Source organism: Arachis stenosperma, chromosome 10 (assembly GCF_014773155.1).
Source record: "Arachis stenosperma cultivar V10309 chromosome 10, arast.V10309.gnm1.PFL2, whole genome shotgun sequence".
NCBI lineage: Eukaryota > Viridiplantae > Streptophyta > Magnoliopsida > Fabales > Fabaceae > Arachis > Arachis stenosperma.
This window is the reverse complement of record NC_080386.1, coordinates 84360631-84432719: the sequence shown is the minus strand read 5'-3', so window position 1 is coordinate 84432719 and position 72089 is coordinate 84360631. Positions and strand designations below refer to the sequence as shown.

The window sequence follows — 72089 nt, the reverse complement described above, 5'->3', positions numbered from 1 at the left end:
CTGGTGGATCTATACACATGAGAAAGACAATTGAAGAAGCTCAAGAGCTTATAGACATTGTTGCTAGAAACCAATACTTATACTCTAGCAAGGAATTCGTTCCACAAGAAGAGGTCATGGCAGTAGTCAATGATCCTGATCCTCAAGAACAGATGAATGAGCTTAATCAACAATTGCTCCTGATGACAGAACAGTTAGCAGAATTTAAAGAAATGCTCCATGATACTAAGGTTGCTAACAAGAGCATAGAACTGCAGTTGAATCAAGCAAAACAGCAAATATCTAAACAAATAACAGAAGAATGTCAAGCAGTTCAACTGAGGAGTGGGAAAACACTGAATGCCACTGCTCAAAAGAGCAAGAAGTCAATTAAGGAACAGTTGACAGAGGATAACCAAGCCACTGTTCAAAATCCCTCTGAGGACAGTAAGAGCCCAGAGAGGAATATTATTGGCGTTCAAACGCCAGAAAGGGAAGGAAAGTTGGCGTTAAACGCCCATTCCTTGCCCAATACTGGCGTTCAAACGCCAGAAAAGGGGGAGAAGTTGGCGTTTAACGCCCAAACTTCATCCACTCCTGGCGTTCAAACGCCCAAGGAGAATCAGGCACCTGAGAGTTCTGATGATTATCCCCCTAACAAGGCCTCTTCAACCATTTCTGTAAGGAACAAACCTGCAGCATCTAAGGTTGAAGAATATCAAGCCAAGATGCCTTATCCTCAGAAACTCCGCAAAGCGGAACAGGATAAGCAATTTGCCCACTTTGCAGACTATCTAAGGACTCTTGAAATAAAGATTCCGTTTGCAGAGGCACTTGAGCAAATACCTTCTTATACTAAGTTCATGAAAGAGATCTTAAGTCATAAGAAGGACTGGAGAGAAACTGAAAAAGTGTTTCTCACTGAAGAATGCAGTGCAGTCATTCTAAAAAGCTTACCAGAAAAGCTTCAAGATCCTGGAAGCTTTCTGATACCATGCACATTGGAAGGCACTTACACCAAGATAGCCTTATGTGATCTTGGAGCAAGTATCAATTTAATACCTGCATCCACTGTCAGAAAGCTTGGGTTGATTGGAGAAGTCAAACCAACCAGGATATGCCTCCAACTTGCTGATGGCTCCATTAAACACCCATCAGGCATAATAGAGGACATGATTGTCAAGGTTGGGCCATTTGCTTTTCCAACTGACTTTGTGGTGCTGGAAATGGAGGAGCACAAAAGTGCAACTCTCATTCTAGGAAGACCTTTCCTAGCAACTGGACGAACTCTCATTGATGTACAAAAGAGGGAAGTAACCCTGAGAGTCAATGAGGATGAGTTCAAGTTGAATGCTGTGAAAGCTATGCAGCATCCAGACACACCAGAAGACTGCATGGGCGTTGACATTATTGATTCTCTGGTAGAAGAGATCAATATGGCTGAAAGCCTAGAATCAGAGCTTGAGGACATCTTCAAAGATGCTCAAACTGATCAGGAAGAGCCAGAGGAGGCAAAGGAATTTTCGAAAATTCCTCAGGAGGAGGATAAGCCTCCTAAGCCTGAACTCAAACCACTACCATCATCCCTGAAATATGCATTTCTGGGAGAGGGTGACACTTTTCCAGTGATTATAAGCTCAGCTTTAAATCCACAGGAAGAGGAAGCACTGATTAAAGTGCTGAGGACACACAAGACAGCTCTTGGGTGGTCCATAAGTGATCTCAAGGGCATTAGCCCAGCTAGATGCATGCACAAGATCCTATTGGAGGATAATGCCAAACCAGTGGTTCAACCACAGAGGAGGCTAAATCCTGCCATGAAGGAGGTGGTGCAGAAAGAGGTCACTAAATTACTAGAGGCTGGGATCATTTATCCTATTTCTGATAGCCCCTGGGTGAGCCCTGTCCAAGTTGTTCCCAAAAAGGGAGGCATGACAGTGGTTCATAATGAAAAAAATGAACTGGTTCCCACAAGGACAGTCACAGGGTGGCGCATGTGTATTGACTACAGAAGGCTCAATACAGCCACCAGAAAGGATCATTTTCCTTTACCATTCATAGACCAAATGCTAGAAAGACTAGCTGGCCATGATTATTACTGCTTTTTGGATGGCTATTCAGGCTACAACCAAATTGCAGTAGACCCTCAGGACCAAGAGAAAACAGCATTCACCTGCCCTTCAGGCGTGTTTGCCTATAGGAGAATGCCTTTTGGTCTGTGCAATGCACCTGCAACCTTCCAAAGGTGCATGCTCTCTATCTTTTCAGATATGGTAGAGAAATTTCTGGAAGTCTTCATGGATGACTTTTCAGTGTATGGAGACTCATTTAGCTCCTGTCTTAACCACCTATCACTTATCCTGAAAAGATGCCAAGAGACTAACCTAGTTTTAAACTGGGAGAAATGTCACTTTATGGTGACTGAAGGAATTGTCCTTGGGCACAAAATTTCAAGCAGGGGAATAGAGGTGGATAAGGCAAAGGTAGAGGTAATTGAAAAATTACCACCACCTGCCAATGTTAAGGCAATCAGAAGCTTTCTTGGGCATGCAGGATTCTATAGAAGGTTTATTAAGGACTTTTCGAAAATTGCTAAACCTCTGAGTAACCTGTTAGCTGCTGACACACCATTTGTGTTTGACACACAGTGTTTGCAGGCATTTGAGACCCTGAAAGCTAAACTGGTCACAGCACCAGTCATCTCTGCACCAGATTGGGCATTACCATTTGAATTAATGTGTGATGCCAGTGATCATGCCATTGGTGCAGTGTTGGGACAGAGGCATAACAAACTTCTGCATGTCATTTATTATGCTAGCCGTGTTCTAAATGATGCACAGAAGAATTACACAACCACAGAAAAAGAATTACTTGCAGTGGTATATGCCATTGACAAGTTTAGATCCTACTTAGTGGGATCAAAGGTGATTGTGTACACTGACCATGCTGCTCTTAAATACTTACTCACAAAGCAGGATTCAAAACCCAGGCTTATCAGATGGGTTTTGCTTCTGCAAGAGTTTGATATAGAAATAAGAGACAGAAAAGGGACAGAGAACCAAGTAGCTGATCATCTGTCCAGAATAGAACCAGTAGCTGGGGCGTCCCTCCCTTCTACTGAGATCTCCGAGACTTTCCCAGATGAGCAACTCTTTGCCATTCAGGAAGCTCCATGGTTTGCAGATATTGCAAACTATAAAGCTGTGAGGTTCATACCCAAGGAGTACAGTTACATGCAGAGAAAGAAATTAATTTCAGATGCCAAGTACTACCTCTGGGATGAACCATATCTCTTTAAGAGATGTGCTGACGGAGTGATCCGCAGGTGTGTACCCAGAGAAGAAGCACAGAGGATCCTATGGCACTGCCATGGATCACAGTATGGAGGACACTTTGGAAGTGAGCGAACAGCCACTAAAGTCCTCCAATGTGGCTTCTACTGGCCTACTCTCTATAAAGATTCCCGAGAGTTTGTGCGTAACTGTGACAGTTGCCAAAGAGCTGGTAACCTGCCTCATGGATATGCCATGCCTCAACAAGGGATATTAGAGATAGAGTTGTTTGATGTATGGGGAATTGACTTCATGGGGCCATTCCCACCATCATACTCAAACACTTACATTCTGGTGGCAGTGGACTATGTATCTAAGTGGGTAGAAGCAGTAGCTACACCCACTAATGATACTAAGACCGTACTGAAATTCCTCCAGAAGAACATTTTCAGCAGATTTGGCGTCCCCAGAGTGCTAATCAGTGATGGGGGCACTCATTTCTGCAATAAACAGCTATACTCTGCTATGGTTAGATATGGAATCAGCCATAAAGTGGCAACTCCGTATCATCCACAGACAAATGGGCAAGCTGAAGTCTCTAACAGAGAGCTAAAAAGAATCCTAGAACGGACTGTGATAGCCCGAAGAAAGGATTGGGCAAAGAGCTTGGATGATGCTCTGTGGGCATACAGAACAGCATTCAAGACTCCTATAGGCACCTCTCCATACCAATTAGTATATGGGAAGGCCTGTCATTTGCCTGTGGAACTGGAACATAAAGCCTACTGGGCAACCAGATTCCTAAACATGGATGCACAGTTAGCTGGTGAGAAAAGACTGCTCCAACTGAATGAGCTAGAAGAGTTCAGACTCAATGCCTTTGAAAATGCAAAAATTTATAAGGAAAAGGCAAAGAAATGGCATGACAAGAGATTGTCAACCAGAGTCTTTGAGCCAGGACAAAAAGTTCTGCTCTTCAACTCCAGGCTCAAACTGTTTCCAGGAAAGCTCAAATCCCGGTGGAGGGGTCCGTATGTGATTACAGGAGTATCACCATATGGATATGTTGAGCTTCAAGATACTGATTCTGACAAGAAGTTCATTGTTAATGGACAGAGAATCAAGCACTATCTTGACGGAAATTTTGAGCAGGAATGCTCAAAACTGAGACTTGAGTGATTCTCAGTGAAAGTCCAGCTAAAGACAGTAAAGAAGCGCTTGCTGGGAGGCAACCCAGTCATTAGGAAGTTGTATGAATTGTTCTTACAGAGGCAAGTATCAAAAATGAAGGAATTCACAGAGTTACAGAAGGATTCAGCTCAAAAAGCAGAGGAAATGAGCTTACTGGCGAAAAAACGCCAGTAAGAGGCATTTTGGGCGTTAAACGCCAGAATGGGTACCATTCTGGGCGTTTAACGCCAGTAATGGTACCATTTTGGGCGTTAAACGCCAGAATGGGTACCATTCTGGGCGTTTAACGCCAGGTGTGCAGCATCACTGGGCGTTCAGAAAAACGCCCAGTGAGGAAGGTTTTCTGGCGTTTAACGCCAGCCAGGGTACCTGGCTGGGCGTTAAACGCCCAAAAAGGGTGCCAAGTGGGCGTTAAACGCCAGAATGGGTACCATTCTGGGCGTTTAACGCCAGAAAGGTGGGGGGACCACATTTTCATTTTCAACTCAAATTTTTTCAAACTTTCCTCTTTTTACCCATAATCTTCTACATAAATGCACTTCAACCTTTCATCATTCACTTTCAAATCTTCACAAATCAAAACCATTCTTCAAATCTATTTCAAAATAATCTCAAATCTTCTTCAAAAACTCACCCTTTTCTCAAATTTTTTTCAAAATCTTTTCAAATTTCCTTTCAAATCTCTCTTTTGTTTTCGAAAATCTCCTCCCCCCCCACTCTATAAATGAACGTTCCTCACCCCTCCTTCCTCACACCATTCGAATATCCTCTCTCTCTCTCTCTCTCTTCTCTTCTTTCTTTTCTTTTTGCTTGAGGACAAGCAAAACCTCTAAGTTTGGTGTGCTTTTCCGTGATCACTAAGCCAAAATCTATCAAGATCATGGCTCCCAAGGGAAAACAAACCAACTCAAGAGGAAAGAAAGAGACTAATCCAAAGAATCTTTGGAATGAAGAGAAGTTCTTAACCAAAGAACATGAAGACCATTATCATAAAATAATGGGTCTGAGGTCAGTGATCCCAGAAGTTAAGTTTGATCTGAAAGAAGATGAATATCCGGGGATCCAAGAGCAAATTCGAAACAGAGGATGGGAAGTTCTAACCAATCCTGAGACAAAGGTTGGAAGGAACATGGTTCAGGAATTCTACTCAAATCTGTGGCTAACAGATAAGCAGAGAATGACTGGAACTGCTTACCATACCCATAGAACCATGGTCAGAGGGAAAGTTATATACTTCCATCTGGACAAAATAAGAGAAATATTCAAGTTGCCTCAACTACAAGATGATCCTGATTCCTTTAATAGGAGGATGGTGAGAGTAGATAAGGGGTTGGATCAAGTTCTAGAGGACATATGCCTCCCTGGAACTAAGTGGATAACCAATTCTAAGGGTGTCCCAAACCAACTCAAGAGGGGAGACCTCAAGCCAATTGCAAGAGGTTGGCTAGACTTCATTGGGCGTTCCATATTGCCCACTAGCAACCGTTCTGAGGTCACCATCAAGAGAGCAGTGATGATTCATTGCATTATGCTTGGAAAAGAAGTGGAGGTTCATCATGTGATTGCTTGTGAGATCTACACCATTGCAAATAAGAATTCCACTGAGGCCAAACTGGCTTACCCAAGCTTGATTTCCTTGCTCTGTAAAGAGGCTGGGGTGAAGATGGGAGTAGATGAGTTCATACCCATTGAACACCCAATCACCAAGAAGTCAATGGAAGGACAAGTGCAAGACAACTCCATCAAGAGGAGGGCGCAGGAATTCCTCCCTGAATTCCCAAGAATTGACTACTGGTCCAGCCTAGAAGCATCTATTAACAAGCTGCAAGAGACTATGGAGCAACTGAAGGAAGAACAGCAGAATCAGAACTGCATGCTCTGCAAATTGCTGAAGGAACAAGAGAAGCAGGGGCGTGAACTCCAAGAGCTGAAACGCCAAAAGCTCTCCTCTCAAGCTGAGGGAGCATCCACTTCTCAAAATCAAGGTTGTTGAGTCCTAACTCTGTGAAAACCTCTATCATTAGTAGCCTATTGTTTTCGTTTTTTTTTTTGTTTCATCTTATATTTATTTTTGAGTCTTGTTCTTAATTCATAATTAATAAAATTAAAGTTATGCCTTAAAGTTATGAATGTCCTATGAATCCATCACCTCTCTTAAATGAAAAATGCTTTAATCACAAAAGAACAAGAAGTACAGGATTTCGAAATTTATCTCTGAAACTAGTTGAATTAGTTTGATGTGGTGACAATACTTTTTGTTTTCTGAATGAATGCTTGAACAGTGCATATGTCTTTTGAATTTGTTGTTTTTAAGAATGTTAAATTTGTTGGCTCTTGAAAGAATGAGGAGAAAGAGAACTGTTATTGAGGATCTGAAAAATCATCAAATTGATTCTTGAAGCAAGAAAAAGCAGTGAAAAAAAAAATTTTCGAAAAAAAAAGAGAAGAGAAAAAGAAAGAAAAAGAAAAAGAAAGGAATAAAGTTGTGATCCAAGGCAACAAGAGTGTGCTTAAGAACCCTGGACACCTCTAATTGGGGACTTTAGCAAAGCTGAGTCACAATCAAAAAAGGTTCACCCAATTATGTGTCTGTGGCATGTATGTATCCGGTGGTAATACTGGAAGACAGAGTGCTTTGGGCCACAGCCAAGACTCATACACTAGCTATGTTCAAGAATCAATATACTTAACTAGGAGAATCAATAACACTATCTAAGTTCTGAGTTCTTATAGATGCCAATCATTCTGAACTTCAAAGGATAGAGTGAGATGCCAAAACTGTTCGGAGGCAAAAAGCTACTAGTCCCGCTCATCTGATTGGAGCTATGTTTCTTTGATATTTTGGAGTCTATAGTATATTCTCTTCTTTTTATCCTATTTTGATTTTCAGTTGCTTGGGGACAAGCAACAATTTAAGTTTGGTGTTGTGATGAGCGGATAATTTGTATGCTTTTTGGCATTGTTTTTAGTATGTTTTTAGTATCTTTTAGTTAGTTTTAGTATATTTTTATTAGTTTTTAATTAAAATTCACTTTTCTGGACTTTACTATGAGTTTGTGTGTTTTTTCTGTGATTTCAGGTATTTTCTGACTGAAATTGAGGGTCTTGAGCAAAAATCTGATCCAGAGACTGAAAAGGACTGCAGATGCTGTTGGATTCTGACCTCCCTGCACTCGAAGTGGATTTTCTGGAGCTACAGAAGCCCAATTGGCGCGCTCTCAACGGCATTGGAAAGTAGACATCCTGGGCTTTCCAGCAATATATAATAGTCCATACTTTGCCCAAGATTTGATGGCCCAAACCGGCGCTCAAAGTCACCTACAGAAATTCCAGCGTTAAACGCCGGAACTGGCATAAAAACTGGAGTTAAACGCCCAAACTGGCATGAAAGCTGGCGTTTAACTCCAGAAAACGTCTCTACACATAAAAGCTTCAATGCTCAGCCCAAGCACACACCAAGTGGGCCCGGAAGTGGATTTTTCTGTCATTTACTCAATTCTGTAAACCTTAGGACACTAGTTTACTACATATAGGATCTTTTGACATTGTATCAGTACCGGATGACCTCATAACATTTTGTACACGTTTCTTTCCACAGCATGAGTCTCTAAACCCCATGGTTGGGGGTGAGGAGCTCTGCTGTGTCTTGATGGATTAATGCAATTACTACTGTTTCTTATTCAATCATGCTTGCTTCCATTCTAAGATAACACTTGTTCTTAATCCGGATGAATGTGATGATCCGTGACAATCATCATCATTCTCAACTATGAACACGTGCCTGACAACCACCTCTGTTCTATCTTAGATTGAGTAGTTATCTCTTGGGTTCTTTAATCGGAATCTTCGTGGTATAGGCAGGACCTGATGGCAGCATTCAAGAGAATCCGGAAGGTCTAAACCTTGTCTGTGGTATTCTGAGTAGGATTCAATGATTGAATGACTGTGACGTGCTTCAAACCTGTAACCTACTGGGCGTTAGTGACAGACGCAAAAGAGGGATTCTATTCCGGTAGGGGAGGGAACCAAACCGGTGATTGGCAGCACTGTGACAGAGTGTATGCATTAGCTTTCACTGCGCGGATGGGAGGTAGCTGCTGACAACAGTGAAACCTTATACGAGCTTGCCATGGAAGGAGACTTGCGTGTTTGATGAAGAAGGCAGTAGGAAAGCAGAGATTCAGAAGATGGAGCATCTCCAAACCTCAACCTTATTCTCCATTACTGCAATACAAGTAATCATTTCATGTTCTTTTGCTTTTCACAATCAATCCTGATAATTTCTGATATCCTGACTAAGATTTACAAGATAACCATAGCTTGCTTCAAGCCGACAATCTCCGTGGGATCGACCCTTGCTCACGCAAGGTATTACTTGTACGACCCAGTGCACTTGCTGGTTAGTTGTGCGGGATTGCAAAAGTGTTATTGCAATTTCGTGCACCAGTAACCGTCAGGCTGATCAGACTTTGGTGGAAGGTGCAGAATATCCTCAATGACCTCTTCAGTGACTAGTATCTGTTTCCCTCGGAGGTGCACGACATCCAGGGAAGTCTTGAAGTAATTGCAGTAAAACTCTCTTACCCAGGAAGCATTTACCTCAGTCAAGTTTCGCTCTAAGAAGAACCAGCCCCTCTGTTTGATCTGATCGGAGGTGTACTGCTGTAGTTCTTCTGGGATTTTCAAAGTACTCTCCAGGTACAGATTTCTGGAGGTAGCAGACTTAGGAAACTTCAGCTCACAGTACCGGTTTGCAAACTTAATGGGATCATTGGCAGGGAGGAGTTGGTTAGCCTTCTCCTGCGCGGTAAAGTGCGTGTCCCGCCAAGAGTCATCGTGCAGAAGTTCCATGAGAGGCATAGAGGATTCACCTCTTTTCTGTTTGCCAGTAGTTGCCTTTCCTTTTCCCTTTCTTTAGGTGTCAGACTTCCTGAAAGATAGAAATCAAGGATATAATGGGAATAGGAAAACAGGTAGGCAAATAATAAAATAAGCACATAGTGGCAAAGGAACGGCAGAGTAAGGAAAATGAGTTAAATAAATGTGCATTAAGGATTACTTAAGAGTTTAAAATCCGAGAAGAAAAAATTTCACAATCCAAAATGTATTAGAATCCATGTTAATTAGGAAAAACTATCATCAGGCCATGGTTAGAAGGTTAAAGAGGATAGGAAAAACCAGAAGAGAAGTTTTGAAAGGTAAGCAGGTTAGGAATGAAAAAAAAAATAAGGAAGTTAAAATCAGTAAGTTAGTAAAAAGAAAGTCAGAGTAAGTGGCATGATGATCAATTTCTAAGTAACAAGTAGTCACAATTAGAAGCTACAGTGGACTCATATCCAAACAAGGAAAACAGGTTGATGAAGATTCAAATAGGCATAGAAATAGCAAAAATTAGAATCTAAACATCAAAAATGCAGATTATGAAACAGGAAATCAAAAAGAATAAGAAAGCTTGCCCTGGTATTCATGAATCGGTTTGGTAAAAGCAAAGTAAAGCAGATTTCAAAGTGCCAAAACCAAGACAGGAATTAAAACAAAATAGGTCACAGAAAATTGGGCAGCATTCCGGCTAAAATTTGGATGTTCCTGGTAAATAAACAGCAATCAGAATAGTTCATATAGAATAAAACAAACTGTAATTAAGTATGAACAAGAAAGAACATTCACAAAAGCAGCATGAACAGTAAGAACAGCATGAACAGTAAGAACAATACTAACATCATAGGAATAGCAGAATTGCAAAAATTATAAAACAAGAAGCACGAACAGCGCAATTAAATAGGCCTAAATCCACTAACCATATCCTAGGCTACCTAACCACCTAAAATCCACTACAAACATGCATATCTAACTAGCCTAATGATGAACATAAACAGAAAAAAAATATGCAGTTAACTAGGAATTAGAAGAAGGGTGGCGTTTGGCGGAACCTGGTAGGCATATGAATGAGAGTGGGGCAGAGAGATGGCTAGGGATGGTGGGGGTGGCGGCTGATACGGCGGTTGAGGGTGGTACGGCGGCGGTGGTGGCTGTTCGGGGGCAGGGGGTTTGGGAAGGGTAAAGGGAGTATAATGGGAAGGGTTGGGACGGGGGTTGAGGGTGATGGTTGTGGGCGGATAGGGGTACGGCGGTGATGGCAGCGTGGTGGGTGGAGATCGCGGAGGGGGGTCAGCGACGGTGGAGGGAGAAGGGGAAAGAAGAAGAAGAAAGAGGGGGAAGGAGGAAGGGGGTGGCGTGGTGGTGGCTTCTAGGTGGTCGTCGGGAGTTGCGGTGGGCAGTGGTGGTTGCTGGAGGTTGTGGGTGGTGGCTGTGGAGAGAAGAGAGTCAGGAGAAGGGTGGGGGTGACGCAAATGGGTAGGGTTCGCGTGACTGGGGGGTTAGTAAATTTGAATCCACGCAATCGCGTGGGGCACGCGGTCGCATGGCCGGGGTGAAATGGGAATTGACGCGATCGCTTGGCAGACGCGATCGCATGGGATTGGTAAATAATGAATGGCGTGATCGAGTAGGCGACGCGATCGCGTTGCCGGAAATCGTGCGAAACGCACAATTCCAGCGTCGCTTCAGCGCAACTCTCTGTCTCCTTTGGGGTGATGTGCTATCCATGCGACGCGATCGCGTCGCTCACGCCGTAGCGTGGGATTAGTGTTTGTGCATGTGACGCGATCGCGTCAGGGACGCGACCACGTGGTTCATTTTGTGCGAAACGCACAATGGCCACACGATTCCAGCCCAACTTTCTGGGCGTTAGATCTTTACGCCGATTTCCAGGTCACGCGTCCGCGTGGATGACGCGGACGCGTGGAAGGTGTTTTGTCGCAACTGACGCGATTGCATGATCGATGCGGTCGCGTCGCACGCCTTCTTCTTTTTATTTTTTTATTTTTTTTATTTTATCTGATATACAGGTATGTAATTATGCAGTATGCAGTGCTAAATGCAAATGTTATGAATAACATCCAGGTTCAATAGAAATAAACAATATAAAATAAACAAAACGAAATAAAATGGAAACAGGAACGATCATACCATGGTGGGTTGTCTCCCACCTAGCACTTTTAGTTAAAGTCCTTAAGTTGGACATTTGAGGAGCTTCCTTGTTATGGTGGCTTGTGCTTGTATTCATCCAAAAATCTCCACCAATGTTTGGAATTCCAGTAGCATCCGGGATCCCAAACTAGGCGCAGAAAGCCTTCAAGTAAGTTAAAGCAAGTAACAAGGCCCCAAGTGTGTTGATTGCCATAATGAATTCTGGGGTCCCAAACCTTGCTTTTGCACCCATCTTCTTGTTGAGCAATATTGTTCCATCCAAGTGGCAAGCAGTCTGAATTCTCACTGAAGCAGCCAAACAACTTCCTAGACCCATTCAGTTGAGGTCTACACCAACCTTTGCATTTAAACTTAAAGCTTCCAACCATAATGAACCTTGCAGGACAATTCTTACCACTGACCATCTTCCTCTTACTCTTAATGCCACAAAGAGCTCTAAGTTGACCATCCATCTCCAGTAGCCCATATTCAAGTGGGGTTAGAAAGCTAAGGGATATGAATTTTACTCACTTGAATGTTGTGAAGGATGATAGCAACTTAGGGGGAGGGGTCTCCAATAACTTTGGCAAGGTGATTTCAAGCTCCACTCCCTTGTGCTCTTTGACAACTTCCACCTCTTTGCAAACTTCTTTGATTTCAACCTCTTCCTCTTGGTAGCTTTCTTCTAATTTAGACTCTTCTTCATTACGTACCAAGGGCATGGGAGGTTGTGCTTCTTCTTCTTTAATTTCCATATCTTGATCAACCTCTTCCAAGTCTTCAACTATGATATGCCTTGGAGGTTGTACACCTTCATCAGTATCAATTTCAATCGCCTTGGAAGGAAGCTCTATGTCTTGACATTCCCATGGAGGTTCAGCATCTCCTAAGTCTTCAACCACTTCTTCTTCTTCAATAATTCCGGCTTCCTCCACTTGTTCCAGTACAAATTCATGCTCTTTATTGTCCACCGGAGTTTCTAATGTCTTCTTCATGCTACGTTCTTCATTAGATTGTCCATATGAAGCCATGGGGGTTCTTTGAGTGTCCGAACATCGGGAAGCCAATTGATTTATTGCTTGATTCAATTGATGAATAGTTGCCTAAAATCGATCCACTGTTTCCTTGAGACGATCCGTTGATTCTTGTTCCACTTGGGTATCATAAGTAGGACCATAAGGCTCTTAGATTGATGGATATGGATATGGTGCATGTGGAGGTGGTGGTTCTTGGGAGTAATTGGGTTGGAATTGGGGTGGTTCTATATATGGTTCATATGGCTCATAAGGTGGTTGGTGTGGTGGATACGGGTTAGGGTCATATGGAGGTGAATGGTGGAAAGGGGCTTGTGAGTATGGTGGTCCAAAGCTATGTTGAGGAGAGGGTTCATAGGCGTATAGTGGTGGTTGTTGATAGTCAAAAGAGTGCTCACCATAGCCATTGCCTTGATATGCATCACAGAATGGTTGTTGATAGTCCATTGGAGGTGGTTGTTGCCATGAGGGTTGATTAATTCCTTGTGGCTCCTCCCATCTTTGATTGTTCCAACCTTGATGCTTGTTCTCATTGTAATTTCCTCTTCCTGCAACATAATTATAACCAGACTCATAGCCAAAGGGGTGAGAGTTCATAGTAGTAGAAGAAAGTAAAAACAAAAACTAACAAAAAGAAAATATTTTGAAAAAGATAAGATTTTGAAAAAGATATGCTAGGATTTTGAAAAAGATATGATTTTTGAAAAAGGATAAAATACGATTTTTAAAAAGATATAAATTTTTTTTTGAAAAATATTTACAATAACCAATAACAAGGCACACGTTTGTAATTCCCCGGCAACGGCGCCATTTTGACGTTAGGATTTTTGCTAGCAAAGAATTTTATAAAAATATAGTCACGTTGTGAGAATAGATTCTAAACCAACAGAAATCCCTTCGTACAAACGTTTTGGTTGTCACAAGTAACAAACCTTTTTGAAATTGATAACCGAGTATTCAAACCTCGGGTCGTCTTCTCAAGGAATTGCAGGGAGGTATGTTCTTATTATTGGCTATGAAAAAGGTAAAATTAGGGGTCTTGGAAATAAGGAAGAAGTATGATAAGTAATTCAAATGACAGTTAAAATAAATAAATAACTATAAAATAAACTCTTGGCAAGATATGAAATTTCGGAAGTCCTATCCTAGTTACTCCTATAAGAATGGAAGTTAATCCTACTTAGTTAACCTTTGTGTAAGCAAGGGAAAGTCCAGTAAACCAATTGGTTAGATTTCCTAAGTCCTAGCCAAATCCTAAAGAAAGACTAGAGTTAGTGGAATTCCGGTTAATTAGCCGACATAACAATCAATCATGAATAGTTGATAACTCAAGAGCTTCCAGTTAATCAATTAAAGCCAATAGTAAATAATCTAAATTAAAATTAAAGAAAAGCAATTCTGAGTCTGAAATACCTCAAATTATATTAAATAGAAAATCAATTTAAACATAGAGAGTTCATAAACCAAATTGAGAAAATAAATAAAAGAAAAATAGAACCTGATATGAAGATGAATTAATCCTGAATTGAAAAGAAATCCTAATCCTAAAATAAATTCTAATCCTAAAGAGAGAGGAGAGAACCTCTCTCCAACTAAACCTAAATCATGGAAAGTGACTAAAATTGGAGACTCCCCTTGAATGGATGCATTCCCCCACTTCATAACCTTTAGTCTATGCCTTCTGGACTTGGATTTGGGCCAAAAAGGGCTTCAGAAATCGCTGGGAGCGTTTTATGTAATTTCTGGTTCGTGGCCTCTGCCACGCGTCCGTGTGGGTCACGCGGTCGCGTCATTTGGAGTTTTCTTTGTCACGCGGTCGCGTCGGTCATGCGTCCTGATGAGCGGATAATTTATACGCTTTTTGGCACTATTTTTAGTATGTTTTTAGTACATTTTAGTTAGTTTTTAGTATGTTTTTATTAGTTTTTATTTAAAATTCACTTTTCTGGGCTTTACCATGAGTTTGTGTGTTTTTCTGTGATTTCATGTATTTTCTGGCTGAAATTGAGGGACCTGAGCAAAAATCTGATTCAGAGGCTGAAAAGGACTCCAGATGCTGTTGGATTCTGACCTCCCTGCACTCGAAGTAGATTATCTGGAGCTACAGAAACTCCATTGGCGCGCTCTCAATTGCGTTGAAAAGTAGACATCCTGGGCTTTCCAGCAATGTATAATAGTCCATACTTTGCCCGAGATTTGATGGCCCAAACCGGCGTTGCAAATCAGCTTCAGAATTCCAAGCGTTTATCGCCGGAACTGGCACAAAAATTGGAGTTAAACGCCCAAACTGGCATAAAAGCTGGCGTTTAACTCCAGAAAAAGTTTCTACACATGAAAGCTTCAATGCTCAGCCCAAGCACACACCAAGTGGACCCCAGAAGTGGATTTTTACGTCATTTACTCATTTCTGTATACCCTAGGTTACTAGTTCACTATTAATAGGATCTTTTGACATTGTATCTTCACCTCATGACACTTTACACGTTTCATATTGTACCTTCTATGGCATGAGTCTCTAAACCCCATGGTTGGGGGTGAGGAGCTCTGCTGTGTCTTGATGGATTAATGCAATTACTACTGTTTTTCATTCAATCACGCTTGCTTTCATTCTAAGATACCACTTGTTCTTCAACCTGATGAATGTGATGATCCATGACACTCATCATCATTCTCACCTATGAATGTGTGCCTGACAACCACCTCCGTTCTACTTTCGATTGAGTGTGTATCTCTTGGATTCTTTAATCAGAATCTTCGTGGTATAAGCTAGAATTGATGGCGGCATTCAAGAGAATCCGGAAGGTCTAAACCTTGTCTGTGGTATTCTGAGTAGGATTCAAGGATTGAATAACTGTGACGAGCTTCAAACTCCTGAAGGCTGGGCATTAGTGACAGACGTAAAAGAATCACTGGATTCTATTCCAACCTGATTGAGAACCGACAGATGATTAGCCGTGCTGTGACAGAGCGCGTTGAACATTTTCACTGAGAGGATGGGAGGTAGCCATTGACAACGGTGAAACCCTACGTACAGCTTGCCATGGAAGGAGTCTTGCGTGCTTGAAGAAGAAGACAGTAGGAAAGCAGAGATTCAGAAGATAGAGCATCTCCAAAACCTCAACCTGTTCTCCATTACTGCAAAACAAGTACTTATTTCATATTGTTTTACTTTTTACAATCATCCCTGATAATTATTGATATCCTGACTAAGAGTTACAAGATAACCATAGCTTGCTTCAAGCCGATAATCTCCGTGGGATCGACCCTTACTCACGTAAGGTATTACTCGGACGACCCAGTGCACTTGCTGGTTAGCTGTGCGGAATTGCAAAAGTGTGATTGCAATTTCGTGCACCAAGTTTTTGGCGCGGATGCCGGGGATTGTTCGAGTTTGGACAACTGACGGTTTATCTTGTTGCTTAGATTAGGACTGTTTTATTTTTGTTGGTTTAGAGTCTTTTATTTGATTTTAGTTTCATATTTTAAGTTTGGTGTCTTCCTTGTGTTTTCCTTTAAGTTTTAAAAAATTTTTGTTTGATTTTCTAAAAATTTTAAGTTTGGTGTCTTTTGTGCTTTTATTCACTTAAAAATTTTTCAAAAATTTGTTCTTGGTGTTCATCTTGACCTTCAAAGTGTTATTGGTGTTCATCTTGACATTCAAAATTTTCTTGTTTGTTTTCTTTGTTTTGATCTAAAATTTTTAAGTTTAGTGTCTTTTTGTTGTTTTTCTCTTTCCTCATTAAAATTTAAAAATCAAAAAAAATATCCTTTCCAAATTTTACTCATAATTTTCGAAATTTTGCATTAATTTAGTCAAAGATTTTCAAAATCATATCTTTTTTTTACTCAAGTCAAAATTCTAATCTCAAAAATTGATCTTTTCAAATCTTTTTCAAAAATCAAATCTTTTTAATTGCAATCATATTTTCAATCATGTCTTTTTAATTGCTAATTCCAAAATCTTTTTAATTAACTAATTGATTTAGTTTTCAATTTGCTTTGATCTTATTTTCTTTCAGTTTTTGAAATTTTATTTATTTTCCATTTATTTTATTATATTTTTTTTCTTTCGGTCACTTTTAATAAAAAAATAAAATAAAATAAAATAAAATAAAATAATATCCGCATCATCTCCCTTTCTCCATCATGGATCTAAGTGGAATTGAGCAGTCCAGAAGGACTCTGGGGTCATATGCTAACCCCATTACAGCTGCATATGGGAGTAGCATCTGTATACCATCCATTAAAGCAAGCAGCTTTGAGCTAAATCCTCAACTCATTATCATGGTGCAGCAAAATTGCCAGTATTCCGGTCTTCCACAGGAAGAACCTACTGAGTTTCTGGCAGAATTCTTACAAATTGCTGACACAGTACGTGATAAAGAGGTGGATCAGGATGTCTACAGACTATTACTGTTTCCATTTGCTGTAAAAGATCAAGCTAAGAGGTGGTTGAATAACCAACCTACAGCAAGCATAAAGACATGGAAACAGTTATCAGACAAATTCCTGAATCAATTTTACCCTCCAAAAAGGATGACACAGCTAAGGCTGGACATCCAAGGCTTTAAACAAGAGGATAATGAATCCCTTTATAATGCCTGGGAAAGGTATAGAGGTATGCTAAGAAAATGCCCCTCTGAAATGTTTTCAGAGTGGGTACAGTTAGACATCTTCTACTATGGGCTTACAGAAAAAGCTCAGATGTCTCTAGACCACTCAGCTGGTGGATCTATACATATGAGGAAGACGATTGAAGAGGCTCAAGAGCTTATAGATACTGTTGCTAGAAATTAACATTTGTACTCTAGCAGTGAGCCCTCTACAAAAGAAGAAGCTTTGGCAGTAACTACTGATCCTAATCCTCAAGAACAGATTGTTGAGCTTAATTAGCAATTACTCCTGATGACAAAACAGTTAGCAGAATTTAAAGAGATGCTCCAGGAAACCAAAATTGCTAACAAGAATATAGAATCACAGTTGAATCAGACAAAACAGCAGCTATCTAAACAGATAACAGAAGAATGCCAAGCTGTTAAATTAAGGAGTGGGAAGACATTGAATGCATCAACTCAAAGCAGCAGAAAGTTAAGAAAGGGACAACTGACAGAGGATGACCAACCAATTACCCAAAATCCCTCTGAGGACAGTAAGAGCCCAGAGAGGAATGATTCTGGCGTTCAAACGCCAGAAAAGGGTAAGAAAGTGGCGTTAAACGCCCAATGGGTAGCCAATCCTGGCATTCAAATGCCAGAAAGGGTTGCAATCTGGCGTTAAACGCCCAAAAAGCACCCAATCCTGGCGTTCAAACGCCACAAAAGGGTCAGACACTTGCAAGTGCTGATAACAACCCCCTTAAGCAGGCTTCTCCAACCACTTCTATAGGAAATAAACCTGCAGTAACTAAGGTTGAAGAATATAAAGCCAAGATGCCTTATCCTCAGAAACTCCACCAAGCAGAACAGGATAAACAATTTGCCCGCTTTGCAGATTATCTCAGGACTCTTAAGATAAAAATCCCATTTGCAGAGGCACTTGAGCAAATACCCTCTTATGCTAAGTTCATGACAGAGATCTTAAGTCATAAGAAGGATTGGAGAGAAACTGAAAAAGTTTTTCTCACTGAAGAATGCAGTGCAGTCATTCTGAAAAGCTTACCAGAGAAGCTTAAAGATCCAGGAAGCTTTCTGATACCATGCACATTAGAAGGTGCTTGTACCAAGACAGCTCTATGTGACTTTGGGGCAAGTATCAACCTAATCCCTGCATCCACTATCAGAAAGCTCGGCTTGACTGAAGAGGTCAAACCAACCCGGATATGTCTTCAACTTGCTGATGGCTCCATTAAATACCCATCAGGAATAATTGAGGACATGATTGTCAAGGTTGGGCCATTCGCCTTTCCCACTGACTTTGTAGTGTTGGAAATGGAGGAGCACAAGAGTGCAACCCTCATTCTAGGAAGACCCTTCCTAGAAACTGGACGAACTCTCATTGATGTCCAAAAAGGGGAAGTAACCCTGAGAGTCAATGAGGATGAGTTCAAGTTAAATGTTGTAAAATCTATGCAGCATCCAGACACATCAAATGATTGCATGAGCGCTGACATTATTGACTCTTTGGTGGAGGAGATCAATATGACTGAAAGTCTCGAATCAGAGCTAGAGAACATCTTTAAAGATGTTCAGCCTGATCTGGAGGAACTAAAAGAAATAAAAGAAATTCTGAAAATTCCTCAGGAAGAAGATAAGCCTCCTAAACCCAAGCTCAAGCCACTACCACCATCCCTGAAATATGTATTTCTGGGAGAAGGTGACACTTTTCCAGTGATCATAAGCTCTGCTTTAAATCCACAGGAAGAGGAAGCACTAATTCAAGTGCTAAGGACGCACAAGACAGCTCTTGGGTGGTCCATAAGTGATCTTAAGGGCATTAGCCCAGCAAGATGCATGCACAAGATCCTATTGGAGGATGATGCTAAGCCAGTGGTTCAACCTCAAAGGCGGCTAAATCCAGCCATGAAGGAGGTGGTGCAGAAAGAGGTCACTAAGTTACTAGAGGCTGGGATTATTTATCCTATTTCTGATAGCCCCTGGGTGAGCCCTTTCCACGTTGTCCCCAAAAAGGGAGGCATGACAGTGGTTCATAATGAAAAGAATGAACTGGTTCCTACAAGAACAGTTACAGGGTGGCGTATGTGTATTGACTACAAAAGGCTCAATACAGCCACCAGGAAGGATCATTTTCCTTTACCATTCATAGACCAGATGCTAGAGAGACTGGCAGGTCATGAATATTACTGCTTTTTGGATGGCTATTCAGGTTACAACCAAATTGCAGTAGATCCTCAGGACCAAGAGAAAACAGCATTTACATGTCCTTCTGGAATATTTGCCTACAGAAGGATGCCTTTTAGTCTGTGCAATGCACCTGCAACCTTTCAAAGGTGCATGCTCTTTATCTTCTAAGATATGGTAGAGAAATTTCTGGAAGTCTTCATGGATGACTTTTCAATATTTGGAGACTCATTCAGCTCCTGCCTTAACCATCTAGCACTTGTTCTGAAAAGATGCCAAGAGACCAACCTAGTTTTAAACTGGGAAAAATGTCACTTTATGGTGACTGAAGGGATTGTCCTTGGGCATAAAATTTCAAACAAGGGAATAGAGGTAGATCAAGCTAAAGTTGAAGTAATTGAAAAATTACCACCACCTACCAATGTTAAGGCAATCATAAGCTTTCTGGGGCATGCAAGATTCTACAGAAGGTTTATAAAGGATTTTTTAAAAATTGCCAAACCTCTGAGTAATCTGCTAACTGCTGACACGCCATTTATCTTTGATAAGGAGTGTCTGCAGGCGTTTGAGACTCTGAAAGCTAAGCTGGTCATAGCACCAGTCATCTCTGCACCAGATTGGACATTACCATTTGAACTAATGTGTGATGCCAGTGACCATGCCATTGGTGCAGTATTGGGACAAAATCATGGTAAGCTTCTGTACGTCATTTATTATGGCAGCCGTATTCTAAATGATGCACAGAAGAACTACACAACCACAGAAAAAGAGTTACTTGCAGTGGTTTATGCCATTGACAAGTTCAGATCTTATTTAGTAGCATCAAAAGTGATTGTGTACACTGACCATGCTGCTCTTAAATATCTACTCACAAAGCAGGATTCAAAACCCAGGCTCATAAGATGGGTGTTGCTTCTGCAAGAGTTTGATATAGAAATAAAAGACAGAAAATGGACAGAGAATCAAGTAGCTGATCACCTGTCCCGGATAGAACCAATAGTAGGAGCATCCCTCCTTCCTACTGAGATCTCTGAAACCTTTCCAGATGAGCAATTATTTGCTATTCATGAAGCTCAGTGGCTTGCAGACAGTGCAAACTATAAGACTCAAGGTTCTCCTTCTGTAACCATGGAAAGGAAGCATAAAGAGCTTCTCTCCAAACAGAGTCAAACAGAGCCACCATAGTCAAACTCTAAGTTTGGTGTTGGGAGGCCATAACCAACTTCTAAGTTTAGTGTTGAACCCCTACATTCAAACTCTAAGTTTGGTGTTGGGAGGTTCCAACATGGCTCTGAGTATCTGTGAGGCTCCATGAGAGCCCACTGTCAAGCTACTAACATTAAAGAAGCGCTTGTTGGGAGGCAACCCAATGTTATATTTATCTATTCTCCTTTGTTATTTTATGTTTTCTGTAGGTTGATGATCATGAGAAGTCACAAAAACAATTGAAAAAGCAAAAATAGAATGAAAAACAGAAAGAAAAATAGCACACCCTGGAAGAAAAGCTTGTTGGCGTTTAAACGCCAGTAAGGGCAGCAAATGGGCATTTAACGCCCAGTCTGGCACCATTCTGGGCGTTTAACGCCAAAAAGGGGCACCAGACTGGCGTTTAACGCCAGGAATGGGCACCAAGCTGGCGTTAAACGCCAGAAATGGGCACCAGCCCGGCGTTTAACGCCAGGATTGGCAGAAGGGGCATTTTTGCTCGCCACTTGGTGTAGGGATGAATTTTCCTTGACACCTCAGGATCTGTGGACCCCACAGGATCCCCACCTACCCCACCACTCTCTCTCTTCTTTCTTCTTTTGCTCGAGGACGAGCAAACCTTCTAAGTTTGGTGTGGTATAAGCGTTGCTTTTTGTTTCTCCATAACCATTTATGGCACCTTAGGCCGGAGAAACCTCTAGAAAGAGGAAAGGGAAGGCAAAAGCTTCCACCTCCGAGCCATGGGAGTTGGAGAGATTCATCTCAAGGGATGCACTTTCCTCCATAAAACTATTGGGAGCAAATCAACACCTCCCTAGGAGAATTGAGTTCCAACATGGGACAACTAAGGGTGGAGCACCAAGAACATTCCATCCTCCTCCATGAAATAAAAGAAGATCATAGAATCATGAGAGAGGAGCAACAAAGGCAAGGAAAAGACATTGAGGAGCTCAAGCACTCCATAAGATCTTCAAGAGGAAGAACAAGCCGCCATCACTAAGGTGGACCCGTTCTTTAATCTCCTTGTTCTTTATTTTCTATTTTTCGAATTTTTATGCTTATGTTTATCTATGTTTGTGTCTTATTACATGATCATTAGTATCTTAGTGTCTATGCCTTAAAGCTATGAATGTCCTATGAATCCATCACCTTTCTTAAATGAAAAATGATTTTATTACAAAAGAACAAAAAGTATAGGATTTCGAATTTATCTCTGAAACTAGTTGAATTAGTTTGATGTGGTGACGATACTTTTTGTTTTCTGAATGAATGCTTGAACAGTGCATATATCTTCTGAATTTGTTGTTTAAAGAATGTTAAATTTGTTGGCTCTTGAAAGAATGATGGAAAAGGAGAAATGTTATTGAGGATCTAAAAAAATCATCAAATTGATTCTTGAAGCAAGAAAAAGCAAAAAAAATAAAAAAAAAAGATGAGAAGAAGAAAAAACAAGCAGAAAAAGCCAATAGCCCTTTAAACCAAAAGGCAAGGGTAGAAATAAAATGTGATCCAAGGCAAAAAGAGTGTGCTTAAGAACCCTGGACACCTCTAATTGGGGACTCTAGCAAAGCTGAGTCACAATCTAAAAAGGTTTACCCAGTTATGTGTCTGTGGCATGTATGTATCCGGTGGTAATACTGGAAGACAGAGTGCTTTGGGCCACAGCCAAGACTCATAAAGTAGCTATGTTCAAGAATCATCATACTTAACTAGGAAAATCAATAACACTATCTGAATTCTGAGTTCCTATAGATGCCAATCATTCTAAACTTCAAAGGATAAAGTGAGATGCCAAAACTGTTCAGAAGCAAAAAGCTACTAGTCCCGCTCATCTAATTAGAGCTAAGTTTCATTGATATTTTGGAGTCTATAGTATGTTCTCTTCTTTTTATCCTATTTGATTTTCAGTTGCTTGGGGACAAGCAACAATTTAAGTTTGGTGTTGTGATGAGCGGATAATTTATACGCTTTTTGGCACTATTTTTAGTATGTTTTTAGTACATTTTAGTTAGTTTTTAGTATGTTTTTATTAGTTTTTATTTAAAATTCACTTTTCTGGGCTTTACCATGAGTTTGTGTATTTTTCTGTGATTTCAGGTATTTTCTGGCTGATATTGAGGGACCTGAGCAAAAATCTGATTCAGAGGCTGAAAAGGACTGCAGATGCTGTTGGATTCTGACCTCCCTGCACTCGAAGTGGATTTTCTGGAGCTACAGAAGCCAATTGGCGCGCTCTCAATTGCGTTGGAAAGTAGACATCTTGGGCTTTCCAGCAACGTATAATAGTCCATACTTTGCTCGAGATTTGATGGCCCAAACCGGCGTTGCAAATCAGCTTCAGAATTCCCGGCGTTTAACGCCGGAACTGGCACAAAAATTGGAGTTAAACGCCCAAACTGGCATAAAAGCTGGCGTTTAACTCCAGAAAAAGTCTCTACACATGAAAGCTTCAATGCTCAGCCCAAGCACACACCAAGTGGACCCCGGAAGTGGATTTTTACGTCATTTACTCATTTCTGTATACCCTAGGTTACTAGTTCACTATTAATAGGATCTTTTGACATTGTATCTTCACCTCTTGACACTTTACACGTTTCATATTGTACCTTCTATGGCATGAGTCTTTAAACCCCATGGTTGGGGGTGAGGAGCTCTGCTGTGTCTTGATGGATTAATGCAATTACTACTATTTTTCATTCAATCATGCTTGCTTTCATTCTAAGATACCACTTGTTCTTCAACCTGATGAATGTGATGATCCGTGACACTCATCATCATTCTCACCTATGAACGTGTGCCTGACAACCACCTCCGTTCTACTTTCGATTGAGTGTGTATCTCTTGGATTCTTTAATCAGAATCTTCGTGGTATAAGCTAGAATTGATGGCGGCATTCAAGAGAATCTGGAAGGTCTAAACCTTGTCTATGGTATTCTGAGTAGGATTCAAGGATTGAATGACTGTGACGAGCTTCAAACTCCTGAAGGCTGGGCGTTAGTGACTGACGCAAAAGAATCACTGGATTCTATTCCAACCTGATTGAGAACCGACAGATGATTAGCCGTGCTATGACAGAGTGCGTTGAACATTTTCATTGAGAGGATGGGAGGTAGCCATTGACAACGGTGAAACCCTACATACAGCTTGCCATGGAAGGAGTCTTGCGTGCTTGAAGAAGAAGACAGTAGGAAAGCAGAGATTCAGAAGATAGAGCATCTCCAAAACCTCAACCTGTTCTCCATTACTGCAAAACAAGTACTTATTTCATATTCTTTTACTTTTTACAATCAACCCTGATAATTATTGATATCCTGACTAAGAGTTACAAGATAACCATAGCTTGCTTCAAGCCGACAATCTCCGTGGGATCGACCCTTACTCACGTAAGGTATTACTTGGACGACCCAGTGCACTTGCTGGTTAGCTGTGCGGAATTGCAAAAGTGTGATTGCAATTTCGTGCACCACGTCCGCGTCATATGCGAGTCGTTCAAGGCACGCGGTCGCGTCAGTCATGCGTTTGCGTCGCGCTCTCTTCGCACTGGCATGTGGTCGCGTTGCCCATGCAATCGCGTGGATGCTAGTTTCTTCAAAAACTCCATTTTGTGCTTTCCTTCCATTTTTGTATGTTTCCTTTCCATCCTTTAAGTCATTCCTGCCTTAGAAGATCTGAAACTACTCAACACACAAATCACGGCATCAAATGATAATAAAGGGTAATTAAAATAATTAATTTTAAAGCATAGGAAACATGTTTTTCACATACATCACATAATAAGGAAGGAAAAGTAAAAACCATGCAATTAATATGAATAAGTGAGTTAAGGATTGAATAAATCACTCAAACTAAGCACAATATATATCATAAAATATGGGTTTATCACCCACTCACTGTCAAAAATTGGGTATATGATACCCGCATCAAGTAGCCTAGTGACCTCTTTTTTTACCACATCAAGGATGGTTGGATTGAGTCTTCTTTGCGGTTGTCTAACCGGCCTAGCTCCTTTTTGGAGAAATATATGGTGCATGCATTTGCGAGGGTCAATCCCCACAATATCGGCTAGGCTCCAACCAATCGCTTTCTTGTACTTTCTGAGAACATCTAGGAGCTTCTCTTCCTCCTCACTAGAGAGCTCACTAGTAATAATGACTGAAAACTTTTCGTTATCCTCTAAGAAAGCATATTTCAAATGAGATGGAAAAGGCTTCAGTTCACTCGTTGCTTCAAGCTGAGGTTCTTTTTCATCAAGCTCACGAGCTTCATCCTCAACAACTTCCTCATGTTTATCCTCTTCGTCCTCCGTCTCCTCAATGGCTTGGTGGCATAACTTGTTATGGTCTTCGTCTTGCACTTCCGCTACCACTTCATCAATTACATCACATCGGAGAACGGAATGCTCTTCGGGAGGATGTTTTCTGGCTTCTTCCAAATTGAACTTGATAGTCTTGTCTCCAACTTCAAAGGAATATGTACCGGTGAAGGCATCTAACTTGAATTTAGAGCTTTTAAGGAAAGGCCTACCAAGTAGAACGGAGGATGAGCTTCTATTCTCTATTGGGGGCATTTCAAGGATATAAAAGTCAACCAGAAAAATCAAATCCTTGATTCCCACAAGTATATCTTCGGCTATTCCTGTTACCGTGATCACACTTTTATCGGCCAAGGCAAATCTCACTGCCGACCTCTTCAATGAAGCTAAATTCAACCGCACAAAAGTAGAAAGCAACATGATGCTTACACAAGCCCCTAGATCACACATACAATCATTAAAAGTGTGTCCACCAATACAACAAGATACCAAACAAGGCCCAGGATCACCACATTTCTTTGGTATGGGTTCCATCAAGGAAGAGACTGAACTTCCCAAGGATAATGTCTCTAATTCCCTGATAGCTACGATTTTAGGAAATTGCACGATCGGCAAAAATTCCTTCCGGCAAGTGCACCGGTTATCGTCAAGTAAAAACTCACAATAGAGTGAGGTCGAATCCCACAAGGATTGGTTGAGTGAGCAATTCGGATTAGAAGTGTGTTCTAGTTGAGCGGAATCAAGATTTAGATGAGAATTGCGGAATGTAAAATTGGCGGGAAACGTAAATGGCAAGAAATTGAAATTGCTGAATCTTAAATTGCATGAATTAAAGAGCGAGAAGCTAAATTGCTGAAATTAAAAAGGGATCGGGGTGATTGCATGAATTTAATTGCAGAATGTAAAGAGAAAGTGGTAGATCAGAAATGGGGAATTCATTGGGTTTCAGGAGATATTGAGATCTCCGAATCAAAACATTTTTATCCCTTCCTCAACCAATGCGTTCATTGAATTTTGCTTGGCAACCTTATATGATTGGATCCCAATCCCTTGGCTCACCAATTCTCTCTAAAAACAAACAAATTCCCAATCCCTTGGTTTAAATGTTCATAAGAAGAGATGACGCTCGATCACTGATTATACCACACAGTTTCATGAACCACAATTTGGTAGGATTACATGTCACAATATCCATCCAAACCCCAATCCAATTCACTGTGAGAAAGCTTCTCTAGCATGAATCCTCCATTCCTTTCCCAAGGTTCCAAAGGATTCCAATTATGGATAGTTTCTTTCCCAAGACAACTAACCAATGGAATTAGATCGAGAAGCTTTCTAACAAAAATTCAAGAGAAAAGATTGAAGAAGAAGATAAAAACTATTATTGATTCATTGAATTACAATAGAGCTCCCTAACCCAATGAAAGGGGGTTTAGTGAGTCATAGCTCTGAATTCAATTACAAAAAGTATGAAAACTAGAAAAATGATCCAAAAGTTCCCAAAAAGTTTTTAACTAACTTAAATTGTATCCTATTTATACACTTTCTAAATTGAGCTTCTGTTGTGTTTCTTGGGCTTTGAGGCCTTTCCCTGATTTCCTTTTGCTTTGGGTTTATGATCCATAATCCTGATGAGGCTGCTGATCCAATTCTGTAACATTCATTGAGCCAACTTAGTGATAATCAAGTAATGACACATGACTCAACAAATTGAAATTCCAGACTCATCAATTCTTCAGGCCCAATCCCATAAACCATGATATTCAATTGGGTTTCATACCAGAGTACGTTTAAGTTAATGTTTGTGCTCAAATGCTAACTTAAACTGCAATATCTTTGGCCCAGAAACCTTTTCAATTAGTGGTGTTTAAGTTGCAGTTTAAGCTTAAACTGCAACTTAAACGTTGGACACTCCTGGAGGTGGTATAACTCAAGCACGTTTAAGCTTCAGTTTAAGGTTAAACTGAAGCTTAAACGTGGAAATTGAAGAAGGCAACCCTGGAGTGTGGAATTGTCGAACACGTTTAAGCTTCAGTTTAAGGTTAAACTGAAGCTTAAACGTGGAAATGAAGAAAGCAACCCTGGAGGAGAATGGTCGAACACGTTAAAGCTCCAGTTTAACCTTAAACTGGAGCTTAAACGTGGAAATGGAGAAAGCAACCCTGGAGGAGAATGATCGAACACGTTTAAACTCCAGTTTAAGGTTAAACTGGAGCTTAAACGTGGAAATGGCTCCCTGGTGCATTTCTCATTTCTGGCGTTTAACTTCCAGTTTAAGGTTAAACTGGAGGTTAAACGCCACTTTCAGCTTTTCCTCAGCTTTCATGATTTTGGCGTTTAAGCTCCAGTTTAAGCTTAAACTGGAGCTTAAACTAGAGCTTAAACTGGAGCTTAAACTGGAGCTTAAACTCCACATGTGATATTCAAGCTTCCTTTATTGATTTTGTTGCTTCCTTGCCTAACCTCTTCTTCCCTGAAATCATCCAAACAACTGCATCAAAGTCTTGCAAAATTTCATGAGAAATCTTCCATTCATAGCATTCAAGTAATATAACTAAAAATTCATGGAATTTGCATCAAAATCATACTGTTTGGATGGTTCATTGCTTTGTTGTTCATTTAACCATTCTTGGTTACTTTAAGCTCAAGAAAATGCATAAAACAACTAAAACTAACAGAAAAATGCTAGTGAAACTAGCCTAAGATGCCTTGGCATCACAACACCAAACTTAATACTTGCTTGTCCCTAAGCAAGTCCTGAGTTATTTGAGACAAAAATATGAAACAGAAAGCAATTACATTGGCTATATTAGCAAGCATTTGAAGTTAATCAGAAGGGTTTTATGCAGAAAGTTGCAGCATCACTTTTTCATTCTTATCAGGTAAGATTATCACTTTTTCATTGCATCCATCAAACACTGCTATGGCCTCTTGTTATTCTTATGTCCTTGGCACTTTTCCCTTCTTTGTTTTTCTTTTTCTTAGAGCTCCTTTGCTCCTTGTTTGCTCAGTGTCATGTGTTGCACAAGCCTTTGGCATTTTCTTTTTCTTATCAGTGCACTACACATATCCACTACAGGCATTTTAGTTCACATTTCTTCTTGAGACATTGGTGCCCAGCACCTCTTTGTGTGACTAAATGTTTTGTATTTAGGTTGCTCTTGATAATGGACTTTTGGTTGATAATCCCGGGTTAGTTAACCCAAGTTACCAAGTGTTGAAACACTCCTCAGAACCTATTCATCCAAGCATATCCTTAATACATAAACACCACAGGCATTTGTCTCAGAAGTTCAAACCATTGGTGCCTAGCTTATTTTCTCAATTTTTTTTTGCTTTTTGGTTGCCCTTTTTCAGTGGCTTTTTCTTCTTCTTTTTCTTTTTTTTTTCATGGCCAAAGACATTTATTCATCAAGATCCATAGACAGTATTCAAACTTCTACACAAAAATGATAATTCTACACTCAATTTCCAGTGATCTGACTAAACAATCAAGCATGCATACCACCACTTAATTCTACTTGATTTGTCACTAATTGAGCCAAGTTACTTTTGTTCAAACTTTTCTTTTATTTTTGGAAACAGAACAAGCATGGCAAGCATTTGTTTAAGAAGGTGAAGTTATATCCAAACATCTAGGCATTCACTTTATTCAAAGCAGTAAACAGACAAACATACTAGAAATCTCACATAAAACTTAAATGACTTAAAATGAAAGAAAGCTCATAAAGACAATTCACAAACTATTATTTGATTATTAAGGAACAAGACCACCTCTCATTTGTTGCTTGGTTCTTCTTGATTCTTGGGGTCCTGTTTCTTCTTGCTTCTTGTCTCTCTTTGACCACTTGTACTTCCTTTGTCTTTTCTTATGAGCTTTGTCCAGAATCCAGCTTTTTTCATTGTTTCTTCCACTCTTCCTTCAAGGATCACTGCCTTGTTCATTTCTCCTTCTTTCCTCCCCTTGAAATACTCATCAAAAGTTGGGAATGCTGGGTCCATCTTGTGTAGATGTTCCCCTATGTAGTTAAGCTTGATTTGAGAACTGATGTTGTAATCAGCTTGAACTGCATATCTTGCATTCTGCAAAGTGGTGGCTTCCTTGATTGCCAAGATATTGTCATCTTGGTGTTGGCCTATGTGGCTGAGGGATTCCTGTAATTGTAAATTCTGTTCCCTTTGCAGATCTAGGAATCTTGATTCAAAGTTCCTTTGCATGTCCATCATTTTTAGGTGAAAGTCCTCTTGCTTCTCTTGAGACCTCATGTATTGTTGAGACATTCCTTCTATGATTTCCTGCATTCTGCTCATATCCATGGGGTCTCTGGGAACTTGTTGCCTTCTTTCTGGATTTCCTTGCTCTTCTTGCTCTTCTTCTCTTTCTTGCTCTGCTTCTTGCTCTTCTCTTTCTTGCTCTGCTTCTTGCTCCCCTTCTGCTTGTTGCCCTTCTTCATTTCTTCTTTTTGTATGTCTTGGAGCAATTGGGCCAAGAGTCATTCTGTGAGCAGTCATGGCCATTCCAGGATGTAGCCAATTAGGTCTTGCATCTTCAAGTGGTACTTGGGCCTCGATGCATAGTCTGATGATGGTGCTAGGGAAGTGGAGCCAGGAGTCAGGGTCACTTTTCTCACTAAACTCTTGTATCTGTTCAGCAATGAGTTTATGAACTTTGATCTCTCCTCCCATCATAATGCAATGTAGCAAGACGGCTCTTTTAGGGATTATTTCTGAAGAGTTTGCAGTGGGTAGGATGGATCTCCTAACTATTGCATACCACCCTTTAGCTTCAGGTGTTAGGTCTCCCCTTCTCAAGATTCTTGGAGCCCCTTTTGTTTTTCTCACCCATTCAGCTTTGATGGCACAAAGGTCTTCAGCAATAGTCTGATAGTCAGGTTCTCCTATCATCCTATCCTCATAACTTGCTTGGCTGAAACGTATGTTTTTCAGGCCAAGAGTTTTCATGATTGCCTTGAGGCTGAAGTCAACTTCCACCCCTCTCACATAGCTTTTGTATGTGGGTTTCTCGGTTGGATCCTCCCTCACTGCATTTGCATAAAACTCCTTCACCAGGTTGATGTTGATTTTAGTGATTGGCTTAGTCAGGAGCTCCCACTTCCTCTTTTTGATCTTCCCCCAAACACTTGGGAACTCCTCCTCTCCAAGGTCAAAGGGAATCTCAGCTAGTATCCTTTTAGGTCTCATCCATTCGGCCTGAATCTCATGGAAAACCGATTTGTATTTCCATGCATCAAATTCCCTTTCCTCCTCCATTGGCTGCTTGTCTTTTCTTCTTTTGTGGCTAGATGAGGCTGCCATTGGTTCTTTAGTTTTGGCAAGTGACAAGCTAAGGTTGACAAGGTGAAGTAAGAAAATGTTGTTAGAAGTGTGGTGAGGTTGTTTTTGGCTAGAGGTAGTTATGCTATGATGAGAGAATATGTGCAAGAAGGAGATTTGGTGGTGTAGAACTCGTTCCCCAAGTGGTTCTTTATAGTGCATGCAAGTGAAAAAAAAAATGGACGGCTAGGGTGATTTGTAAAGGATGGCTTGATGGTAAATATATGAATTCGGGAGAAAGACGAATTGCTTTTCACTTTCTTGGAAGTTTTCTGGGTGCATTAAGTTGTACATGTAGCTATCTTTTCATGCAGAACTTCCTTTTCCCATGTGTTAGTTTCAGAGACTTGTGAACTCCCTTTTTGACCAAGCACCGTACCTTCCCCTTTGTCTTTTTCATCCATTCTTATCCTTCCTTTTGTACCTGCACAAATGGTGCACGAAATTGTGATCAATACTTTTCAAAACATAAACAATCCCTAGTAATGGCTCCAAAGACTTGGTGCTCAATACCATGGCATAAACACAACTTCGCACAACTAACCAGCAAGTGCACTGGGTCGTCCAAGTAATAAACCTTACGCGAGTAAGGGTCGATCCCACGGAGATTGGTGGTATGAAGCAAGCTATGGTCATCTTGTAAATCTCAGTCAGGCAGACTCAAATGGGTATAGTGATGAACGAAAATAACATAAAAGATAAAGATAGGGATACTTATGTATATCATTGGTGTAAGAGCTTCAGACAAGTGTATGAAGATGCCTTCCCTTCCGTCTCTCTGCTTTCCTAATGTCTCCATCCAATCCTTCTTACTCCTTTCCATGGCAAGCTCGTATAGGGTTTCACCGTTGTCAGTGGCTACCTCCCATCCTCGCAGTGAAAGCTAATGCACGCACTCTGTCACAGTGTGGCCAATCACCGGTGTGGTTCCCTCCCCTACCGGAATAGAATCACTCTTTTGCGTCTGTCACTAACGCCCAATAGGTTACAGGTTTGAAGCACGTCACAGTCATTCAATCATTGAATCCTACTCAGAATACCACAGACAAGGTTAGACCTTCCGGATTCTCTTGAATGCCGCCATCAGTTCTTGCCTATACCACGAAGACTCCGATTAAAGAATCCAAGAGATATTCACCAAGCCTCGAATGCTTGTAGAACAAGAATGGTTGTCAGTCACCTTGTTCATAGGTGAGAATGATGATGAGTGTCAATCATCACCTTCATCAAGTTGAAGAACAAGTGATATCTTGGTAAAAGAACAAGTGGAATTGAATAGAAGAACAATAGTAATCGCATTAATACTCGAGGTACAGCAGAGCTCCACACCTTAATCTATGGTGTGTAGAAACTCCACCGTTGAAAATACATAAGAACAAGGTCTAGGCATGGCCGAATGGCCAGCCTCCCAAATGATCTAAGATAGCATAAAATTAGAAGATAGCTACCAAGATGTGAACAAAAATACAATAGTAAAAGGTCCTACTTATATAAAACTAGTAGCCTAGGGTGTACAGAGATGAGTAAATGACATAAAAATCCACTTCCGGGCCCACTTGGTGTGTGCTTGGGCTGAGCAATGAAGCATTTTCGTGTAGAGACTTGTCTTGGAGTTAAACGCCAGCTTTTATGCCAGTTTGGGCGTTTAACTCCCATTTAGGTGCCAGTTCCGGCGTTTAACGCTGGAATTTCTGTAGGTGACTTTGAACGCCGGTTTGGGCCATCAAATCTTGGGCAAAGTATGGACTATCATATATTGATGGAAAGCCCAGGATGTCTACTTTCCAACGCCGTTGAGAGCGCGCCAATTGGGCTTCTGTAGCTCCAGAAAATCCACTTCGAGTGCAGGGAGGTCAGAATCCAACAGCATCTGCAGTCCTTTTCAGTCTCTGAATCAGATTTTTGCTCAGGTCCCTCAATTTCAGCCAGAAAATACCTGAAATCACAGAAAAACACACAAACTCATAGTAAAGTCCAGAAAAGTGAATTTTAACTAAAAACTAATAAAAATATACTAAAAACTAACTAGATCATACTAAAAACATACTAAAAACAATGCCAAAAAGCATACAAATTATCCGCTCATCACAACACCAAACTTAATTTGTTGCTTGTCCCCAAGCAACTAAAGATCAAATAAGATAAAAAGAAGAGAATATGCAATGAACTCCAAAAACATCTATGAAGATCAGTATTAATTAGATGAGCGGGGCTTTTAGCTTTTTGCCTCTGAATAGTTTTGGCATCTCACTTTCTCCTTTGAAACTCAGAATGATTGGCTTCTTTAGGAACTCAGAATCCAGATAGTGTTATTGATTCTCTTAGTTAAGTATGATGATTCTTGAACACAGCTACTTATTGAGTCTTGGCTGTGGCCCAAAGCACTCTGTCTTCCAGTATTACCACCGGATACATACATGCCACAGACACATAATTGGGTGAACCTTTTCAGATTGTGACTCAGCTTTGCTAAAGTCCCCAATTAGAGGTGTCCAGGGTTCTTAAGCACACTCTTATTGCCTTGGATCACAACTTTATTTCTTTCTTTTTCTTTCTTTTTCTCTCTTTTTTTTTTCTTTTTCGGTTTTTTTTTTTTTTTTTCGTTTGCTTCCTTCTTCTCTTTTTTTTTTGTATTCACTGCTTTTTCTTGCTTCAAGAATCATTTTTATGATTTTTCAGATCCTCAGTAACATGTCTCCTTTTTCATCATTCTTTCAAGAGCCAACATTCATGAACCACAAATTCAAAAGACATATGCACTGTTCAAGCATACATTCAGAGAACAAAAGTGTTGCCACCGCATCAAAATAATTAAACTGTTATAAAATTCAAAATTCATGCAATTCTTTTCCTTTTCAATTAAGCACGTTTTTATTTTAAGAAAGGTGATGGATTCATAGGACATTCATAACTTTAAGGCATAGACACTAAGACACTAATGATCATAAGACACAAACATGGATAAACATAAGCACTAAAATTCGAAAAACAGAAGAATAAAGAACAAGAAAATCAAGGAACGGGTCCACCTTAGTGATGGCGGCTCTTCCTTCCTCTTGAAGGTCCTATGGAGTGCTTGAGCTCCTCAATGTCTCTTCCTTGCCTTTGTTGCTCCTCTCTCATGATTCTTTGATCTTCTCTAATTTCATGGAGGAGAATGGAGTGTTCTTGGTGCTCCACCCTTAGTTGTCCCATGTTGGAACTCAATTCTCCTAGGGAGGTGTTTAGTTGCTCCCAATAGTTTTGTGGAGGAAAGTGCATCCCTTGAGGCATCTCAGGGATCTCATGATGAGAGGGGTCTCTTGTGTGCTCCATCCTTTTCTTGGTAATGGGCTTGTCCTCATCAATGGTGATGTCTCCCTCTATGTCAACTCCAACTGAATAACAGAGGTGACAAATGAGGTGAGGAAAGGCTAACCTTGCCAAGGTAGAGGACTTATCCGCCACCTTGTAGAGTTCTTGGGCTATGACCTCATGAACTTCCACTTCTTCTCCAATCATGATGCTATGGATCATGATGGCCCGGTCTAAAGTAACTTCGGACCGGTTGCTAGTGGGAATGATTGAGCGTTGGATAAACTCCAACCATCCTCTAGCCACGGGTTTGAGGTCATGCCTTCTTAGTTGGACCGGCTTGCCTCTTGAATCTCTCTTCCATTGTGCGCCCTCTTCACATATGGTTGTGAGGACTTGGTCCAACCTTTGATCAAAGTTTACCCTTCTTGTGTAAGGATGTTCATCTCCTTGCATCATAGGCAAGTTGAACGCCACCCTCACACTTTCCGGACTAAAATCCAAGTATTTCCCCCGAACCATAGTAAGATAATTCTTTGGATCCGGGTTCATACTTTGATCATGGCTCTTGGTGATCCATGCATTGGCATAGAATTCTTGAACCATCAAGATTCCAACTTGTTGAATGGGGTTGGTAAGTACTTCCCAACCTCTTCTTTGGATCTCATGGCGGATCTCCGGATATTCACCCTTTTTGAGTGAAAAGGGGACCTCGGGGATCACCTTCTTCAAGGCCACAACTTCATAGAAGTGGTCTTGATGCACCCTTGAGATGAACCTATCCATCTCCCATGACTCGGAGGTGGAAGCTTTTGCCTTCCCTTTCCTCTTTCTAGAGGTTTCTCCGGCCTTGGATGCCATAATGGTTATGAAAAAGCAATGCTTTTACCACACCAAACTTAAAATGTTTGCTCGTCCTCGAGCAAAAGAAGAAAGAAGAGAGTAGAAGAAGAAGAAATGAGGAAGAGGGAGATTGTGGTGTATTCGGCCAAAGAGGGGGAGAAGTGGTGTTTTGGTTGTGTGAAAATGAAGGAGTGAAGAAGGGTATTTATAGGAGAGAGGGGAGATGGGGTTCGGCCATATTGGGTGGGTTTGGGAGGGAAAGTGGTTTGAATTTGAAGGGTGAGGTTGGTGGGGTTTTATGAAGGATGGATGTGAGTGGTGAAGAGAAAGATGGGATTTGATAGGTGAAGGGTTTTTGGGGAAGAGGTGTTGAGGTGATTGGTGAATGGGGGAAGAAGAGAGAGAGTGGTGGTGGGGGTCCTGTGGGGTCCACAGATCCTGTGGTGTCAAGGAAAAGTCATCCCTGCACCAAATGTTGCTCAAAATCACGTTTTGAGCCATTTCTGGCGTTAAACGCCGTGCTGGTGCCCATTCCTGGCGTTTAACGCCAGGTTCTTGCCCTTTTCTGGCGTTTAACGCCAGTCTGGTGCCCCTTTCTGGCGTTAAACGCCCAGAATGGTGCCAGACTGGGCGTTAAACGCCCAACTGCTAGGCTTACTGGCGTTTGAACGCCAGCAGCTTCTTCCTCCAGGGTGTGCTATTTTTCTTCCTGTTTTTCATTTTGTTTTTGCTTTTTCATTGGATTTTGTGACTTCTTATGATCATCAACCTACAAAAAACATAAAATAACAAAAGAAACTATATAAATTATAATCATTGGGTTACCTCCCAACAAGCGCTTCTTTAATGTCAGTAGCTTGACAGAGGGCTCTCATGGAGCCTCACAGATACTCAGAGCAATGTTGGAACCTCCCAACACCAAACTTAGAGTTTGAATGTGGGGGTTCAACACCAAACTTAGAGTTTGGTTGTGGCCTCCCAACACCAAACTTAGAGTTTGACTGTGGGGGCTCTTCTTGACTCTGATTTGAGAGAAGCTCTTCATGCTTCATCTCTGTGGTGACAGAGGGATATCCTTGAGCCTTAAACACAAAGGATTCTTCATTCACTTGAATGATCAGTTCACCTCCATCAACATCAATCACAACCTTTGCTGTGGCTAGGAAGGGTCTGCCAAGGATGATGGTTTCATCCATGCACTTCCCAGTCTCTAGGACTATGAAATCAGCAGGAATGTAGTGGTCTTCAACCTTTACCAAAACATTCTCTACAAGTCCATGAGCTTGTTTTCTTGAGTTGTCTGCCATCTCTAATGAGATTCTTGCAGCTTGTACCTCAAAGATCCCTAGCTTCTCCATTACTGAGAGAGGCATGAGGTTTACACTTGACCCTAAGTCACACAGAGCCTTCTTGAAGGTCATGGTGCCTATGGTGCAAGGTATGGAAAACTTCCCAGGATCTTGTCTCTTTTGAGGTAATTTCTGCCTAGACAAGTCATCCAGTTCTTTGGTGAGCAAAGGAGGTTCATCCTCCCAAGTCTCATTTCCAAATAACTTGTCATTTAGCTTCATGATTGCTCCAAGGTACTTAGCAACTTGCTCTTCAGTGACATACTCATCCTCTTCAGAGGAAGAATACTCATCAGAGCTCATGAAAGGCAAAAGTAAGTCCAATGGAATCTCTATGGTCTCATGTTGAGTCTCAGATTCCCATGGTTCCTCATTGGGGAACTCATTGGAGGGTAGTGCATGCCCACTGAGGTCTTCCTCAGTGGCGTTCACTTCCTCCCCTTCCTCTCCAAATTCGGCCATATTGATGGCTTTGCACTCTCCTTTTGGATTTTCTTCTGTGTTGCTTGGAAGAGTACTTGGAGGGAGTTCAGTAACTTTCTTGCTCAGCTGTCCCACTTGTCCTTCCAAATTCCTAATGGAGGACCTTGTTTCATTCATGAAACTTTGAGTGGTTTTAATTAGATCAGAGACCATGGTTGCTAAGTCAGAGGGGTTCTGCTTAGGATTCTCTGTCTGTTGCTGAGAATTATAGGTGTTACCATAGGGTTCTCCTAGGTAATTCACCTCTTCCATTGATGGTTTCTCAGGATCATAAGCTTCTTCCTCAGATGAAGCCTCCTTAGTATTGCTTGGTGCATTTTGCATTCCAGACAGACTTTGAGAAATCAAATTGACTTGTTGAGTCAATATCTTGTTCTGAGCCAATATGGCATTCAGAGCATCAATCTCAAGAACTCCTTTCTTCTGACTTGTCCCATTGTTCACAGGATTCCTTTCAGAAGTGTACATGAATTGGTTATTTGCAACCATTTCAATTAGCTCTTGAGCCTCTGTAGGCGTCTTCTTCAGATGAAGAGATCCTCCAGCAGAGCTATCCAAAGACATCTTGGACAGTTCAGAGAGACCATCATAGAAAATACCTATGATGCTCCATTCAGAAAGCATGTCAGAAGGACATCTTCTGATCAATTGTTTGTATCTTTCCCAAGCTTCATAGAGGGATTCTCCATCCTTCTGTCTGAAGGTTTGGACTTCCACTCTAAGCTTACTCCATCTTTGGGGTGGAAAGAACTTTGCCAAGAAGGCATTGACTAGCTTTTCCCAAGAGTCCAGGCTTTCTTTAGGTTGAGAGTCCAACCATATTCTAGCTCTGTCTCTTACAGCAAAAGGGAATAGCATCAGTCTATAGACCTCAGGGTCAACCCCATTAGTCTTGACTGTGTCACAGATTTGCAAGAATTCAGCTAAGAACTGATGAGGATCTTCCATTGGAAGTCCATGGAACTTGCAATTCTGTTGCATTAGAGAAACTAATTGAGGCTTAAGCTCAAAGTTGTTTGCTCCAATGGCAGGGATAGAGATGCTTCTCCCATAAAAATCAGGAGTAGGTGCAGTAAAGTCACCCAACACCTTCCTTGCATTGTTTGCATTATTGTTGTTTTCGGCTGCCATGTCTTCTTCTTCCTTGAAGAATTCGGTCAGGTCCTCTAAAGAGAGTTGTGCTTTGACTTCTCTTAGTTTTCTCTTCAAGGTCCTTTCGGGTTCAGGGTCAGCTTCAACAAGAATGCCTTTGTCTCTGCTCCTGCTCATATGAAAGAGAAGAGAACAAGAAAATGTGGAGTCCTCTATGTCACAGTATAGAGGTTCCTTGAGGTGTCAGAGGAAAAGAGAAATAGAAAGAAGAAGGAGAAGAAGAATTCAAACTTTACTTAGATAAGGTTCGAATTGTGCATTGAGAAGGAGTGGTACTCCATAAATAGAAGGATGTGAGAAGGAGGGAAGAAGATTTTCGAAAATTAATTAAAATATTTTGAAAACATTTTTGAAAAACATTAATTGATTTTCGAAAATAAAAGTGGAAAAGAAATCAAGTGATTTTTGAAAAAGATTTTTAAATTAGAAATCAAAAAGATTTGATTGAAAACTATTTTGAAAAAGATGTAGTGGAGGAGATATGATTGGTTTTAAAAAGATGTGATTGAAAAGATATGATTTGAAAACAATTTTAAAAAGATTTGATTTTAAAAATTAATGACTTGCCTAACAAGAAAAGATATGATTCAAACATTAAACCTTTCTCAACAGAAAAGGCAACAAATATGAGATGTTCAATCAAATCATTAATTGTTAGTAAGTATCTTTGAAAAAAGGAAAGAAATTGATTTTGAAAACATTTGATTGAAAAGATATGATTTGAAAAAGATTTGATTTTGAAAAACTAAAAAAAAATTGATTTGAAAACAAAATCTTCCCCCTAGCACCATCCTGGCGTTAAACGCCCAGAATGGTATCCATTCTGGCGTTTAACGCCCAAAATGCACCCTTTTTGGGCGTTAAACGCCCAACCAGGTACCCTGGCTGGCGTTTAAACGCCAGTCTGCCTTCTTCACTGGGCATTTTTGAATGCCCAGCTTTTTCTGTAAAATTCCTCTGCAGTATGTTCTGAATCTTCAATTCTTTGTATTATTGACTTGAAAAGACACAAATAAAAAATATTTTTGGATTTTTTTAATAATCAAAATGCAACAAGAATCAAATAACAATGCATGCAAGACACCAAACTTAGCAGTTTGTATACTACTGACACTATATGAGACATATAAACACTCAAGTCAAAAGAATTCAAAGATCAGAGTAAGAAATCATCAAGAATTGCTTGAAGATCCTTAAGACACATGAATGAATGCATGCAATTGACACCAAACTTAAGATGAGACACTAGACTCAAGCAAGCAACATCAAATATTTTTGGTTTTTATGGTTTTCTAAATTTTTTTGTGTTTTTCGAAAATTAAGTGAAAACATCAAAATTCTTAATGAGAATTCCAGGAATCAGTGCAATGCTAGTCTAAGACTCCGGTCCAGGAATTAGACATGGCTTCACAGCCAGCCAAGCTTTCAAAGAAAGCTTCGGTCCAAAACACTAGACATGGCCAAAGGCCAGCCAAGCCTTAGCAAATCACTGCTCCAAAAGCAAGATTAACAAGCTCTTGTGATGATAAGTTGAAACCTCGGTCCAATGAGATTAGACATGGCTTCTCAGCCAGCCAGATTTCAGCAAATCATCATGAAACTCTAGAATTCATCTTCAAGAATTTCGAAAAAAAAATAAATGCCTAATCTAAGCAACAAGATGAACCGTCAGTTGTCCATACACAAGAACAATCCCCGGCAACGGCGCCAAAAACTTGGTGAAGTTGCCGGATCAAAACATGGCACTGTTATTGCAGGGAACAAATGCGAAACTGTAGTTAGGACATTTAATTCCCCGGCAACGGCGCCAAAAACTTGGTGCACGATACCATGGCATAAACACAACTTCGCACAACTAACCAGCAAGTGCACTGGGTCGTCCAAGTAATAAACCTTACGCGAGTAAGGGTCGATCCCACGGAGATTGGTGGTATGAAGCAAGCTATGGTCATCTTGTAAATCTCAGTCAGGCAGACTCAAATGGGTATAGTGATGAACGAAAATAACATAAAAGATAAAGATAGGGATACTTATGTATATCATTGGTGTAAGAGCTGATACTTATGTATATCATTGGTGTAAGAGCTTCAGACAAGTGTATGAAGATGCCTTCCCTTCCGTCTCTCTGCTTTCCTAATGTCTCCATCCAATCCTTCTTACTCCTTTCCATGGCAAGCTCGTATAGGGTTTCACCGTTGTCAGTGGCTACCTCCCATCCTCGCAGTGAAAGCTAATGCACGCACTCTGTCACAGTGTGGCCAATCACCGGTGTGGTTCCCTCCCCTACCGGAATAGAATCACTCTTTTGCGTCTGTCACTAACGCCCAGTAGGTTACAGGTTTGAAGCACGTCACAGTCATTCAATCATTGAATCCTACTCAGAATACCACAGACAAGGTTAGACCTTCCGGATTCTCTTGAATGCCGCCATCAGTTCTTGCCTATACCACGAAGACTCCGATTAAAGAATCCAAGAGATATTCACCAAGCCTCGAATGCTTGTAGAACAAGAATGGTTGTCAGTCACCTTGTTCATAGGTGAGAATGATGATGAGTGTCAATCATCACCTTCATCAAGTTGAAGAACAAGTGATATCTTGGTAAAAGAACAAGTGGAATTGAATAGAAGAACAATAGTAATCGCATTAATACTCGAGGTACAGCAGAGCTCCACACCTTAATCTATGGTGTGTAGAAACTCCACCGTTGAAAATACATAAGAACAAGGTCTAGGCATGGCCGAATGGCCAGCCTCCCAAATGATCTAAGATAGCATAAAATTAGAAGATAGCTACCAAGATGTGTACAAAAATACAATAGTAAAAGGTCCTACTTATATAAAACTAGTAGCCTAGGGTGTACAGAGATGAGTAAATGACATAAAAATCCACTTCCGGGCCCACTTGGTGTGTGCTTGGGCTGAGCAATGAAGCATTTTCGTGTAGAGACTTGTCTTGGAGTTAAACGCCAGCTTTTATGCCAGTTTGGGCGTTTAACTCCCATTTAGGTGCCAGTTCCGGCGTTTAACGCTGGAATTTCTGTAGGTGACTTTGAACGCCGGTTTGGGCCATCAAATCTTGGGCAAAGTATGGACTATCAAATATTGCTGGAAAGCCCAGGATGTCTACTTTCCAACGCCGTTGAGAGCGCGCCAATTGGGCTTCTGTAGCTCCAGAAAATCCACTTCGAGTGCAGGGAGGTCAGAATCCAACAGCATCTGCAGTCCTTTTCAGTCTCTGAATCAGATTTTTGCTCAGGTCCCTCAATTTCAGCCAGAAAATACCTGAAATCACAGAAAAATACACAAACTCATAGTAAAGTCCAGAAAAGTGAATTTTAACTAAAAACTAATAAAAATATACTAAAAACTAACTAGATCATACTAAAAACATACTAAAAACAATGCCAAAAAGCATACAAATTATCCGCTCATCAACAAACAAACAACTTTGCTATCATTTTTTTTCGGTCCATGTGAATAATGAATAGTACTTGCACTTGTTTTTCCTTCTTTTTGAATTGTAAATCAATGATTGACTTCATGAGCTTATAGCCGTGACCCTTGTATGTATGCACACTTATTACTGGACACCAAACTTAGTGCTTGGTAATGTCTCCTGATGACACGAAATCCATGTTGGTTGTCCTTAATGAATGTGCATAATTCTAATAAATCATAGTCACTTTGGCTCTTTGATCCTAAACAATTTTACTGCCTAAAGTAATTGAAATCAAAGTATTAAAACATGCAAATGGTATACTTGTCATGAATTTCTAAATCCAGAGGAACTTCTTGCTTTTTATTAACTGTGTTCAAAGAGGAACACCAAACTTAATGTTTGGTTGTGCACCTTGAATGAAAGATTGAATACAATTTGAATAAGATTTGGGGTGCCTTCAGGCACACCAAACTTAGAGACCAATTGTATTTTACATGCAATGTTTAGTGCACCTTATCAACAGTTGTCCTGAGGATTCAAGTTTATGCATAAGAAACCATGCTTTATTAGATGCAAAGCAAAACAATAAAGAGTAAGGATACTAAAACATGGGTTGCCTCCCATGAAGCGCTTCTTTAACGTCACTAGCTTGACGGTTGTCCCTTGTTAGGGTGGATTGTAGTGCTTGATGTCCTCTCCTCTCACTATGAAAACGTCCCCATTTGATTCATTCATGATTTCCAAATGTTCCATAGAAAAAACTTTCCTGATTGTGAACACTTGAGGGAGCTGGGAAGGAATGGTTTTGAGGCCAGGTGGGATTGGCAGATAATGACTTGATATCACTTTATCTCTCGGAGAGAAACCTTCAGTGGGAATTTTCTTGTTTCTCCACCCTCTTGGCAATTTCTTTACAATTCTTCCCTTTCTCTTGAGGATTTCTTCATTGACCCTTATGCCAGGAGGATCCTTCTGAGCTGTTTCTATTGATTCTTGTGGCTTTAACTCTTGCAATTCTTGTTTGCCTTCCAAGGACTGTTTCAAAGTTTCAGCTGCTGGGTTGCTTTCCTCCAAACACAGATGGCTACTATCATCCTTAGGCTTTTCAGGTTCTGGTTCAGGCTCAGATGCAGGTTTGAAAACATGGAAAATGAGCTGTTCATCATGTATTCTCAAAATTAGCTCTCCTCGTTCTACATCTATGAGTGCTCTAGCAGTGGCTAGAAATGGCGTTCCCAGAATGATAGAGTGTAGGTAGCTTTCCTCCATGTCCAAAATGACAAAGTCTGTGGGGAAGAAATAATTTCCCACTTTCACCAGCACATTCTCAACTACCCCCTCAGCTTGCTTCTGAGTTTTGTCAGCCAGTTGTATGATTACATCAGTGGATCTCACCTCATTCAGTTGTAGCCTCTTCATAAGAGTCAGAGGCATCACATTTATGCTAGCTCCTAGATCACAGAATCCTCTGTCAATTTTTGTTTCCCCTATGATGCAGGGGATATGAAAACTTCCTGGGTCTGTTTTCTTAGAGACTATGTCTTTTTTTATGAGGGCACTGCATTCTTTGTTCATTATTACAGTTTGTCCTCCCTTCAAAACACTTTTCTTGCTCAGCAATTCCTTCAAATACTTGATATGTGTAGGCATCTGCTGGAGAATCTCAAGAAAGGGAATATTGATATGGAGAGACTTAAATGTCTCTAAAAACCTTGAATATGTTTTCACTTTTTCACCTCCTCCTAACCTCTGAGGAAATGGTGCTTTTGGTTGGTATGTTTCCAGCATGCCTTTATTTTGCAGTTCCTTGGCTTGCTCAGTTTCACTTTCCTGCTTAGCTTCTTCCACACCTTCCTTCAAGATTTTTGGCTCCTGTTCTGAGGGTCTGATTCCTTCTTCTTCTGAGACTTCCTTCAATATGGTGATGGCCTTGCATTCTTCCCATCTCACTACCTTTTGTTCCCCTTTAGGATTCTTTTCTGTGTCACTAGGGAACACTGCAGTTGACTTGGGGGCCTGTTGAGATAGCTCTCCTACTCGAGACTCCATCCTCTTGAGTTTTTCACCATGGTTCCTTAAGGTAGATCTCACATCATCCCTAAAGCTTTTCAACTCACTTATGTCCTGACCCATGTTTGCAAGCATTCCTTCTATCCTGTTTAATTGATCTTGAAATTGTTGGTTCGGATTAGGTTGGGCAGGTTGATTATTTTGGCCATGATATAGTGGTTGGGAGTAAGTGTTTTGTGTGGCTTGGTATGATCTTTGGTTGGAGTTTTGGTATGTGGAATTGTTATGTTGGTTGGGGTTGTAAGGTTTGTGGTTTTGTGGTTGGGTTTGCTGGTTTCCCCACCCAAAGTTTGGGTGGTTTTTCCAGCCTGAGTTGTAAGTGTTGGAATGTGGATCATATGGTTGCCTTTGTTGATTTCCCACATAGTTGGCCTCTTCCCAATCACCTCCTTCAGTGCTTACCTCCTCTTGATCTTGTGTGTGTATTGCAGCCACTTGATTTGTTTCTAATTTCCTGGTGAGCTCTGCTAGTTGCTTGGCAAACACCTTGTTTTGGGCTAGAATTGTATCAACATGGTTCAGCTCCATGACTCCCTTAGTGTTGTGTCTCTCTGAAGCATAGTAGTACTCATTCTCAGCCACTGTCTCAATCACTTCAATGGCTTCTTCCACAGTCTTTTTCCTGTTCAATAAACCTCCTGATGAATGGTCTACAGCCTTCCTTGATTCATAAGAAAGTCCATCATAGAAAATATGCAATTGCACCCAGTCATGGAACATGTCTGGTGGGCATTTCCTTGTCAAATCCTTGAACCTCTCCCATGCCTCGTAGAGAGTTTCACCATCTTGTTGTCTAAAAGTCTGAACCTCAGATCGAAGCCTCTTGACCTTTTGTGGGGGGTAGAAACGTGCTAGAAACTTGCTTTCCACCTCATCCCAGGTTGTTAGGCTCCCCCTTGGGAATGATTCCAGCCACTTAGCTGCCTTGTCCCTAAGTGAAAATGGGAACAAGAGCAGTTTATAGGCATCTTCCTGGACTCCATTGGACTTCACAGTGTCGCAAATTCTCAGGAATTTTGTGAGATGTTGGTTTGGATCTTCATTAGCACTCCCACCAAATGAACAATGATTCTCCATCAGTGATATTAGCTGTGGTTTGAGTTCAAAATTGTTGGCCTGAATGGGTGGTTTCTGAATGCTGCTACCATAATTCCCAGAGGTTGGGTTTATGTATGAACCAAGAACCCTCCTCTCGGGAATGGCATTGTTTCCATCAGTTCTCTCATGGTTGTGAACTTCTCTATCCATGTTGAGATCTAGAGCTTCCTCAAAATTGTCCTCAGATTCTCCTTCAGATTCTTCTTCTGCCAGTACTCTCTTCCCTCTTGCTTCCCTTCTAAGTCTGCGAAGGGTCCTCTCTGGTTCGGTGTATGGAGGAGTTGATGTCTCTCTTCTCCTACCTGTCATACAAGAACACAGCACAGGCAACAAACAAGTGAAATACTCTTGGTTAATGGAAGAGTATGGTTAGAGCAGTTGAGGAATTAATTCAAATAGTTAGTGAGTCAGTGAGTTAGTTGCTTGAATTTAAAGGCATAAAGAAAGAAAGCAAGTAACAGAGTGTAGAAATTAAAATTCAACAAGTAACTTGAACTTAATTAACAAAACAAGAAAAATGCTCAATCTAGTTAACTTCCAATTTGAGAATTGTCAATCGAAAACCAATCCCTGGCAACGGCGCCATAAACTTGATAGCTACGATTTTAGGAAATTGCACGATCGGCAAAAATTCCTTCCGGCAAGTGCACCGGTTATCGTCAAGTAAAAACTCACAATAGAGTGAGGTCGAATCCCACAAGGATTGGTTGAGTGAGCAATTCGGATTAGAAGTGTGTTCTAGTTGAGCGGAATCAAGATTTAGATGAGAATTGCGGAATGTAAAATTGGCGGGAAACGTAAATGGCAAGAAATTGAAATTGCTGAATCTTAAATTGCATGAATTAAAGAGCGAGAAGCTAAATTGCTGAAATTAAAAAGGGATCGGGGTGATTACATGAATTTAATTGCAGAATGTAAAGAGAAAGTGGTAGATCAGAAATGGGGAATTCATTGGGTTTCAGGAGATATTGAGATCTCCGAATCAAAACATTTTTATCCCTTCCTCAACCAATGCGTTCATTGAATTTTGCTTGGCAACCTTATATGATTGGATCCCAATCCCTTGGCTCACCAATTCTCTCTAAAAACAAACAAATTCCCAATCCCTTGGTTTAAATGTTCATAAGAAGACATGACGCTCGATCACTGATTATACCACACAGTTTCATGAACCACAATTTGGTAGGATTACATGTCACAATATCCATCCAAACCCCAATCCAATTCACTGTGAGAAAGCTTCTCTAGCATGAATCCTCCATTCCTTTCCCAAGGTTCCGAAGGATTCCAATTATGGATAGTTTCTTTCCCAAGACAACTAACCAATGGAATTAGATTGAGAAGCTTTCTAACAAAAATTCAAGAGAAAAGATTGAAGAAGAAGATAAAAACTATTATTCATTCATTGAATTACAATAGAGCTCCCTAACCCAATGAAAGGGGGTTTAGTGAGTCATAGCTCTGAATTCAATTACAAAAAGTATGAAAACTAGAAAAATGATCCAAAAGTTCCCAAAAAGTTTTTAACTAACTTAAATTCTATCCTATTTATACACTTTCTAAATTGAGCTTCTGTTGTGTTTCTTGGGCTTTGAGGCCTTTCCCTGATTTCCTTTTGCTTTGGGTTTATGATCCATAATCCTGATGAGGCTGCTGATCCAATTCTGTAACATTCATTGAGCCAACTTAGTGATAATCAAGTAATGACACATGACTCAACAAATTGAAATTCCAGACTCATCAATTCTTCAGGCCCAATCCCATAAACCATGATATTCAATTGGGTTTCATACCAGAGTACGTTTAAGTTAATGTTTGTGCTCAAATGCTAACTTAAACTGCAATATCTTTGGCCCAGAAACCTTTTCAATTAGTGGTGTTTAAGTTGCAGTTTAAGCTTAAACTGCAACTTAAACGTTGGACACTCCTGGAGGTGGTATAACTCAAGCACGTTTAAGCTTCAGTTTAAGGTTAAACTGAAGCTTAAACGTGGAAATGGAAGAAGGCAACCCTGGAGTGTGGAATTGTCGAACACGTTTAAGCTTCAGTTTAAGGTTAAACTGAAGCTTAAACGTGGAAATGAAGAAAGCAACCCTGGAGGAGAATGGTCGAACACGTTAAAGCTCCAGTTTAAGGTTAAACTGGAGCTTAAACGTGGAAATGGAGAAAGCAACCCTGGAGGAGAATGATCGAACACGTTTAAGCTCCAGTTTAAGGTTAAACTGCAGCTTAAACGTGGAAATGGCTCCCTGGTGCATTTCTCATTTCTGGCGTTTAACTTCCAGTTTAAGGTTAAACTGGAGGTTAAACGCCACTTTCAGCTTTTCCTCAGCTTTCATGATTTTGGCGTTTAAGCTCCAGTTTAAGCTTATACTGGAGCTTAAACTCCACATGTGATATTCAAGCTTCCTTTATTGATTTTGTTGCTTCCTTGCCTAACCTCTTCTTCCCTGAAATCATCCAAACAACTGCATCAAAGTCTTGCAAAATTTCATGAGAAATCTTCCATTCATAGCATTCAAGTAATATAACTAAAAATTTATGGAATTTGCATCAAAATCATACTGTTTGGATGGTTCATTGCTTTGTTGTTCATTTAACCATTCTTGGTTACTTTAAGCTCAAGAAAATGCATAAAACAACTAAAACTAACAGAAAAATGCTAGTGAAACTAGCCTAAGATGCCTTGGCATCATTCCCCTATCCTATCCTTGTGTGCACACAAGTCTTTCAAGAATTTTGCATACTTTGGAATTTGTTGAATAGCATCAAGAAGTGGTATGGTTACCTCAACCTTCTTGAACACTTGAAGCATGTTCATGTCAAATTCCGGCGTCTTCTTTGCTTTCTTCACCATAGAAGGGAATGGAATTGGGATGGACTCATCCACGAGAGCTTTTCTTTTAGGTTCCTTGAGGTTTACTCCTTCCTCTTCCTGCCTCTTGCCTACCTCCTCCTCTTCATGTGGAGCTTCAACAATCACTTCTTCCTCATGAATGTCTTCCAAGATCCTTGGAGGTATCTCCTCCAACGTAGTTCCCGACCGTAGAGTGATGGCATTGAGACCGCCCTTTGGGTTTGGTTGGGGTTGGGATGGAAGGTTAGAAGAACTTGAGGATTGATTGGTATTATTGGAAGAGGACATGGACATCTTTGAAATCATTTCGGCAAGATTGGCTAATTGAGCACTCATGGCCTCAAATTGAGTCTTATAGCTTTCATCTCTATTATCCACAGTGGGTTTAAGCTCTTCAATTTGGTTGGTGGGAGGTGGAGAGGTGTGGTTGGATTGTTGTCCATGGTGTGGTGCTTGTTACTTGGTGTAGTTGTTTTGGTTTTGGTTGTGGTGGTTTTGGTTGGCTTGGTAATTGTTATTGTGGTGAGAAGAAGAGTTGTTCCATCTTTGGATTTGGTTGTTCCCTTGTGCATTGTCTCTCCACCCTTGGTGTTGATTACTACCATGAAGGTAGTGGTTTTGGCTTTGGAAGGGGTAGGGTGGACGATTGTTGTAATTCACATTGGCCACTACAAGGGCATGCTCCTCTTGAATTTGATGGCATTGATCGGTGTAATAAATGGTGCTAGAGCACAAACCATAAATCCTAGGAGGGCCTTCAAGTTGGGCAACGGAAGGTGGGGCTTGGACGGCTTGGATGGAGTAGAACTCCTTTTGATCCTTTTGTATTTGGGTGAGAATGGTGGTCATATCCCCAAGTGCTTTGGTTAGGCTTGCTTCGGAGGGGGATGGTTCTACCACACCCTTGAGAGGGTTACTTCTCACTCTTGTGTGTTGCATAGCTTCGGCAACATCCTCTATCAAACTCCAAGCTTCTCCCTCCGTCTTGTTTTTCGAAAGGGAACCACAACTAGAAGCGGTGAGCAATCTTCTATCTTCCACACAAAGACCTCCGGTGAAGTAGCTAATGAGCAAGTGAGTGTTCATTCCATGGTGTGGACAAGACTCTAGTAACCTCTTGAATCTAGACCAATACTCATACAAACTCTCTTGATCTCTTTGCATTATGCCCGAAATCTCTTTCCGGATGTAGTCGGTCTTCTCTGGTGGAAAGAATTTGTTTGAGAACTCTCTTCTCAAGAAATCCCAATTGGTAGCAATCTCATCTGGTAGCGAATAGAACCATGTCTTTGCTTGCGCCTCAAGGGAGAAAGGAAAAGCAAAGACCATGATAGCCACCTCATCGACTCCATGCCTTCTAGTAGTAGAACAAGCAACTTGAAAATCCTTTAGATGTCGGATGGGGTCTTGACCCGGCAACCCATGATACTTAGGTAGTAGATTTATCAAGCTACTCTTCAATTCAAAGTTCGGATCAAGGTTGGGATACCTCGCTTGCAATGGTTGAAGCACAATATCCGGAGCTCCCTGCTCATGTAAAGTGATCCGACATGGCTCCGCCATGTGTGGTTCACCTGTAGAATGCAAAGAAGTATTAGTAATGCCAATACAAGAATAGGAAGTAGAGTACTCCAAATCACTCTCGGTACCGTCTAGTGATTCGGTATGTTCCTCAAGGGAGACCGAAGTACTTGGCGTATAGTCCAACCGTCATCTAGCTTGCCGAGTGTGTAACAAAGTCCTTTCGATTTCAGAATCAAAGTTGGCTAAGCTAGAATTCGGTTGGGACTGAGTCATCACACTTGAGAGTCATAGCACAAAAATAAAAGAAAGCTAAACTATAACTAAGTATTGAAAACAAACAAAACATATAAGCTATCTACACTATTCACATATTCACACAACCAATGTTAAGGCATATGTTGCAACCATTCCCCAGCAACGGTGCCAAAAATTTGATAGGCACGCGGGAACCGTATTGGAAGAGATTCTCTCAATGAAAATTGCGTTGCAAGTATAGCTCTACCAACAACAATCCTCGCGGATCAAATTTAGAGTGGAATTGGTTGTCACAAGTTCAACCCCAATGAAAGTAACCGAAGTATTTAAACCTTGGGTCGTCTCACAAAGAATGGGCAAACATGTGCTTCAACATTGGTTAGAAATCCGAGGTTGTGATTCATTGACAAGAAAGTAAATTGCGAATCGTAACAAACAAGCAATTGAAAATATAAGGAACTAATCTAAATAATGAGCAAGATGTAAATGATTTCAATCCAAGGAAACAATATTCAATCTAATTCTACTCTTAACTAAACAGTAGCTACAATTAAGCAAGACAATTGAGAAATTGGTTGTCAAATATGAATGATAAGTGCAACTCTCAATTAGGCATGGGAATTGGGGTCACTATCCTTGTCTAACAACCATATCTTGATAATTATAAGGAGCCGAACTCATTAAGTCTACTTCCAAACTTGAAGTACGTCAAATGGTTTGGTCAACATCAATCCATAAGGCCTCACCTCACTACTAACTAACCTAGTAGTAGGATAGTGTTAATGAGTATCAAATTGACCACTAAGGACTCTCAAATCATCAAATTCATTAGACCCAATGACTTAAGTTTACCCAATTCCCTTGGCCTAAGCCAAGAGTAAAAAGAACTACTCTATAATCAAAGTAAACAATTCATCAAACACTTGGTAAGCATTAACAAAAGACATATTCAACTTGCAATTGAATCGAAATTAACAATTACCCACTAACAATTATCAACTTACAATAGCTCAAGCAACACAATGTAGCATAAAAAATCCTCAATCATACATCAACAAGTCAAGATTCACAATATTCATGAATTGGGTACAAAGTAACAATTGACAAAATTCATAAACTAACACAAGATATGAGTGAAAATATACTAAGAAATTCAAATTAATCAACCAAAGGTAGCAATTAACAAAACCCAATTCAGAATTAACAAGGAAGATCAAATCAAAGCTAGATCTAGAGAAGAACAAGGGTTTCTTCCTCTAGAGAACAAAGAACCTAAGAAAAACTAGAGAATTATGTCTTAGTGCAAAATGATTGATCCCCCCTTTCTCCCTAGCATCCTTGGGCCTTTTCCATGCAGAAGCAGCCTAAATTCGGGCCCATTGAGCCTCAGAAATCGCCAGGTACGATTTCTTTTAATGAGGTCCCGTGCAGCTTCCAGCGCGTGCGCGCCATGCGTGCGCTCCCGCCGATTGCTTCTGAGATCCACGCTAGTGCGCCAGTTGCACATGCGCGTCGGTGAAAATTCTTTGGCCTGCACGGATGCGTCCATCCTTACGCGCCGCTTCCAGCTTTCCTCACCCACGCGTGCACATGATTTGCGCGTGAGCGCCGAACTGTAGTTCCCAAAATCCAATTCTTCATGTTTCTTCCTCTTGTGCATGTTTTCCTTCTCCCTTCTAGGCCATTCCTACTATACTAATTCTGAAATCACTCAAACAAATACGTCACGGTATCGAATGGCAATAAAGAGAATCAAAATATAGCAATTCTAAGGTAAAACAAGAATGTTTTCTACAATGGGGCAATATTGGGAAGTGAACACAAAACCCCCAAAATAAGCACAATATAAACCACAAAAATGGGGTTTATCACCTACTCAAGTGTGAGAAGGGATTTCAAGCATAGTTTCATGTTTCATTTTCCAAGGTTCCCATGAAACCCATTTTTGCATTCAATCTCTTTCCCAAGATAATTAAACACTAAGCGTGGAAAACAAAATTCCTTCTAGCAAATCAAAGAGAAGATGAAGAGAAGAAGAATTTCACTATCATCAATCCATCAAGTACAACAGAGCTCCCTCTCTCAATGAGAGGGAATTTAGCTACTCATAGCTAAAAGAAAAGTACTCAAATGTAAAGAAGATGATTAAGTGTAAAAGTGGATCTAAAACTTAGATCTCTAACTACTTAACCCCTTTTCAGTACTTCTTGGGGGTATTTATACTACTCCTAGCTCTCAAAATAAAAGAATTACAAAAGTGAAAAAGGAAAATTACAATTTGGAGGAAAAAAAACTCAATAAGTGTGACTTCCCAGTTGGCGTGTGGCTGGCGCTTCAGTGGCGTGCCACGTGCTCCTCCAATTCTGGCTTGACGTGCCATGCCCAGTCCCTCAAGTGGCACGCTCCTCTTCAATAACATCCCTGGCGTGCCACGACTTCGAGCTCAAGTGGCACGCCCAGGGTCTTTTAATACCAAATGTAGCCTGGCGTGCCATGCCTTTGAGCTTAAGTGGCATGCCCTAGCCTTTTTCCTCTTCTTTTTGCTTCTGGAGACTTGAACTAGCGTGGCACGTCTAGGGTCTGGCGTTGCATGACCAGGGTCTGGCGTGCCACGTCCTTTGTAAGCTAGTGATTGTTCTGTTTGGCGTGCCACGCCATGAACTCAAGTGGCACGCCCCAATGGCTTTTGCTTCCTAAATGACACTGGCGTGCCACGCCTAGGGTTCAAGTTGCATCCCAAATAAGGAATTGTGGATGGCATGCCACGCCCTCGATGCCAAGTGGCACGCCCATGTGTTTGGCCTCCTTCATCATCTCTGGAAACTTGTACCAGCATGCCACGCCTAGAAGCTGGCGTGCCATGCCCATGATCATGCCTTGGTTGCAGTAGCTGGTGTGCCACGTCCAGCACTCAAGTGGCACGCCATAGTGAGATTCTTGGACTGGCGTGCCACGCTTTCGATACCAAGTGGCACGCCCAGCCCTTGCTTTGGCCTCTTTGTGCATTGGCGTGCCACGCCTGGTCGCTCAAGTGGCACGCTTAAGTGGGATTGAGAGCCTGGCGTGCCACGCCTTCGACCTCAAGTGGCACACCCAAACTTCATTGGCCTTCTGCCCCTTCTCTGGGATTTTTTACCAGCATGCCACGCCTTGCTGCTCAAGTGGCACGGCCATACATTTGTGGATTTCTCAAGCTTGGTGTGCCACGCCTAGTTCCTCAAGTGGCACGCCCAAGTGACTTTTTGATGCTGGCGTGCCATGCCTTCGATACCAAGTGGCAAACCCATAGAAGTTGATGGTTCAGATATGCCATGCCCAACCTAGCGTGCCACGCCCCCTTTAGTGTCCTCTATTGTTGCTCTCTGGAACTTTGTGCTAGCGTGCCACGCCCAGTTCCTGGCGTGCCATGCCCATGTGAATGCTTGAGAATCCTCCTCTGGAATTTAGTACTGGCATGCCACGCCCAGCTCCTGGCGTGGCACGCTATTTCATTTTTGTGGCGCTTGCTCTAAGTGGCGCGTCCGCTTCACACGCCTAGCTCATTTTTGTTGTTTTCTTCCCCTTTTTGATGTCTTTTTCACCTGAAATTCAGCACAACTCATCTCAAAGCAATGTACCATAATATTCATCAAATAATACATGAATTACAATGATCAAATGAGATTTATGCTCTTTTATAGTCCTCTTTATACAAGAAAGAAGGGTAGATGATGCAACTCATCACAACACCAAACTTAAGCTTTGCTTGTCCTAAACAAATCAATTTGAGTACGCCTTTTATGAATTGAGAACTTGGCCTTGAATGAATGCAACATGACAAAAGGTAGGACTAATTGTTCAACACATGTATGAATGTTTTTTAATGTCATAAAGAACTCTTAGATCTTTGAGGGTTCTTTCAAGTACAAGCTTCAAGCGTCCTTTCTATTGATTGTCACCTTGAAGTAGTAAGAGTTGTTTCACTTTCTTTTTGGTTGTGCTTTCTTAACCATGACTCTAAGTGTTTTGTCTCAAAACAACCCTTTAATTAGGCTTTCAATTAGCACTCTGATGAGCGGATAATTTATACGCTTTTTGGCATTATTTTTACATAGTTTTTAATGTGTTTTAGTTATTTTTTAGTATATTTTTATTAGTTTTTATGCAAAAATCATATTTCTGGACTTTACTATGAGTTTTTGTGTTTTTCTATGATTTCAGGTATTTTCTGGCTGAAATTGAGGAACCTGAGCAAAAATCTGATTCAGAGGCTGAAAAAGGACTGAAGATGCTGTTGGATTCTGACCTCCCTGCACTCGAAGTAGATTTTCTGGAGCTATAGAAGCCCAATTTGGACGCTCTCAATTTCGTTGGAAAGTAGACACCTTGGGCTTTCCAGCAACGTATAATAGTCCATACTTTGCCTGAGATTTGATGGCCCAAATTGGCGTCAAAATGCCAGTTAGAGACCCTTTTTCGGCGTTAAACACCAAAATTGGCATAAAAGCTGGAGTTAACCGCCCAAACTGGCACCAGAGTTTGTGTTTAACTCCAAGAAAAGCCTATGCACGTGAAAGCTTCAATGCTTAGCCCAATCACACACCAAGTGGGCCCCGGAAGTGGATTTCTGCACTATTAACCTTAGTTACTCATTTTTTGTAAACCCTAGCTACTAATTTTAGTATAAATATTACTTTTTCTCATTGTATTAGACATCTTGGTTATTCTGGTTCCCCCTCTGGGGCCGAAACCAATGAACACCATTATCACTTATGTATTTTTAATGGTGGAGTTTCTACACCTCATAGATTAAGGTGTGGAGCTCTGCTGTTCCTCATGAATTAATGCAATTACTACTGTTTTCTATTCACTTCAAGCTTATTCCTGTTCTAAGATATCCATTCGCACTTCAACATGATGAATGTGATGATCAAGTGACACTTATCACCATTCTCACTTATGAACGCGTGCCTGACAACCACTTCTATTCTACTTGAAAACGAGCTTGAATGCATATCTCTTGGCCTTCTGGTCCATGACGCATGGTTGCCTCTCCTGACAACAAAGCCTTCCATTCCGTGAGATCAGAGTCTTCGTGGTATAAGCTAGAATCAATTGGCAGCATCTTTGAGATCTGGAAAGTCTAAACCTTGTCTGTGGTATTCCGAGTACGATCTGGGATGGGATGACTGTGACGAGCTTCAAACTCACGATTGTTGGGTGTAGTGATAGTGCGCAAAAGGATCATTGGATCTTATTCCGACACGATCGAGAACCGACAGATGATTAGCCCTATGTAACCCGTAGCTGGACCATTTTCACTGAGAGGACGGATGGTAGCCATTGACAATGGTGATCCCCCAATATACAGCTTGCCATGGAAAGGAGTACGCATGACTGGATGAAAGCAGTAGGAAAGCAGGGATTCAAAAGGAACAAAGCATCTCCATATGCTTATCTGAAATTCCTACCAATGAATTACATAAGTATCTCTATCCTATTTTATGTTTTATCTGTCTTTTAATTATCAACACCCCATAACCATTTGAATCTGCCTGACTGAGATTTACAAGATGACCATAGCTTGCTTCAAGCCGACAATCTCCGTAGGATTGACCCTTACTCTCGTAAGATATTACTTGGACGACCCAATGCACTTGCTGGTTAGTTGTATCGGAGTTGTGTATCACAATTCCGTGCACCATGTTTTTGGCGCCGTTGCCGGGGATTGTTCAAGTTTGGACAAATGACGGTTCATCTTGTTGCTTAGGTTTGGTAATTTTCTTCTTGTTTCAACCTTTATTTTATTTTCAAAAAATTTTCAAAAATCTTTCAAAAATTTTCTCTTCTTTTTCGTTTTTCCAAAAATTTTTTCGAGAAATTACAAAAAAAATTAATAAAATGATAAAAGCAAAAATAATTTTGTGTTTCTTGTTTGAGTCTAGAGTCAAATTTTAAGTTTGGTGTCAATTGCATGTTTTCTATTTTTCTAGCATTTTTTGAAAACTCATGCATTATGTTCTTCATTGATCTTCAAGTTGTTCTTGATGATTTTCTTTGTCTGATCTTTAAATTCTCTTGTTTTGTGTCTTTTGTTATTTTTCATGTGCATTCTCAAATTGTTAGTGTCTCTAGTTTGAAAATTTTTAAGTTTGGTGTCTTGCATGTCTTTCGTTTCTTAAAAAATTTCAAAAATAGGTTCTTCATGTTCATCATGATCTTTATAGTGTTCTTGATGTTCATCTTGACTTTCAAAGCGTTCTTGCATGCATTCCTTGTTTTGATATTAGTTTTTCATGTTTAATTTCATTCTATTATTTTTCTCTTTCATAAAAAAAATTCAAAATTATGTCTTTTCAAGTCAATAATACAGAGAATTGAAGGTTCTGAACATACAATAGAGGAATCATAGAGAAAAAGCTGGGCGTTCAAAATGCCCAGTAAAGAAGGATTTTTAGCTTTTAAACGCTAGCCAGGGTACCTGGCTGGGCGTTTAACGCCCAAGGAGGTAGCCAAGTGGGCATTAAACGCCAGAATGGATACCATTCTGGGCTTTTAACGCCAGGATAACACTAGGGAGGTAATTTTGTTTTCAATTCAAATATTTTTCAATTTTTCAAGTTTTAAAACTAATTTTTCAAAATCTTATCTTTTTGATATCCTCTCTTATCAATCATATATTTTTCAAAATCAAATCTTTTTCATTTTTCTTTTAATATTTTAAAAAATCCTTGCTAACAATTAATGTTGTGATTCAAAAATTTCAAGTTTGTTACTTTCTTGTTAAGAAAGGTTCAATATTTGAATTTTAGTCAAGTCATCAATTTTAAAAAATTAAATCTTTTTTAAATTGTTTTTCAATCATATCTTTTCAATCATATCTTTTTAAATCAAATATTTTTCAAATCATATCTTTTTCAAATTTTAATTTCAAAATCTTTTTCTAACTTCTTATCTTTTCAAAACTTACTATTTCTTACCTCTTTCAAAACCACCTAACTACTTTTTCACTTCTCAATTTTCGAAAACCACTAACAATTTTTTTTCAAAAATCTTTTTAATTAACTAATTGTTTTAAACTATAATTTTATTTTATTCCTTTTTTAATTTTCGAACACTAACTAATTTTTAAAATAAAAACAAAAATATTTTTCCTTTTTCTTTTATTCAATATTCGAATTTCTTCTCTCTCTCATCTCTTTCTATTTAATCACTAACACTTATCCTCCTTTGATAATTTGGACCCCTCCCTCTCTATAAGTTCAAATTCCTCTCTCTACCTCATCCTTCTATTCATCCTTTCCTTTGACACATCAAGGAATCTCTATACTGTGAAATAGAGGATTCTATACTTTCTTTGTTTTCTTCTCTTTCATATGAGTAGAAACAAAGATAAAGGCATTCTTGTTGAAGCAAATACTGAACCTGAAAGGACTCTGAAGAGGAAGTTAAGAGAAGCTAAAGCACAACTCTCTAGAGAGGACCTGACAGAAATTTTCAAAAAAGAAGAAGACATGGCAGCCAAAAGTAACAACAATGCCAACAATGCAAAGAAGGTGCTTGGTGACTTTACTGCACCAACTTTTGACTTCTATGGGAGAAGCATCTCTATTCCTGCCATTGGAGCAAACAACTTTGAGCTTAATCCTCAATTAGTTTCTCTGATGCAATAGAATTGCAAATTTCATGGACTTCCATTGGAAGATCCTCATCAGTTCTTGGATGAATTTTTGCTAATCTGTGACACTGTTAAGACTAATGGAGTTGATCCTGTGGTCTACAGACTTATGCTTTTCCTTTTTGCTGTAAGAGACAGAGCTAGTATATGGTTGAACTTACAACCTAGAGACAGCCTGAACTCTTAGAAAAAGCTGGTTAATGCCTTCTTGGCTAAATTGTTTCCACCTCAAAAGATAAGTAAGCTTAGAGTGGAAGTTCAAACCTTCAAACAGAAGGAAGGTGAATCCCTCTATGAAGCTTGGGAAAGATACCAACAATTGATCAGAAGGTGTCCTTCTGACATGCTTTCAGAATGGAGCATCATAGGTATCTTCCATGATGGTCTGTCTGAGTTATCCAAATGTCATTGGACCATTCTACAGGTGGATCTATTTATCTGAAGAAAACGCCTACAGAAGCCTATGAACTCATTGAAATGGTTCCAAATAACTAGTTCATGTACACTTCTGAAAGAAATCCTGTGAACAATGGGACAACTCAGAAGAAAGGAGTTCTTGAGATTGATACTCTGAATGCCATATTAGCTAAGAACAAATTATTGACTCAGCAAGTCAATATGATTTCTCAGAATCTGACTGGATTGCAAGCTGCATCCAGCAGTAATAAAGAATCATCTTCTGAAGAAGAAGCTTATGATCCTGAGAATCCTGCAATGGAAGACGTAAATTACATGGGAGAACCCTATGGAAACACCTACAATTCTTCATGGAGGAATCACCCAAATTTTTCATGGAAGGATCAACAGAAACATCAACATGGCTTCAATAACAATAATAGTGGGAGAAATAGGTTTGGCAATAGCAAACCTTTTCCATTATCTTCTCAGCAACAGACAGAGAATTCTGAGTAGAGCCTCTCTAGCTTAGCAAACATTGTCTCTGATCTATCAGACCACGCCCAGTTTCATGACTGAGGCACGGTCCTCCATAAGAAATTTGGAGGCACAAGTGGGTCAGCTGAGTAAAAGAGTTACTGAAACTACTCCTAGCACTCTCCCAATTAATACAGAAGAAAATCCAAAAAGAGAGTGCAAGGCCATTTACACATCCAACATGGCCGAACCTGTAGAGGAGGGAAAGGCAGTGATTCCTAGTGAGGAAGACCTCATGGGACGTCCACTGACAACTAGGGAGTTCCCTCCTCAGGAACCAAAGGAATCAGAGGCTCATCTAGAGACCATAGAGATTCCACTGAACTTCCTATTACCATTCATGAGCTCTGAAGAATATTCTTCTTCTGAAGAAGATGAAGTTACTACTGAAGAGCAAATTGCTCAGTATCTAGGAGCAATCATGAAGCTGAATGCCAAATTATTTGGTAATGAGACTTGGGAGGATGAACTTCTATTGCTCATTAATGAACTAAACACCTTGGCTCAGCTGAAGATACCTCAAAAGAAACCGGATCCCAGAAGGTTCTTAATACCTTGCACCATTGGCACCATGACCTTTGAGAAGGCTCTGTGTGACCTGGGGTCAAGTGTAAACCTCATGCCACTCTCTGTAATGGAGAAACTGGGAATCTTTGAGGTACAAGCTGCAAAAATCTCACTGGAGATGGTAGACAAATCAAAGAAACGGGCTTATGGACTTGTAGAGGATGTCTTGGTAAAGGTTAAAGACCTTTACATTCCTGCTAATTTCATAATCCTAGACATTGGAAAGTTAAGGATGAATCCATCATCCTTGGAAGACCCTTCTTAGCAACAGCAAAAGCTGTGATTGATGTAGACAGAGGAGAGTTAGTCCTTCGAGTGAATGAAGACTACCTTGTGTTTAAGGCTCAAGGATCTCCTTCTGTACACATGGAGAAGAAGCATGAAAAGCTTCTCTCATTACAGAGTCAAATAGAGTCCTCACATTCAAACTCTAAGTTTGGTGTTGAGAGGCCATCATCATGCTCTGTGTATCTGTGAGGCTCCATGAGAGCTCACTGTCAAGCTATTGACATTAAAGAAGCGCTTGTTGGGAGGCAACCCAATTTTTACTTATCTATGTTAAATTTCCATTTTCCATTGTTATTTTATGTTTTCTTTAGGATGATGATCATATGGAGTCACAAAAACAAAAGCAAAAATAAAAAACAGCATTGAAAATAGCACACCCTAGAGGATGAGCTTACTGGCGTTTAAACGCCAGTAAGGGTAGCAGAATGGGCGTTAAACGCCCAGTCTGGCACCATTTTGGGTGTTTAACGCCAGAAAAGGTCACCAAGCTGGCGTTAAACGCCAGAAAGGGAAGAAAAGCTGGCGTTAAATGCCAAAAATGGGTAGCAACCTGGCGTTTAACGCCAGGATTGGCACTCAAAGGGGCGTTTGCATGCCAAAACGGTGCAGGGATGAGAAATCCTTGACACCTCAGGATTTGTGGATCCCACAGGATCCCTACCTACCTTCACTCACTCTCTCTCTTCTTCACACCTTCCCATAACACCCTTCTCCAAATACCCCTCACCAATCACCTCTATTTCTCTTCCCCATCACCTCTTCACCAATCACCTCTACCCACTCTTCCCCAACAACTCCACCCACCTCAGCATTCAAGTTTAAATCCTTTCCCTCCCAAACCCAACCCCTAATACATGAATCCTAACATCTCTTTCCACTCCTATATAAACCCCTCATCCATACTTCAAATTCACACATCACAAACACTTCTTCTTCCCCTTGACCGAACCACTCACAACTCTTCATCTCCTCCATTTCTTCTTCTTCTTTATTTTTCTTTCTTCTTTGGTTGGAAAAGCATTGCTTTTTGTGTTTCTATAACCATTTATGGCACCTAAGGCCGGAGAAACCTCTAAACAGAGGAAAGGGAAGGCAAAAGCTTCCACCTCCGAATCATGGAAGATGGAGAGATTCATTTCAAAGGTCCATCAAGACCACTTCTATAAAGTTGTAGCCAAGAAGAAGGTGATCCCTGAGGTCCCCTTCATGCTCAAAAGGAATGAGTATCCGAAGATCCGACATGAGATTCGAAAAGATGTTCAGAAGTTCTCACCAATCCCATTCAACAAGTCGGAATCTTAATGGTTCAAGAGTTTTATGCTAATGCATGGATCACCAAAAACCATTATCAAAGTGTGAAGCCAAACCCAAAGAATTGGCTTACAATGGTTCAGGGGAAATACTTAGATTTCAGTCCGGAAAATGTGAGGTTGGCATTCAACTTGCCAATGATGCAAGGCGATGCATGCCCCTACACTTGAAGGGTGAACTTTGATCAAGGGTTGGACTAAGTCCTCATGGACATATGTGTGGAAGGAGCTCAGTGGAAAAGAGACTCCAAACTCAAGCTAGTTCAATTGAGAAGGCATGACCTTAAACTCGTGGCTAGAGGATAGTTAGAGTTCATCCAATGCTCTATTATTCCTACTAGCAACCGGTCTGAAGTAACTGTGGATCGGACTATCATGATCTATAGCATCATGATTGGAGAGGAAGTGGAAGTTCATGAGATCATACCTCTAAAACTATACAAGGTTTCTGACAAACCTTCCACTTTAGCAAGGTTAGCCTTCCCTCATCTCATTTGTTACCTATGCAATTTAGCTGGAATTGTCATAGAGGAAGACATCCTCATCGAAGAGGACAAGCCCATCACTAAAAAGAGGATGGAGCAAATAAGAGAGCCAACTCATGGACCTCAACAAGAGCATGAGGAAGTCCCTCATCAAGAAATCCCAGAGATGCCTTAAGGGATGCATTTTCCTGCACACAACTATTGGGAGCAACTCAACACCTCTTTGGGAGATTTGAGTTCCAATATGGAGCAACTAAGGATGGAGCACCAAGAGCACTCCATTATTCTCCATGAGATTAGAGAGGATCAAATAACCATGAGGGAAGAGCAACAAAGGCAAGAAAGAGACATTGAGGAGCTCAAGCACTCCATAGGATCTTTAAGAAGGAGAACTAGCCGCCATCACTAAGGTGGACCCATTCTTTAATTTCCTTGTTCTTATTTTTCTATTTTTCGATTTCTATGCTTGATGCTTTTTCTATGTTTTAGCTTCATTACATTATCATTAGTGTCTAGTGTCTATGCCTTGAAGCTATGAATGTCCTATAAATCCTTCACCTTTCTTAAATGAAAAATGTTCCTAATTGCAAAAGAACAAGAAATACATGGATTTCAACTTTTATCTTGAAATTAGTCTAATTATTTTGATGTGGTGGCAATACTTTTTGTTTTCTAAATGAATGCTTGAACAGTGCATATTTTTTATAGTGAAGTTTATGAATGTTAAATTTGTTGGCTCTTGAAAGAATGATGAAAAAAATAAAAATGTTATTGATAATCTGAAAAATCATAAAATTGATTCTTGAAGCAAGAAAAAGCAGTGAATAACAAAGGTTGCAAAAAAAAAGTGGCGAAAAAAAGAAAGAAAAAAAAAAGAAAAAGCAAGCAGAAAAAGCCAATAGCCCTTAAAACCAAAAGGCAAGGGGTAAAAAGGATCCAAGGCTTTGTGCATTAATGAATAGGAGGGCCCAAAGGAATAAAATCCTGGCCTAAGCGGCTAAATCAAGCTGTCCCTAACCATGTGCTTGGTCACGAAGGTCCAAGTGAAAAGCTTGAGACTGAGTGGTTAAAGTTGTGATCCAAAGAAAAAGAGTGTGCTTAAGAACTCTGGACGCCTCTAGCTGGGGACTCTAACAAAGCTGAGTCACAATCTGAAAAAGGTTCACCCAGTTATGCGTTTGTGGCATTTATGTATCCGGTGGTAATACTGGAAAACAAGATGCTTAGGGTCACGGCCAAGACTCATAAGTAGCTGTGTTCAAGAATCAACATACTGAACTAGGAGAATCAATAACACTATCCTAATTATGAGTTCCTAATGGATGCCAATCATTCTTAACCTCAAAGGATAAAGTGAGATGCCAAAACAGTTCAAAAGCAAAAAGCAACTAGTCCCGCTCATCTGATTGGAGCTAAGCTTCATTGATATTTTGGAATTCATTGTATATTCTCTTCTTTTTATTCTATTTTGTTTTCAGTTGCTTGGGGACAAGAAACAATTTAAGTTTGGTGTTGCGATGAGCGGATAATTTATACGATTTTTGGCATTGTTTTTATATAGTTTTTATTGTGTTTTAGTTACTTTTTAGTATATTTTTATTAGTTTTTATGCAAAAATCACATTTCTGGACTTTACTATGAGTTTGTGTGTTTTTCTGTGATTTCAGGTATTTTCTGCCTGAAATTGAGGAACTTGAGCAAAAATCTATTTTAGAGACTGAAAAAGGACTGAAGATGCTGTTGGATTCTGACCTCCCTGCACTCGAAGTGGATTTTCTAGAGCTATAGATGCCCAATTGGCACACTCTTAATTGCGTTGGAAAGTAGACATCTTGGGCTTTCCAGCAATGTTTAATAGTCCATTTTTTCCCGAGATTTGATGGCCCAAATTGGCGTCAAAACTCCGGTCAGAGACCTTTTTTAGCGTTTAACGCCAAAACTGGCATAAAAGCTGGAGTTAAATGCCTAAACTGGCACCAGAGTTGGCGTTTAACTCCAAGAAAAGCCTATGCATGTGAAAGCTTCAATGATCAGCTCAATCACACACCAAGTGGGCCCCGAAAGTGGATTTCTGCACTATCTACCTTAGTTTTTCATTTTCTGTAAACCCTAGTTACTACTTTTAGTATAAATATTAATTTTTTTCATTGTATTAGACATCTTGGTTATTCTGGTTCCCCCTCTGAGGCCAAAACCAATGAACACCATTATCACTTATGTATTTTCAATGGTGGAGTTTCTACACCTCATAGATTAAGGTGTGGAGCTATGCTGTTCCTCATGAATTAATGCAATTACTACTGTTTTCTATTCAATTCAAGCTTATTCCTGTTCTAAGATATCCATTCGCACTTCAACATGATGAATGTGATGATCAAGTGACACTCATCACCATTCTCACTTACGAACGCGTGCCTGACAACCACTTCTGTTCTACCTGAAAACTTGCTTGAATGCATATCTCATGGCCTTCTAGTTCACGACGCATGGTTGCCTCTCCTGACATCAGAGCCTTCCATTCTGTGAGATCAGAGTCTTCGTGGTATAAGCTAGAATCAATTGGCAGCATCCTTAAGATCCGGAAAATCTAAACCTTGTCTGTGGTATTCCAAGTAGGATCTGGGATAGGATGACTGTGATGAGCTTCAACCTCGCCAGTGCTGGGCACAGTGACTGTGCGCAAAAAGATCGTTGGATCTTATTCCGACACGATCGAAAACCGGCAGATGATTAGCCCTACGTAACCCGTAGCCGGACCATTTTCACTGAGAGGACGGATCGTAGCCATTAACAACGGTGATCCCCCAACATACAGCTTGCCATGGAAAGGAGTATGCATGACTGGATGAAAGCAGTAGGAAAGCAGGGATTCAAAAGGAACAAAGCATCTCCATATGCTTATCTGAAATTCCTACCAATGAATTACATAAGTATCTCTATCCTATTTTATGTTTTATCTGTCTTTTAATTATCAACACCCCATAACCATTTGAATCTTCCTGACTGAGATTTACAAGATGACCATAGCTTGCTTCAAGCCGACAATCTCCGTGGGATCGACCCTTACTCACGTAAGGTATTACTTGGACGACCCAGTGCACTTGCTGGTTAGTTGTATCAGAGTTATGTATCACAATTCCGTGCACCACACTCCCAAACCAGTTGGTTTTTGGGTACTAGGTGTTGAAATACCCCTAAGAATTTACTTGCCCAGGTCTCTTCTTGACAAATCTTTACCACAAGCATCTACTAGGATCTTTAACTCTTTTTGAGCTTTTTAATGTTTCTTTCCCATCCTAGTAGTTGATGCTCAGAGCCTTGAGTCTTTATTGCTTACTACTTCTTGGTTCTTTGGATATTCTAGGAGCAGCCCTTAACATTTTCTTGTTATACCTTCTAAGACTAATTGCTTTCCATGACTCATTTTTTTTAGTTCATTCAAGGTTCAACACTTAGTTCCTTGTTTCTTAGTTTGTTGAATGATCTCTCTTGGCCTTGGTCTCTCTTACTCTTGTTTTTACACAGCTCACAGCAACTCTTATGGAGACAAGCTCTACTTTATTTATGTTGGAAAGGAAGACTTGAAATACATTGCATTTTCTTTCTTGTAGTATAAAGGACTCATAAAGGACTTCAAGCATGAAATAAAACTAATCAGAAAACATAAACTACCCTAGCATGACTATTTATTCTTGACAGAAAGTAAATCAAACAAAAGCTTAAACATGATTCAGAAATTAGAGAGTGTCAACCATGGGACTTAACAACCTTGAGTAGCTTAAATTTTCAGTTCATTGGCCCATTTCCTTTGTCCTTCTTCTTGGAAGGGGAGGAGTCATCTTCTTCCTTCTTTGAGGATCCTTCTTGTGCTTGAGTGTCCTTAGGCTTCCAAAATCTTAGCCTTCTCATATAGTTTCTTTCATCCTCCTTATGTTTGGCTAGAATATCCTCTTGTCTAGCGCTTAATTCCTCCATCCCTTGCATGAATGTGGGGTATCCAGAGTTAATAGCAGCCACAGCATTGCACAAGTAATTCAGTTTCGCTTGTGTGTTGATATCATACTGCCTCCTCGAAATGGTTCTAGCATCATAAAGATGTCTGAACTCAGCGAGATTCCTCTGTTGCCATTTGTTCTGCTCCACTATTTTGTTAAGTGCACTTCTTACTTCCCCCCAATCGAACTGTTCCTGCTACTCGTTCCTCATTTGCTCCCAACTCCCTTGGAGTTGTTGTATGATCTCATTGACTTGGTCCCATTACTTTTGTTGATATTCGTTGAATTGGTTGACATCTTCTCTCAGGTGATGCATGTCTCCTTTCATTTGGTGTACATCTCCTTGCGGTTATTCCCAGTTGAATTCTTCATGAAATTGTTGGTATTGGTAGTGTGGTGGTGGTGGTGGTTAAAGTGCTAGAAAGTGTGGTTGCTCTTCTACCTCTTCTTCTTCTTCTTCTTGCTGTTGTTGTGGCATATGAACATGAGCTCTATGCTCTCTGGCCCTTTGAAGTGGGTTGATAGCTAACACTTTGGCTATCTTCTTGGCAATTATAGGCTTGTCTTGTTTCACTAGCACCTCATCAATGATTTTCTCAACTCTAGCTTCATCACATAATCTCTGTATGATGCTGGGAAATGCCAACCTTGTGTTGTCACTGGTGCTTTTCAGTAATTTGTTAATGTTGTTGGCAATTAGCTCCCCCACATTGACATTCTCACCTTTCATGATGTTGTATATGAGCACAACTCTCGCCTTGGTCACCTCTGAAGTGTTGGATGTGGGGATTATGGATCTTCTCACAAAATCCAGCCACCCTCTAGCTTGGGGGCTCAGATCCCTTCTTCTTAATTGGTTGGGTATCCCATCCTTGTCATTTATCCATTGCACATTCAGCACGCAAATCTCGTTTAGAATTTCATCAAATCCACGGTCTTGTTGCTTCATTCTTTCTTCATAACTCTGGGTGGAGCTTGTCCTCTTTACCATTAGCGTCCTCTCTATGCTGGAGGGGCTATAGTCAATGTACTTCCCCCTCACAGAGCTAATGTAGCCATAGGGTTGTCCTGGTTATGGCACAGCGTTATCATAAAACTCCCTTACCAAGCTCTCTACAACCTTCCTTGGTGGGTTGCATAGGGGTGTCCAGCCCCTATTGTTAAAAATCTCACTTGGCAACCTGACCATGCCTTCTTCAAATAAGAATAACTTGAGCCACACAACTCCAAATGAGGCGATTTTAGTTGCATTAGAAAGCTGACATTTAGAGCTTTCCAAAGATATATAATAGTCTATAGTGGGCATGAGATTAGAGGATAAACAAGAGGCATCTTTTAAGTCCCAAAAATACCAACTGGGTAGCAAGTGTAACGTTAGCCACAATAACTTTAGCACTAACGCCACACTTGTAGCGTTTGTGTGGTTAACGACAGCACTAACGCCAAGCACCTAGACCTTAACTTGATTCACTTCTCTCTTAGGTCCACTTTAAAGCTCAAGCAAGCAAGCCCACAATTGTCAACCAATCAAGGCCACAAGAAGCATCTAGAATAGGAATTTTCATTTAATTGTAATTTGCTCTTAATTTCATTTTGTAATTTAGAAGAGCCTATATAAAGGCCTTAGTCTTTACATTCAATTCATAGAGGAACGGAGAATTAAAGGAAGGGGGAGAAAGTGAAGATCGATTCAAACTTATGTGAATTTGCACACTCCAAGGGGAGTGGGTCTTTGGACCCCTCCCCTCAACCACTCTACTTCCTTTTATCTTCTTTTCTTCCTTAGGAGTAGTTTCATTTTAGTTGTAATTTTCATTTATGAACTTTGAAATTTCATTTTCAGTTTTAACTTTCATCTTTACTTTTCTGCACGTTCTTTTATTTTTATTTTGGTAGAGCAATGATCAACTAACTCTTTTCATTGGGTTAGAGAGCTCTATTGTGATTCAATGAATCAATTGTAGTTCTTATTCTTCTTCTTCTTTCTTTTCTCTTGATTTTACTAGAGAGCTTTCGATCTTCACCCAATTCGTTAGCTATCTTGGAAGAGAAGCTCTCCATAATTGGATCTCCTCGGAACCTTGGAAGAAGAATGGGGAGATCTTGCTAGAAATTCTTTCTGATGTTCATTTACTTTTCTTGCCATTTACTTTTCTTGCAAAAAAAAAATATAAAATCAAACCCCCTTGCATCCTCATTGATGTGCGGAAAACGATCCGACACAAAACTCACCGGCAAGTGTACCGGGTCGCATCAAGTAATAATAACTCACATGAGTGAGGTCGATCCCACAGGGATTGAAGGATTGAGCAATTTTAGTTTAGTGGTTGATTTAGTCAAGCGAATCAAGTTTTGGTTGAGTGGGTTGTATTTAGCAGAAGATAAATTGCTTGGAATGTAAAGGGAGAGGGGGAATTTGCAGTAAATTAAAGAACAGAAAAGTAAATTTGCAGAATCTTAAAGAACAAGAAAGTAAATGACTGAAACTTAAAGTGCAAGAAATGTAAATTGCAGAAACTTAAAGTGCAAGAAATGTAAATTGCTTGAATATAAAAGGGGTTTGAGGACTGGGATTGCAGAATCTAAACAAAGAGAAATTGAATTGCCACAATTAATAGAGCAGAAATTGAATTGGAAGCAATGAGGATTCAAACAAAAATTGAAATTAAAATGCAACAAGGTTCACAGAAGAACCAAAAGCAAATTGGGATCTCAGGGCTCAAGAGACTAGGTAGCAGAGCCTAGATCTCAATTACCTTCCTAGATCCAAGTTCTCAAAGCAATTGACAAGAAATTGAAGAAGAAGCAGTAAAGGAAATTGGAATTGAATTTAATTGTTCAGAAAGGAATTAAAGAGATTTTGAATGGAGGTTGAGACAGAATTTCCTCAACTCTTCACACCCAAAACTCAAAACAAGAAAAGTAAAAGTGCTCCAGCAAGAACGAGGAAGAAGAGAGATTAATTCTCCTCCCCAATTCTCTGAAATCTCAGTGAAGTCACCAAGAGAAGTTGCAGAATTCAAAATCAAGTAAAAGGTAAAAGTTCAAAAGTAAAAGTAAAGGTTCAAAGTCAAGGTAAAAGTAAAGTTTTTCGGTCCTAATTACATCAAACTAACTCCTATTTATACACTTTCTATTCTTGGATATTAGGATTTGGATGGGCTTTTGATTTGGTGAAGAAATGAATTCAATTGGAATTTTAATTAAATTTTTCGGCCCAAAATGGTAGCTCCCAGGAGGCTGCCCTGCCCTTGTGGAGGGCAGGGCAGGATTTGGTGCATGTTGGTGCGGCTTGGTGCAGCCAGGATTGAGCTGTGATGCGCGCTGGTGCTGCCAGGATCGAGCCTTGATGCGCAGAATGCTGCCCTGCCCTCGCGGAGGACAGGGCAGAAAAATTTGGTGCTGCCAGGATTGAGTTTGGTGAGCGCTGGTGCTGCCAGGATTGTGTGTGGTGCGCCAGATTCACTTTTTGGTGCGCCAGATTTGTGCACCATCCAAATGCTGCCCTGCCCTCGCAGAGGGCAGGGCAGTGTTTCCAAAATGCATTCCCGTGTTCGAACCTGGGCGGACGCACACGCTACATCATTTTCCTTGGTTTCTTGGCACGGTAATGGGTCTTAAGTCCTAGCTTCCTCATGGTCCCGTGTTCAACTCTTGTGGCAAGCATTTGGAGATAATTTCTTTTGAATTTCTCCCTTGGTGAGCCCGATACTGCCCTTGTGGAGGGCAGGGCAAGGTTTTGTTCTTCTTGATTCCAAGGCACAGATTTGTGCTCTGCCTTTGTAGTGGGCAGGGCAGAGTTGCCTTCCTTGCCTTGTTCCCTTATGTTGCCCTCCTAGAGGGCAGTGTGCCCTTGTGGAGGGCAATGCTTGCCTCCCCCATTGCATGCGGCACACTTCTTCTCTCTTTGACCATACTTTCTTTTCCTTGGGCCACGGTTCCTTAGGCCACGCTTTTCCTTTTCTTTTCTTTTCTTCACCTACAATAAACCAAAACAACCACTCAAAGTATCACTAAATTCAAGAGGCTTATAAATCAATTAAAATTCAATTAAAATTAGCTTAAACCTCATGGATTAACATTAATTTCATGGTGGTTGCTTGATTTAAAGAAGTTATGCATTTTCACTCCAAATCACTTACTTAGGATGTAAGAAAGTGCATAAATGCTAACAAAACAAGTGAATTTAGCTTGAAAAATGGGTATATGATGACTTGTCATCACTCATAGCCAATAATTGAGCATTTCATTGCAATTCCTTGTGAGATGACCCGGAGTTGAAATACTTCGGTTAATTCTTATTTGGGATTTGTACTTGTGACAACTCAAATTTTTTATGTGGGAATTGTTTGTTGGTTTAGAACTATGCTTACAACAAAGTCCATATTTCTATGAGAGGAATTCTAGACCATCAAGCAAATTCTCATTCCTCAAAATGGCTCCATTGCCGGGGAGTTGCAATGGTGTTATGTTATTGGCTATTGTGAATATGTGAATATGTTTGTCTTTTTCTTATTTGTTGGTTTTTGTTAGGTTTAGGACTTTGTTTCTCATTTTTGTTAGCTTTTGTTTCTTTTTGCTATTATGAATTCTCATCCTCACTTTGGCTATGAGTTTGGCTCAAATTATGTTGTAGGAAATGGGAGCTACAATGGTAATATGCGTCAAGGATTTGGGAACAATCAAAGATGGGAGGAGCCTCAAGGGATTGATCAACCTTCTTGGCAACAACAACCTCCAGATTCTTATGGGTATAACTCTCATCCTAATGCATATCAATCTAATGGATGTGGTGACCCTTATTGTGATTGTCAACAACCACCACCACATGCCTATGAACCACCTCCTCAACATGATTTTGAACCACCTTACTCACAAGCCCCATACCACCAAACACCTCATTATGACCCTAATCCATATCTACCATACCAACCACCTTATGAGCCATATGAACCATATGAAGGACCACCACAATTCCATCAAGCAATGTGGTTGATGATTTTGTGGAAGTTATTGAACCTTCTTCCATTGACCTTGAAGGTGATGTTAAGGAGGGTGCGCAACCTCCTAAGCAAATAATGAATGATGAAGGATTGGAAGAAGATGATCAAGCAACAAATCTCTCTCTTGAAGATGATCCCACACCAACACATGATCCTTTGGTATTTGAAGAATCTCTTCATCTTGAAATTGAGGTGGATGTTGAGATAAGTTCCACATTACCTCTAAGTTGTGATATGAAAAATGGAAAAGAGCTAGAAGAGGTTGGTGAGGAAGTAATTGATTATGAAGAGCCTTGTCAAGAGGTGAACATTGAAGAAGCTTGCCAAGAGGTAGAGGTAGTCCAAGAAGAGCACAAGGGAATGGAACTTATAAGATAATTGGAGACGTCCCTTCCTATGTCACCATCCAACATAACATTCAAGTGGGTAAAGTTCTTATCTCTAATATTCACTTTCTCACTTAAATATGGTTTGCTTGAGACAAATGGATAACTTAGAGCTCTTTGTGAGGTTAGGAGCAAAAGGAAATTGATTAGTGGATGGAAATGCCAATCAAGGTTCCTTATGGTTAGAAACTCAAAGTCTAAGTGTAATGGTTGGTATAGTTCTCAATTGAAAAGGTCTAGGAAGATGCTTTGGTGCTTACATGAGAATTCGAATCACTTGCCACCGAAATGGAATTATCTTGATCAACGAGAAGATGGGTGCAAGAACAAGGTTTGGGACCCCAGAATTCATTTCAACAATCAAAACTCTTGGGGCCTTGCCATCTACCTAAGCTTACTTGAAGGCCTTGTGTGCCTAATTTGGGATCCCGGTGGATATTGGAGATGCAAACAATGGTGGGGATTCAAGGATGAATTCAAGCATAAACCACCCTAGCAAGGACCCCCACCAAATGTCCAACTTAAAGATTTAAACTAAAAGTGCTAAGTGGGAGACACCCCACTATGGTAAACTCTTTCCACTCTCTTTTAGATTTGGTTAATAAGTGATTTGAGTTGCGATTGTAGGTAGTTTTTGTTATTTTCTATACTCTTATGCATGTTGCTTTTATTGATTGGTTGTTTCTTAGTTGTTTTGATTAATTTAGTTATTGTTGAATTGCATTTTGCTTGAGGTGTAAGTTTTGTTTGTTTTTAGTGTGTTTGAAAATTTTTCGAAAAAAAAAAAACCAAAAAGATTTGTTTTTAAATTTGATTTTTGATTGTTTTAGAATGCTTGTAGATTAGGAGAGTGACCTGTTTTCTAAAAAAAAGGGGGGCATCCGCGCGCAAGCGCGCTGTGCGCGCAGGCGCTGGTGATGCATTTTACACTCTGGTACAAAAACCAGAGAGTTATGCCCACCTTGTGCCCATTTCGTGCTAAGCACCCACGCGCTAGCGTGTGGGATGCCTGCGTGCGCCTTGAAACTTCGCAATCGACGCGCAAGCGCACTATGCGTGCGCGCGCCGATTGTGCAATCTGAACTCCCTGGTACAAAAACCAGAGAGTTGTGTCTTATTTGTGCCTACTGTGTGCCCTGCGACCGCGCGCAAGCGTGCTTGGCGCGTCCACGCTGGCCGCCACCTTCACCAGGCATGCATCCGCGTACTGTACGCGTCCGCGTCGATTGTCCCTTCGGCCAAACTGCGCATCGACGTGTAGGCGTGCATGACGCACCCGGACCGGTTAAAAAAAAAGAGTTTTTTTTCTCATCTTCCGTTTTCTTTTGTTTATTGCATTTGTATACTTCTATTATTTGCATTTCAATTTTGTTTCTATAGCCTGTTTTCGATTTTTTTTTCTAAGTCTCTTCTTTCAATAATGGTGTTGCATTTTCCTACTCAGTTATTGAGAATTTCTTGGTTAATCTTGGTGCTTCTTGACTTGTTTGATATTGATGGGTAATGAAATTTCTAATTCAATGCTTAACTCTTGCATGACTCTTATATTCTATGTGCATTGATATGAACTTGCATGTCCTTCATGACCCATTCTTTCTAATTGAACTTGATGCTTTTGAGTGTTCTTCATGCTTTATCTTTGTTCTTGCATCAAGTATTAGTTGATATGCCATTTGTCTATATTGCTTTCTCACTCACATGTTGTAAGTTACCATGTAGTTGAGAGCTCTACTCTTCTTTGGCATTAGCCCCCGCCTATGCTCTAATTGCTTTAATATCTTTGTTGTAGGCTTAATTTTCTTTCTTTTTCTTTCCTTTTAGGTTGGCCACCAAGAAGGTTTTTTTCATTTAAGAAAGATGAGCGATTCATGGAATCATTCCTAGATTTAAGTCATAGATACTAGACACTAATGATCATGTAATAAAGACACAAACATAGACAAAACATAAAGCATAGAAACGAAAAACAGAAAAATAAGAACAAGAAAATTAAAGAACGGGTCCACCTTAGTGACGGCGGCTAGTTCTTCCTCTTGAAGATCCTATGGAGTGCTTGAGCTCCTTAATATCTCTTTCTTGATTTTGTTGCTACTCCTTCATGGCTCTTTGGTCCTCTCTGATTTCATGGAGGATAATGGAGTGCTCTTGGTGCTCCATCCTTAGTTGCTCCATGTTGGAACTCAAATCTCCTAAAGAGGTGTTGAGTTGCACCCAATAGCTTTGTGGAGGAAAGTGTATCCCTTGAGGCATCTCAGGGATTTCTTGATGAGGAATTTTCTCATGCTTTTCTTGAGGTTCATGAGCGGGCTCTCTCGTTTGCTCCATCCTCTTTTTAGTGATGGGCTTGTCCTCTTCACTGAGGATGTCTTCCTCTATGACAATTCCGGCTGAGTTGCATAGGTGACAGATGAGATGAGGAAAGGCTAACCTTGACAAAGTGGAGGGCTTGTCAGCCACCTTGTATAGTTCTAGAGGTATGATCTCATGAACTTCCACTTCCTCTCCAATCATGATACTATGGATCATGATAGCCCGATCCACAATTACTTCGGACCGGTTGCTATTAGGAATGATAGAGCGTTGAATGAACTCCAACCATCCTCTAGCCACAGGATTGAGGTCAAGCCTTCTCAGTTGAACCGGCTTGCCTTTGGAGTCTCTCTTCTATTGGGCTCCTTCCACACAGATGTCCATGAGAACTTGGTCCAACCTTTGATCAAAGTTTACTCTTCTAGTGAAAGGATGAGGATCTCCTTGCATCATTGGTAAGTTGAATGCCAACCTCACGATTTCTGGACTGAAACCAAGTATTTCCCTCGAACCATTGTGAGATAATTCTTTGGGTTCGGGTTCACACTTTGATCATGGTTCTTAGTGATCCATGCATTAGCATAGAACTCTTGAACCATTAAGATTCCGACTTATTGAATGGGGTTGGTGAGAGCT

General features: G+C 40.4%; 1 protein-coding gene and 2 non-coding genes across 3 annotated transcripts; 2 read left to right on the top strand and 1 right to left on the bottom strand.

The window, feature by feature from the left end:
- The first annotated feature begins 36741 nt into the window (after window positions 1-36741).
- Window positions 36742-36849, top strand: LOC130958288 (small nucleolar RNA R71). The gene has a single exon (XR_009077418.1). It is a non-coding gene; the product is annotated as a small nucleolar RNA R71 (small nucleolar RNA).
- Window positions 36850-43503: 6654 nt separating this feature from the next.
- Window positions 43504-43607, top strand: LOC130958406 (small nucleolar RNA R71). Its single transcript, XR_009077530.1, has one exon. It is a non-coding gene; the product is annotated as a small nucleolar RNA R71 (small nucleolar RNA).
- Window positions 43608-47196: 3589 nt separating this feature from the next.
- LOC130957293 (uncharacterized) lies at window positions 47197-48303 on the bottom strand. Its single transcript, XM_057884159.1, has one exon. It carries the CDS (start codon window positions 48301-48303, stop codon window positions 47197-47199), a length of 1107 nt encoding a protein of 368 aa, XP_057740142.1.
- Between the last annotated feature and the right edge of the window lie 23786 nt (window positions 48304-72089).

What these genes read in the sequence shown, in the direction of transcription:
- LOC130957293 (XM_057884159.1), bottom strand. Translation starts at nt 48,303, where the DNA reads ATGGCGGAGCCATGTCGGATCACTTTACATGAGCAGGGAGCTCCGGAT.